The sequence below is a fragment of the Tiliqua scincoides genome, chromosome 4, assembly GCF_035046505.1.
Source record: "Tiliqua scincoides isolate rTilSci1 chromosome 4, rTilSci1.hap2, whole genome shotgun sequence".
NCBI lineage: Eukaryota > Metazoa > Chordata > Lepidosauria > Squamata > Scincidae > Tiliqua > Tiliqua scincoides.
In genome coordinates this window covers 220,784,881-220,856,969 of record NC_089824.1, presented here as the reverse complement: position 1 = coordinate 220,856,969, position 72,089 = coordinate 220,784,881, and the positions used below count along the sequence as shown (strand labels likewise).

General features: G+C 46.8%; 1 protein-coding gene across 1 annotated transcript; it reads left to right on the top strand.

Moving 5' to 3' along the window:
* Nucleotides 1–39,453: 39,453 nt before the first annotated feature.
* On the top strand, nucleotides 39,454–69,652 carry STK35 (serine/threonine kinase 35). Its single transcript, XM_066625882.1, has 4 exons — nucleotides 39,454–39,523; nucleotides 40,058–40,661; nucleotides 53,480–54,229; nucleotides 63,801–69,652. Exons 2-3 carry the CDS (start codon nucleotides 40,229–40,231, stop codon nucleotides 54,190–54,192), a joined length of 1,146 nt encoding a protein of 381 aa, XP_066481979.1. The 5' UTR covers nucleotides 39,454–39,523; nucleotides 40,058–40,228; the 3' UTR covers nucleotides 54,193–54,229; nucleotides 63,801–69,652.
* Nucleotides 69,653–72,089: the final 2,437 nt, after the last annotated feature.

The window sequence follows — 72,089 nt, the reverse complement described above, 5'->3', positions numbered from 1 at the left end:
TTCTTGTTGGACCAAACTCTCTTTGTGAGTCTGGAAAACATGGTAGCTGTTTTACCGATGCGTTTGTTTAGCTCAGTATCGAGAGAAAGAGTGTCGGAGATCATTGAGCCAAGGTACACAAAGTCATGGACAACCTCCAGTTCATGTGCAGAGATTGTAATGCAGGGAGGTGAGTTCACATCCTGAACCATGACCTGTGTTTTCTTCAGGCTGATTGTCAGTCCAAAGTCTTGGCAGGCAAAGTCTAAAACGATCCATGAGCTGCTGAAGATCTTTGGCAGAGTGGGCGGTGACAGCTGCATCTCAGCAAAGAGGAAGTCACGCAGACATTTCAGTTGGACTTTGGACTTTGCTCTCAGTCTGGAGAGGTTCAGCTGAAAACCTGAATTTGCTACCAAGTGCTCAAACTGGGAACTTCTAAAACTTTTCCTATCATCAGCTCCCCTGTACAGATTTTTAAACTGCCTTGAAGCTCATATGAGTCTAAAACAATGCTTGAAGTACTGAGCACATGATCCAGTGATTCAGGAATGGAATACGGTTTGTGGTTGATGTTTAAAGTCCCATAGCACATATGGACCTCCCAATTTACGCATCCCTGTACTTCCTCATCTCTGGATCAAGCTTGTGGTCCCATGTTTCTTCAAACAGGCATTTACACCCATGAGGACTAACAGCTTATTGATGTTCTCAAAAGTTTTGCATTCTGCACTCAAAACCAGTTGCATTTGCTGTGCAAATGTAGCAAGAACAGGCCTGAAGAACAACATGTCAATGGTATTGCTAGATCACTCCAAGGATCCAGCATTCTGTGTGAACAACAGCCAACGAAATGTCTCTGAAAGCTCACAAGGTGGACATGAAAGTGTTGGCCACCCCCTCTGTTCATTCCAATCATCAGTACAACAAGGTGCAATAAATATGGAGATTCCATTTAGGGAGTCATGAGCAGGTGTATCCTCTATGTACTTGTCGAATTCTTCTTGAAGGCCATTTAAGAAGTCCTAGTGACTGCTTGCATCTAGCTAAGATGGAGGTTGCTTGTTGGGAAGGGTCACAGCCACATGCAGAAGGTCAAAGATTCCATTCTCAGCATCACCAGCTACTGGGATCAGGTCACGGGTGACCAAAAGGAGTCCTGATTGAGAATATGCAGAACTACTGTCTCATCTCATAAAACCTTCTCTCCAACACCTGATCCTGTGAGGTCATTTCTCTTGGCACAGTGGTACAGCACTTGCTTGGCATACAGAGGGTTTAATCCCTGGCATCACCAGCTGAAAGAGTCAGATCAATGAAGAATAAAAAGACCCCTGGAACGGTAGCTTCTTATGTCCAATCTACTGGCCATCATCGCAAATAGCGCAGCCCCTTACATGAGTTTTGAGTTCTTCCTTCCTACAACCTGATTGACCCTCTCTGCATGTTCCTCTCAGAAGTGTCTTGCAGTGATTGCTGTTGGAGAGCCTTCCTTGTAAGTGTGCAGAGGGTTGCGGTCTGACAAGCAAAAGCACCTATTCAGCTCCATGGCCTGAAACCACACTCTGCATAGCCCTGACATAGAACTGGAAAAAAAATCCTCGTATCGTCTTTCAGTCTCCCTGTGATTATTTTTCTACAGGTTTCCAATGGATCTGATTGTGACACCTGCTTTCCATTTTGAGTGCCTGACGCTGAAAAGACACAAAGGATGTCATTTGATAACCTGCCTGATAAACCTGTTACATCTTTAGATGAAGACATTCAACTCAGGTAAATTCTCCACCTCAAGTGCTTCGCTCTGAGGCTGTATCTTGAATGAGGCCTAGGCTGGGCCTTTGATTTTGGGGCTTGCAATGGCAGGCAAGATGAAAGTGTCCTGTTATGGAACTCGGGCAACTTGATTGCACTCACATCAAGCAATCAGACGACAAAGACATGACAGGCAATCAGTTCTTCCCACCCACTTTGCAGGAATTCAAAGGAAGAGTTATCAAAGGTTCAGCCCTGTTGATGTGAGTTTGGTTGCAACCAGAGTTACTCCATCTTGTCTGCCTAATCCAGAAATCCTCCATCTTCTCTGTGAGGAACAACCCGGCTGTATGAGCGCAAAGGCTCGTTAACCCAGCATTCAGCTTCCATAGCAGCCAGCCAGGCTGTGCCTCTGGAAAGCACACAAGCCAGGTATAGAGAAGGGAGGCAGTTCTGCTTGTTTGCCCCCAGCATCTCCTCTCAGGTTTCGAATTTACTCAAAGCACAGAAACCAACTTGCAAGTTTAAATCTTAACCTCTGTGGTCCTCAGGGGACCCCCTTTTGCTTGCTCTGTTCCTGTGCCTTTAACACCAGCTACAAATTAAGAGGTATCTTGCTCTGCAACTTTTCTCAGTGCCAGAAAAACTTGCACCTGTTGAATCTGTGTCAACTGCTTTTTGGTAAGCTTTTCCCATCAGGAGTGGACAACCTGGTTTGGTTCCTCTAGTTCTCAGGAGCTGCACCAATTTCGTCCAGCCACATTCTCAGAGGAGAAGCCAGGAGGATGTTGGGATGTCCCTACCAAGTCTATAGAAAAGTAAATTCCATGCAATCGTCTCCTTTTATGTGAGCTGGATTGATTGTGCCAGAGACATGGACAACCACCACCCTCACCACTTGCAATAAGGTAATAATTAAGATACCCCAATGAGTGAAGAACTGGAGAACGTTCAAGAACAAATGCCTAAACCTTTGAAGTCTTCCCAGTTTGTTCTGTAGATACTCTCCGAAAAGCAATTTTGCTGTCTCATTCACTGACAGTTGGTTCTTCCGAGCTTGCTCTAGCTGTATTCTTAGGCTTTTGTAGCTAAAGATCAAACTACTAGACCATATGTGGGAGATGCTTGAATAGTCCCTTTACACCTTTTTAAATTTAAAAGCAGACATCGAAGGTTGCTATTTCCATTGGAGGAGGAGGAGGAGGTGGGAAGTGCAACTTAACCCTCTCCCCTTCCTCCATTTGTCACTCAAAATTGCCCTCTCCAAGGGTTGCTTTTCTCCAGCAAAGGAATGTCTGTGAGAATCCCTTACCCTTTTCTTCCATGCAATGGTGTAGCTAGAGGGGGCGCAAAGCACTAAGTTTTGCAGGTGCCTGAATGCACTGTGCAAGCAGCCCCTCCCCCTCCCCTTCAGAGGCATTCTGGGCAGTGGGAGCAAAACAGAGGCATACCAAGGGGAGGGAGAGGGTCTGCTTGCACGACACATTCAGGCACCTGCAAAATTTAGTGCTTTGCACCCCCTTTGGCTACCCCATTGTTTCCATGTGTGGGAAAGCAGCAGGGAGAAACACCTTGAGCAGTCAAATGTGGGGGGGAGGAAGGTGAAGCAGCCTCTCCCTCATCACGCTTCTCCTTCAGCCAAGCCAGTGCAGTCTGCCGAGAGTTAGCACTCTCCATGTCACTAGAAGCATCATTATGCGGTTACGGACTTAGGTTTTACTGTGCTTAGGAGCCCTGCAAGGCTGTGATTTGACTCAAGTCCAGAGTCAGGAGGTAGAGAGTATATAACTCTTTACCTGCATGCTGTTTTCCTTATGAAATCTCCACTTAAAAATGACAAGCTAACCCTAAAAATACCATTCTAGCAAATGACATTTTTTTGGATTAAACTGCTGCTTCACAGTAGTAAAACTGCAGGATGTGAATACACCTAAAACTAGAACATTACAAATACTGTCACGTGTAGTTTGGCCCTTAGAGGTCTGCAGTCAGAGGACAGGATTAGCCAGTTGAGAAGTTGGGAAGAGTAGCAAGAGTCAGAGGTCCCAGGGCCCAATCCTATCCAACTTTCTAGTACCGGTGCAGCCACAATGCAGCTTCGAGTTAAGGGAACAAATGTTCCCCTACCTTGAGGAAGCCTCTGTGATTGTCTCCCCATCACAGGATGGAGCACATGCCCCATTGGCATGGCTGCACTGGCACTGGAAAATTGTATAGGATTGGGCCCCCAGAGCTTTACCACCAGGAACTGTCTACAAAAATGAGGAGCAGGTCCTTAGAGTTTTTGCATCAGCATCTTTCAGGAAGCCACTGGTAGGTTTTGTAGCCAGTCTGGTCACCATTGCGCACTAGTCAGCCTGTTCTCCTGAGCATTCTTAGGGTAAGAATTCCTCCTTCTGCGCAGGGCTTTGAAATAGGATGTCCACTGCTGTGCCTCCTGGCTTAGATGTCCGTTTGTGCACACAGCTGTCTCTGCCACTGAGATCCGAAGTCAGAGTCAGGAATTGGCCCTAATCACAAGGGGTTGAGAGTCAGGGGGTGAATCAGGGCAAATCAGATCTCTCAGGTGGATTACCTTCCTTGACTGGGATCTCAGGGTTTACCTCCAGGTGCCCTGACTCCCCTGGTTCCAATATGTGCAGGAGTTTCAGTGCGACTTTTCCTCCAAGGTGGAATTCCCAATTGGTTTTGATTCTGAGTGTGGGTTGATCTGGCAAATTGTCCTGTAGTCACTCTTTATCCAGAGCTTAGTGGTAACACCCAACTGAAACCTTCACATCACTCAAGTTGAGGACCTGTGACAGTTGTGAAGCCAGATACACCCAAGCCTTGATCTGGGGCCAAATACAAGTTGCTTGGTTGCTCATCAGCATGCAGTTGAGGTGATACTGAGTGCATTAATGCATATCGTACTATCCTTCAGTTCTTTATGTGCCCCATCCATCTCCTTTACCAGAAGCAGGGGACATCCACTAACACAGAATGCCAGAAGAGTTAGAACAGACAAAAGAAAATATTCCTTTACCCAATGCATAATTAATCTGTAGAACTTCTTGCTACAGGACGTGGTGATGGCATCTGACCTGGATACCTTTAAAAGGGGATTGGACAGATTTATAGATGAAAAGATCATCCCAGATTACAAGCCATGAGGGGTATGTCCAACCTCCTGATTTCAGAAGTAGGCTATCACTGAATCCAGGATTCAGACACAAGGGAGGGCACCAGGATGCAGGCCTCTTGTTGTCTTGTGTGCTCCCTGAGGCACCTGTGGGTCACTGTGAGATCCAGGAAGCTGGACTAGATGGGCCTTTGGCCTGATCCAATGGGACTCTTCTGATGTTCTACCTTTCTTTTGAACTACCAACTTGAGCCGCCTTAAAGTCAAGGAATCAGTTAAGGGATCTTCCAACCAGCAATGGGAAAAGTTGAACAAGAAAATGTGCACACGCAGACACTCAGTGGTAAGTAATTAATATTCATCCTAATGGAAGACAGCCTGTGATTCACTCTGACATTTTGCTGGGACAATGGCAATTAAGCACCAAGGTAAAAGATGAGGAATGTACTGTAATGGCAAAGTTAAGTTTTCCAACTTGATCACAGTTGAAAGCTTGGTGGGGGGAGATGGTGTAAGAATTAGCATATGCTCTGGGCTAGTGAGAAAGTCAGTGGGAGTCAATTTAACATCATGTCACATATTAACTCCTGTCATTTTCATTCCATCTCTATTTTGCCAGTGCCAAATGGCAAACCTTTGAACTGTTGTGGCAGTTCTCAGAGCTCCCAGGAAGTTCTGCACTTTCCCGACTTCTGTACAGCTTGCTGGTTTCGTGGGGGGGGGGGGACTACCAGAAATCTTTGCTGTCTTAAGACATTAATTTTTTTCTTTCAACAACACTGAGGCCTACTCTACACATGAAGCCAACAAAGTAGTAAAACTACTCCAGGACTATACCTCATTAGACTGTCAAGAGAGAGAGAGAGAGGCCAGTAGCATTGCTAGAGGGAGTGCAAAGCACTAAGTTTTTCAGGGAACCTCACCATGCCATGCAGGCATCCCCCTCCCCTTCAGAGCCGGGCCACTAGAGCAAAATGGAGGCATACACCCACAACAGTTCCAAAGGGGAAGGGGAGGGACTGCTTGTATGGCCTGGTGAGGTTCCCTGAAAAACTTAGTGCTTTGCACCCCCTCTAGCTACGCCATTGAGAGACACTCAACCAAGTTCTGCATCCATATTTAAAATAGCAAAGCAACTGCTCCTCGCACCTTCGCCCTAAGTATATATTTGGTGGACTGCCATTGTTTGGGTTGTGATGTGTTTATGTTTGGTTTGTATTTAATTTGAATGTTGTAACTATAAGAGTATTCTCATAAACAGTTTTTTAATCCTTCCCGCATATAGAAATAATAAAAATAATAATAATAATAAAACTTTATTTTTATCCCGCCCTTCTCCCAAAAAGGGACCCAGAAAAGGCCAAGAAAGAAAAGGCCAAGTTTTGCCCCCTCCCTGACGTGCTAGTTTTCTATGTGTACTTTGTTGTTATTTTTAAAGAATGTCAAATAATTTTCGTAACAGTACATGTTTATAACTAGGGGTTGGGGATATTTTTGTTGTTTGTTTTTTAATAACAACCACATTTCCCTGCAAACAATAGGAGGCGAGTTGGGGCCTTTGTGCCTGCCCTGGACTTCTCAGAGGCATCTGGCTACCTGCTGTTGGAAACAGAATGCTGGTCTTTATGGATCTCTGCTCTGATGCAGCTGGGCTCTTCTAAGGCTCAGGTAGTGAGGAGAAATGCCTGTTCTGCTCTGCAATGCAATCAGGCTGTGACAAATTGCAAATGAGATGCAAGTGCTTGTTCACCAAGACCCTTTCAGGACCATGGACAGCGATGCACTCCTGATGAGAGGCAAGAAAGACCATTTCACAAGATGTCTTCCAAGTTACAGGTTCATGACACCCTTGCAATCCTGCTGGATGGAAGGAGCAGTCCTGCATCCTGCAAGGGGTGGGAGAAATGTCATGCTTTCAAAAGGTAAAAGGAGCACCAGAGCCCCTCCTGGCCGTTGCTTCCTCCTAGTAGACATCTCCCCCCCCCCCCCCCACACACACAGTGTTCCCAGATCAATACCACGATTTTAGAAATGGGCTGTGCCGGATGCAAGGGAGGGCACCAGGATGCAGGTCTCTTGTTATCAGGTGTGCTCCCTGGGACATTTGGTGGGCCGCTGTGAGATACAGGAAGCTGGACTAGATGGGCCTATGGCCTGATCCAGCGGGGCTGTTCTTATGATCAGGCATCATTGGAGGCAAGGAAAGAAAACAGATTCCAGGCCACAGCTGCTGAGGAGAGCATTGACACTCCTTTTAAACTTTAAAAAGAGATTAAATAAAAGAAAAAAAATCCCACCACTCTATCACACTGAAAGGATTTCCTACATTCTCCAAGTGTCCCAAAGCCAGCCCCAAACCCTTAGGGCTTGAGGCAGTGCACCAAATGCCACCACCATTGCCTTGTTTGGTGACTGGCCACACCGGCCCCAGCAAATGTCCCTCTCCCCGACTCAGTGCCACACTAGCTGTGGTCTCTGCCACTGCTCATCCCCTTCTTCCCCCTCCCCTTCCTTGGAAAGAGGGAGGAAGGAAAGGAATGGAGCAGACATGGAGAGGAGAATGAAGGATTGAAGCCTTTTCTTCTTCAATTTTGCTCCCCTTTCCTGTTCAAACTCTAAGCTGTAGGAGGTTGCACCAGCAGAGGCAGGTCATGGACACCACTTGTTGATACACTACATGTGGGGGCTGCATAGGGAGGTCTGCCCTATGTCCCCAACATCAGTGGCATAGCTAGAGGGGGTGCAAAGCACTAAGTCGTGCAGGCACCTGAATGCTCCATGCAAGTGGTCCCTCCCCCTCACCTTTGGAGCCATTCTGGGTGGTGGAAGCCAAATGGAGGTGGAACACCTTTGTTTGGCTCCCACTGCCTGAGGTGGCTCTGAAGGGAAGGGGAAGGGTCAGCTTGCATGGCGTATTCAGGTAACTGCAAAACTTAGTGCTTTGCACCCCCTCTAGCTATGCCACTGCCCATCATGAAGACAGGCAGGGGGTTTCCTGCCTAAGGCAGGGGGTTGACTAGATAACCTATTAGGTCCCTTTCAACTCTATGATTCTAAGACAACTTGGGAAACGGGGCGAGATTTGCAATGAACTGAATGCAATGACAACAATGCTGACTCAAACAAGGGTTTTAATGCCAAAATTGAAAGACAGGAAATGAAATTTTTTGCACATTCCTTGTAATTATAAACAGTATTGATTAGTTGCATTTAAATCTTGTCATTATAAGTCACTTTGAGGATTTTCCCAGAGAAAATATATTAATTAACAAATATATTGGTGCAAATATTGGAAGTAACACAGGCCACTTTAGCTTGACTGATTTATTTTTGTCAGTGGCGTGGTGGTGGTTTTATTTATTTGATGTTTGCATCCTATCAAACACAGCAGCACACAATCCTCGTAGGAGACAACGCCAGACCTCAAAAGCAACAATCAGATGAATTTTAAAATGCCAAGCAAGCTAATGTTCCATTTGCTAAACAATTTGTGAGGCCATCTTAAGGAAGAAGAGATGCGAGGATATCGGGTGGGCAATTTCTTAACAGCTACAATAATGGTTGGGGCAAAGAACTAGAAAAAGCAGGACAGCCCCTCAAAGGAGGAGTGGATCAGGATACTTTGGCAGATGAAATTCTAATGAATAAAACTGCAGCCTGTAAAGAAAAGAAGTGTTGGGGGGGGGGTGTTGAGAGAGAGAGATTTAGGACTGCTACTCAATTATAAGAAGTTTGCCACCTTTTATGGACCCAGAATCAGTTTCAAACAGGTACAGTCATGACTTGAGGCAAAAGTGCCGCCCTTGTGTAAAGCTTTGCTTATAACCTGACACTGTTGGGGAGGGGGTGTTTTCAAAGGTTTACAGCTGACATCTGGAATTGTTTTTCCTTTCCTTTTTCTTTTTTTTTCCACCCTGGTTTTTCAATATCTGCTACACATTTCTACAATGTGTGTCCATCTACCACCTTATGTTTGTCTTTATTGTTAGGACAACGTTAGGACAATGACACCTGGCTTCTCTGATGACCTGCAAGAAATAGACGACGCACGCAAAACAGCTGTCATCGACATGGAGCTGAGCAGACTGCAGATGGACATTGTTGCCCTTCAAGAGACTAGGCTGCCAGATTCCGGATCTGTCAAGGAGAGAAATTTCTCATTTTTCTGGCAGGGAAAACCACCAAACGAAACCAGGGAACATGGCATTGGCTTTGCGGTCAGAAATACCCTGCTGAAATCCATCATCCCACCTACTGTGGGAAGTGAAAGAATTTTGTCCCTGCAGCTCCAGTCATCAGCAGGACCTGTCACTCTCATCAGTGCTTATGCACCGACTCTGTCGTCTCCAGCAGAAGCCAAAGACAAATTCTATGATGACCTGGCCACCACTGTCAAGAAAATCCCTGTAAAAGAGCCATTGTTCATCCTCGGTGATTTCAATGCTAGAGTTGGTGCTGATAACAGTTCATGGCCCACTTGCTTAGGTCAGTTTGGCACTGGGAGGATGAACGAAAATGGCCAACGCCTGCTAGAGTTTTGCTGTCATCACGGTCTCTGTGTCAGCAACACGTTCTTCAACACAAAGCCCCAACATAGAGTCTCTTGGAGACATCCAAGATCAAAGCACTGGCACCAGCTCGACCTGATCCTCACCAGACGCTCCAGCCTTCCCAGCATCAAGATCACACGCAGTTATCATGGTGCTGCCTGCGACACTGACCACTCCCTGGTGTGCAGCAGAGTGAAACTGCAAACAAAGCGACTGTATCACACAAAAAAGGAAGGAAGACCTCGCATTGATACCAGCAAGACCCGGGATCAGAGAAAAGTGGAGGAATTTGCACGAGCGCTTGAGGAATCTCTTCCAGGCCCGGCCGACGCAAACGCATCCAACAGATGGGAACATTTCAAGAATACCGTTTACAACACCGCCTTGTCCATATTCGGCAAGAAGACCAACAAGGCGGCAGACTGGTTTGAAGCCCACTCTGAGGAGTTGACACCAGTCATTGAGGAAAAGAGGAGAGCTCAAGCAGCATACAAGGCCTGTCCCAGTGAGCGCAACCTGCAGGTCCTCCGAACTGCTCGCAGCAAAGTCCAACAGACTGCCAGGAGATGTGCTAACGACTACTGGCTCCAGCTCTGTTCCGAGATACAGATAGCAGCTGACACGGGCAACATCAAGGGGATGTATGATGGTATCAAGCAGGCCCTAGGTCCAACACAGAGGAAAATTGCCCCTCTGAAGTCTGCCACAGGCGAGGTCATCCAGGATCGGGCGCAGCAGATGGAACGCTGGGTGCAGCACTACTCTGAGCTATATTCCAGAGAAAATGTAGTCACCGAAGAAGCACTGAACAACATTGAGTGCCTGCCTGTGCTGGAAGAGCTTGACAGTGAACCAACCCTAGAAGAACTTCACGTGGCCCTGGACTCCCTTGCCTTTGGCAAGGCACCTGGAAAAGACAGCATCCCTGCTGAAGTCCTAAAATGCTGCAAAGAGATCATCGTCACTGAGCTGCATGAAATCCTCTGTCTCTGCTGGAGAGAAGGTGGAGTACCTCAAGACATGAGGGATGCAAACATCATCACGCTGTACAAGAACAAAGGTGACAGGGGTGACTGCAACAACTACCGCGGCATCTCTCTCCTTAGCGTTGTAGGAAAGCTGTTTGCCCGAGTTGTACTAAAGAGGCTCCAGGTACTTGCAGAGAGCGTCTATCCAACATAAGAACATAAGAACAGCCCCACTGGATCAGGCCATAGGCCCATCTAGTCCAGCTTCCTGTATCTCACAGCGGCCCACCAAATGCCCCAGGGAGCACACCAGATAACAAGAGACCTCGTCCTGGTGCTCTCCCCTACATCTGGCATTCTGACTTAACCCATTCCTAAAATCAGGAGGTTGCGCATACACATCATGGCTTGTACCCCATAATGGATTTTTCCTCCAGAAACTCGTCCAATCCCCTTTTAAAGGCGTCTAGGCTAGACGCCAGCACCACATCCTGTGGCAAGGAGTTCCACAGACTGACCACACGCTGAGTAAAGAAATATTTTCTTTTGTCTGTCCTAACCCGCCCAACACTCAATTTTAGTGGATGTCCCCTGGTTCTGGTATTATGTGAGAGTGTAAAGAGCATCTCCCTATCTACTCTGTCCATCCCCTGCATAATTTTGTATGTCTCAATCATGTCCCCCCTCAAGCGTCTCTTTTCTAGGCTGAAGAGGCCCAAACGCCGTAGCCTTTCCTCATAAGGAAGGTGCCCCAGCCCCGTAATCAGCTTAGTCGCTCTCTTTTGCACCTTTTCCATTTCCACTATGTCTTTTTTGAGATGCGGCGACCAGAACTGGACACAATACTCCAGGTGTGGCCTTACCATCGATTTGTACAACGGCATTATAATATTAGCCGTTTTGTTCTCAATACCCTTCCTAATGATCCCAAGCATAGAATTGGCCTTCTTCACTGCCGCCGCACATTGGGTCGACACTTTCATCGACCTGTCCACCACCACCCCAAGATGTCTCTCCTGATCTGTCACAGACAGCTCAGAACCCATCAGCCTATATCTAAAGTTTTGATTTTTTGCCCCAATGTGCATGACTTTACACTTACTGACATTGAAGCGCATCTGCCATTTTGCTGCCCATTCTGCCAGTCTGGAGAGATCCTTCTGGAGCTCCTCACAATCACTTCTGGTCTTTACCACTCGGAAAAGTTTGGTGTCGTCTGCAAACTTAGCCAGTGATCGCAGAATCACTGTGTGATTCCAGAATCGCAGTGTGGATTCCGAGCCAACAGGTCCACCACTGATATGGTATTCTCCCTTAGACAACTGCAGGAGAAATGCAGGGAACAACGACAGCCACTCTTTATAGCCTTCATAGATCTCACAAAGGCTTTCGACCTGGTCAGCAGAGACGGCCTCTTCAAGATTCTCCCCAAGATTGGATGTCCACCCAGGCTCCTCAGCATCATCAGATCTTTCCACAAGGACATGAAGGGCACTGTTGTCTTTGATGGCTCCACATCAGACCCTTTTGACATCCGAAGCGGAGTGAAGCAGGGCTGTGTTCTTGCACCAACCTTGTTTGGGATTTTCTTCGCTGTCCTGCTGAAGCAGGCCTTTGGAACTGCAACAGAAGGCATCTATCTCCGGACCAGATCAGACGGAAAGCTCTTCAACCTCTCCAGACTGAGAGCAAAATCCAAAGTCCAGCTGAAATGTCTGCGTGACTTCCTCTTTGCCGACGATGCAGCTGTCACTACCCACTCTGCCAAAGATCTCCAGCAGCTCATGGATCGTTTTAGCAAGGCCTGCCAAGATTTTGGACTGACAATCAGCCTGAAGAAAACACAGGTCATGGTTCAGGATGTGGACTCACCTCCCTGCATTACAATCTCTGAGCATGAACTGGAGGTTGTCCATGACTTTGTGTACCTTGGCTCAACGATCTCTGACACTCTTTCTCTCGATACCGAGCTAAACAAGCGCATCGGTAAAGCAGCTACCACGTTTTCCAGACTCACAAAGAGAGTCTGGTCCAACAAGAAGCTGACGGAACATACCAAGATCCAGGTCTACAGAGCTTGCGTCCTGAGTACACTTCTGTACTGCAGTGAGTCATGGACTCTTCGCTCACAACAGGAGAGGAAACTGAGCGCTTTCCACATGCGCTGCCTCCGACGCATCCTCAGCATCACCTGGCAGGACAAAGTTCCAAACAACACAGTCCTGGAATGTGCTGGAATCCCTAGCATGTATTCACTGCTGAAACAGAGACGCCTGCGTTGGCTTGGTCATGTCGTGAGAATGGATGATGGCCGGATCCCAAAGGATCTCCTCTATGGAGAACTCGTGCAAGGAAAGCGCCCTACAGGTAGACCACAGCTGCGATACAAGGACATCTGCAAGAGGGATCTGAAGGCCTTAGGGATGGACCTCAAAGTGGGAAACCCTGGCCTCTGAGTGGCCCGCTTGGAGGCAGGCTGTGCAGCATGGACATTATATATCTGGACTTTCAGAAGGCGTTTGACACGGTCCCTCACCAAAGGCTACTGAAAAAACTCCACAGTCAGGGAATTAGAGGACAGGTCCTCTCGTGGATTGAGAACTGGTTGGAGGCCAGGAAGCAGAGAGTGGGTGTCAATGGGCAATTTTCACAATGGAGAGAGGTGAAAAGCGGTGTGCCCCAAGGATCTGTCCTGGGACCGGTGCTTTTCAACCTCTTCATAAATGACCTGGAGACAGGGTTGAGCAGTGAAGTGGCTAAGTTTGCAGACGACACCAAACTTTTCCGAGTGGTAAAGACCAGAAGTGATTGTGAGGAGCTCCAGAAGGATCTCTCCAGACTGGCAGAATGGGCAGCAAAATGGCAGATGCGCTTCAATGTCAGTAAGTGTAAAGTCATGCACATTGGGGCAAAAAATCAAAACTTTAGATATAGGCTGATGGGTTCTGAGCTGTCTGTGACAGATCAGGAGAGACATCTTGGGGTGGTGGTGGACAGGTCGATGAAAGTGTCGACCCAATGTGCGGTGGCAGTGAAGAAGGCCAATTCTTTGCTTGGGATCATTAGGAAGGGTATTGAGAACAAAACGGTTAGTATTATAATGCCGTTGTACAAATCGATGGTAAGGCCACACCTGGAGTATTGTGTCCAGTTCTGGTCGCCGCATCTCAAAAAAGACATAGTGGAAATGGAAAAGGTGCAAAAGAGAGCGACTAAGATGATTACGGGGCTGGGGCACCTTCCTTATGAGGAAAGGCTACGGCGTTTGGGCCTCTTCAGCCTAGAAAAGAGACGCTTGAGGGGGGACATGATTGAGACATACAAAATTATGCAGGGGATGGACAGAGTGGATAGGGAGATGCTCTTTACACTCTCACATAATACCAGAACCAGGGGACATCCACTAAAATTGAGTGTTGGGCGGGTTAGGACAGACAAAAGAAAATATTTCTTTACTCAGCGCGTGGTCGGTCTGTGGAACTCCTTGCCACAGGATGTGGTGCTGGCGTCTACCCTAGACGCCTTTAAAAGGGGATTGGACAAGTTTCTGGAGGAAAAATCCATTATGGGGTACAAGCCATGATGTGTATGCGCAACCTCCTGATTTTAGGAATGGGTTAAGTCAGAATGCCAGATGTAGGGGAGAGCACCAGGATGAGGTCTCTTGTTATCTGGTGTGCTCCCTGGGGCATTTGGTGGGCCGCTGTGAGATACAGGAAGCTGGACTAGATGGGCCTATGGCCTGATCCAGTGGGGCTGTTCTTATGTTCTTATGGCCTTTTCAGCCACACTAGACGCTGTGCCAGAACCACCTTTCAGAGCGCGATACCATAGTCTTTTGAGACTGAAGGTTGCCAATACAATTGTTCTTACCTAGGGTCTCATTATAATTGAGATGTACAAAATTATGCAGGGGATGGACAGAGTGGATAGAGAGATGCTCTTTACACTCTCACATAACACCAGAACCAGGGGACATTCACTCAAATTGAGTGTTGGGAGAGTTGGAACAGACAAAAGAAAATATTTCTTTACTCAGCATGTGATTGGTCTGTGGAACTCCTTGCCACAGATGTGGTGATGGCGTCTGGCCTGGATGCCTTTAAAAGGGAATTGGGCACGTTTCTGGAGGAAAAATCCATTACGGGTTACAAGCCATGATGTGTATGTGCAACCTCCTGATTTTAGAAATGGGCTATGTCAGAATGGCAGGTGCAAGGGAGGGCACCAGAATGCAGGTCACTTGTTATCTGGTGGGCTCCCTGGGGCACTTGGTGGGCCGCTGTGAGATACAGGAAGCTGGACTAGATGGGCCTATGGCCTGATCCAGTGGGGCTGTTCTTACGTTCTTATGTTCTCATATTCCACACAAACAGCTTCAGCTGCAGCCTTCAACTTACCTGGAAGGAAGCTCCGTTGAACAAAATGAAACTTGCTTCTGAGAAAACATGTATAAGATTGCACTGTTTGATGGCTTTCAAGGGAATTCGGCAAGCTTATGGAGGAGGAGAAATTTATCACTTTGTCATGATGGCCATGTGGAACCTCCAGAGGCAGTCAACCTCAGGATACCAGTTATTGAGATGGGGGCAGGCTCCTGCCTTCCTATTGTGCCTATGGACTCCCAAGAGGTATCTGGCTGTCAACTGTGGGAAACAGAGTGCTGGGTTTGATATGCCTTCTCTGGTCTGACCCAGCAAGTTTCTTCTTATTTTTGAATTTAGAAATGGGCTATATCAGAATGCCAGGTGCAGGGGAGGGCACCAGGATGAGGTCTCTTGTTATCAGGTGTGCTCCCTGGGGCATTTGGTGGGCCACTGTGAGATACAGGAAGCTGGACTAGATGGGTCTATGGCCTGATCCAGTGGGGCTGTTCTTACGTTCTTATGTTCTTGAAAATTGCACTCTTCCTGATGCAATTCATTTGTTCACCAGAAAACTGAAATTTGAAAAACCTTCCATAAGAAGCCAGATTTGACCTCAGGGAGAAGATAGATCATGCTTGCAGGGTACCCCCTAGCCTGCAGTTCCAACTTTCTTGTGCACTCCATCAGCTGATCCCCAAGGGCCACTCCCATCCACCAAGACCTGTAAAGTCCTGGCCTCCGTTTCCTCCCACAGTCTGAGGACTTTCTGTGGTGGGAGGGCATTCCCCAAGCCCCTGTGCCCAGTCCCCAATTGTGCTGCTTTTGGAGCACACAACTGCTTCTCACCCACATGGACCAACACTAGCTCCACCCTGCAGGTCCCAGAACCTGACTGCTTGGGGCCAAGGCTTGACAGAGAGGGCCTTAATTACATTGTGGATGATAAAACCCACCAGTCAATCAAGTGAATTATTTGATGTTTATCACTACTTTTGATGCAAAATGGGCCACATGGGGAAAGCACAACAACTGCTTCACTGTTGACGTATGTCAGACCCAAAAATTTACCTGCAAAGACTGCAGAGAAATTTCAGCTCTTAACACTCTCAAGTGCCACACTGACAATTAAGGGTGCTGGGTTTTATTCACCAAATCGTTGGGCAGAGAAAGGCTTAGAAACTGCAAGGATGAATTATCCATTGTAGCACAGAGGGTGGAACAGCAGGGGGCGCCCAGTGTCTGCTGCTAATGCCTTCAACAAGAACTCCACCTAAATTGGAGTGAATTAAATAACAGAATTAGAACCGAATTAAAGCAGTTTACTCTTTTAGTGATCCCTGCATCCTCTGCACAGTAATAACACACCGCCTGCCAAGTGTCAGCCGAAATTTGCCATTGCTAGCCTGTTCCTCCTAAATCATACTCACAATGACCCAGTCCAAGGGGTGGGAGAAACTCGACACGAAGGAGCCTGGTAAATTACTGCTTCTTCAGAAATCTGCTTATCCAATAATTGTCGGTGCTTGCAAACAGGTGAACAGCAGATGACCAGAAATCCGTTAGAGTCCCCATTGGCTTGCCCTTAGGGAGTTAATTGAATAAAAGGTGAACTTTCCTCTTACAGCCTTTTAAGGGGATTTTAATGTGCTTCTAAGAAAAAAGAATGTACTCATGCCAATAAAGTAATAGAACACACCACCACTGACTTACTGAAGCGTGCTGCTTCGCACACTATACTGGGCAGGCCAGGTTTACTGCTTAGCAACTCAACAAGGAGCTTGAGCCAATTCTGGCTCCCTGATAAGTGTCCTTGTACAATATAAGTGTTTACAAAGGCGCACTGTGTTTGTTGCATTCACGGTTCTTATTCTTAGGCTGTGCACTTGACTCATAGTCAAAAGTACAGATAGGTTTACTAATGTAAAGTAACCATGTTCAGTGGCATAGCTAGAGGGGGTGCAAAGCACTAGATTTTGCAGGGAGCCTCAGCATGGCATACAAGCGTCCCCTCCCCATCCCCTTTGGAGCCATTCTGGGCAGGGTGAGTAAAATGGAGGCGAACATCTGGCTCCAAAGGGGAGGGGTAGGAACCCCTTGCATGCCATGCTGAGGCTCCCTGCAAAACTTAGGGCTTTGCACCCCCTCTAGCTATGCCACTGACCATGTTTCTCTTCACGTGCTCCCTACCTTAAAGTTCTGTGAAGTGCAGGAGACAGATCTAAGTAATTGCTGGATTTTGATTTTATATTATAAATAAATGGGGGAACAGGCATTCTTGTTTATTTGTCCCAAGAGCTCCCAGTGCAATCTGAAACCTAGTTTGCACCTCACAAAGTCTAATCAAGCAGCCCAGTTCAAATAAAATGCCCCTGCTGATACAGGCGCATGAGGAGGTTCCACCCTGGGGGTGGAGTTGGAGAGGTCTCCTGGGGTAAGTGAACTTTTGCTCACTTGCCCTGGGGAAAACTTCCATAGTCCATATGGGACTCCTCGATCCAGAAAGACACCCAGTGCACATCACACAGTCAGGTGTGCACCTTTCAACCCACATGGCAATTTGCAGCAATCAGTAAAATGATAAAATATAAACTATCAAACACAACAAATAAAATGATGAGGATAAAGGCATCACGTCCACCAGGTTAGACTCATCTGCAATGCCATTTAAAAAGCAGGACAGAGGATAGGAGGCAGTTGAAAGTTGGCCTGAGGCAAACACATCTCGGGGGAGAGAGTCCTTCATCTCTCCAGTAACCTGGCTTCACAAGGTGGGGGGCAATGCATGGGGAAGGGCCTCTGATGGGCAGGTTTGCATAGTTTAAATTGGTCCCACATCAGAAATTACACCAGTGAGTTTATTTCTTCGGTTAGCTCAATCCATTTTTCCCTGACTATCATGTGATTCACTGCAGCCTTGGGAATTGAGTTGGTTTGATGACGCTTTCCTCAAGACTGGCGTGCAATGGAGTTCTGACATCACTGCCTAGATGCTGGAGCGCAAGCACTAGTGTTGCTAGGGAAGAACGACGCCGGCATCTTGCAAGGAAGAAGCAACTCCGTTCCTATGTTACGGCCATTGCAGGATGTACTAATAGGCTAAATTAAAATAAAGGGCCTTGAGCTGCAGTTGTGGAGAGCACCAGGTGTCAATCACTCCATCCTAGTCATTTTTTAATTTGTTTCCTAGCAACTCACTGTCTTTATAATGAGCACAGTGGTGAGAGCTAAGCCTGCTCAGGTGCAGAGAGAAATAAGCACCACTAGACAAGAGAGACTGGGCGTTCAAAGAGTTGGCGAAGGAGGTCACGGGCTGGGTTATTGCAGTTCGTATTCCAAGAAATGTGACAGAGTCAGAGTTCTGTGGGAGTCCTATGATTTCTCCAGGAAGTGGAAAAAAGGGTTGTGATGAGGCACCTATGATCCCAGGGCCAAGCTAGACATGAGAGGGACAGTAAGCTGGCAATGGCCAGTCGGGTTCTACTTTTCACAGCCGAAGGAGTGTGTAAGTGAGGAGGAGATGAACCCTTGCTCTACTTATTGCCCTATATTCCAGTGGTTCCCAAGTTTTTTTGACTGGCAGCTCCCATGACTTACTGGGCCATTGGACACGGCTCCCCATTAGGGCTACAATTCTATACATTGTATAGAGAGGCAGGTTTTTCGTGAGGATTTCATGGCTCCCCTGGTTGATTTCTGTGGCTTTCCAGGGAGCCAGATCTCACAGTTTGCAAACCACTGCTGTATTATGTCACTTCAGGCTCTTTTCTACAAACTCAGCTCCAATACTAAACAGAGCTGGGTTAGGGAAAATAGACCCTGATGCATCTGACCAGACAACAGACAGATATAAGGCCAGCTCCTCACACCTAGGCACTCCTAAAATGTAGTCACACACACCCCCAGTCCTACTTGATAGGTGAGCGGGACAAGCACATTAACCAGTCAAATGGCTGCCTCCACCAGGTCTGATGCATCCCAGAGCAACAGGGAGAAAACAGAAGGAATTATGTGAAAGAAACTATGCAAAACCATAACAGCTACAGAAGGGGCTACACGTAACAAGAGAACATGTAAATGCCTTCGGGTCACTTTTCTTGAAGAGTTGGGCTTAACAGGACACAGAGTCTAATCTTAGGGTTGAGACTCTGCTACTTCAGAGCCAGCCACATGTGTGGTTAGCCTCCTCCATTCCACAGCTCTCACGTCTCCGTCCGACAGCACTGCAACCAAGCCCAAAGTTGTCCATGAATTCAAGAGTCTCCCTCTCCAGCCTTGCACTAGAAATCAAAGTCAAAAGCAATGATTTTGACAGCCACCTACTCGGACTGCTTTGTGACTGCATCCAAGGCTACACTTTAATCAGTGAGTCATTCGTTAGGCCTCAGGGCTGCCAAGTGATCTGTCTCCGAGGAACAACTCCACTTCTTCATGTAAAATTAACTGACCAAAGAGCTGCTGACTGCGCTGAGGACTCTTCCCTACTTGTAATTGCCTCCTCCCGCCTTTCGAAGTAACAAATCACCTTTGTCTCAGCAGGAAAGAGATCAGCAGACATCTCATTCTTGCAAATGGAAATTTCCCATTTTTGTTTGCAAGTGCCCAGGAAAAAGATCCTGGGGTTGTGGTGAGTAACTGGCTGAAAACATCAGCCCAAAGAAGTAGCAGTAGTGGCATAACTAGAGGGGGTTCAAAGCACTAAATTCTGCAAGGAGCCTCACTGCAGCGTGCAAGCAGCACTTTCCACTCCCCTTCACAGCCATTCTGGTGGGGGAGCAAAACGGAGGCACACGCCTCCGTTTTGCTCCCCCCTGCCCGAAATGGCACCAAAGGGAAGGGGGAGGAGCCTCTTGTACACTGCAGTGAGGCTCCTTGCAGAACTTAGTGCTTTGCACCCCCTCTGACTATGCCACTGAGTGGCAGCAAATTCAGTGCTAGGAGTTATTACAAACAGGGTAGGAAATAAAACAGGCAAGCATGATAGTGCCACCAGTGGTGGGATTCAGCAGGTTCTCACCTATTCTATAGAACCCGTACCTAATCCAGCTGTTGGTTCTAAGAACAGTTTGCTGGCCAGGGAGCTCACACCTTGAAATGTCAGGGCTAAGCCTCCTGGGGGCAGCAGCCGTGCAGGGCCAACCGGTCCCAGGGGAAAGTGGGTCACTCCCAGCGGGTGCCTAGGCTGCTGGGGCTGAAGGGGTGAGCAGGACGCGGCCAACTGGAGTCTCCTGCCCACTGTCAATCAGACAGTGGCTGATTGACCACTCATCCTTCAAGGAAGGAAGCATCTCATCCACCTCTCTGAGTTTGCCACACTTTCCTGGGAGTAAGCCCCATTGAATACAGTGGGACTTACCTCTGAGTAGACACTGTCAATCAGAAGGCGAAGAAGGAAGCATCTCATCCTCATCACTGAGGCTGCGATCCTATCCACACTTTCCTGGGAGTAAGCCCTTTTGGCTATAATGACTTACTCCTTCATAGACATGCATAGGATTGTGCTCAAAAGCTGCAGTCCTAGCCACACTTTCCTGCAAGTAAGCCCCTTTGGCTATAATGAGACTCTATAACAGGGGTGCTCACACTTTTTTGGCTTGAGAGCTACTTTGAAACCCAGCAAGGCCTGGAGATCTACCAGAGTTTTTTTTTACAATGTTCGCGCCATCATAACATATAACATTTATGTGTACAATGTATGTTGGTGTACCTTGAGCCCCACTGAGTATAACAGGACTTACTCCTGAGTAGACATGCCTAGGATTAGGCTGTGAGGCTGCAATCCTAGCCACACTTACCTGGGAGTAAGCCCCATTAAGTACAATGGGCCTTACTCCCGGCATTTCCTCCCAGAGGCACCTGAAAGGGGGGGTCAGCACTCCGCGATCTACTGGTAGATCGAGATCCACCTATTGAGCACCCCTGCTCTATAATGAGCAGACATGCATAGGCTTGGGCTCTCATGCTGCAGTAAGCTCTGTTGACTATAATGGGACTTACTTCTGAGTAGACAGGCATAGGGATTGTGCCCTTACTTCCCAAAAGCACAGGACTGCACCATGGGGTCGGTTTTCATCCTTGGGGTTTGGGAATGCAGTTTTGTGCCTGGGATCTTTTAATTGCAATACAATGTGTTGTTACACAACAATTGTATAATACACTATCAGACACATAGAGGTGATGCTCCCACAGCTGAAATTCCTCAGGTTAGAAAAGGCAGGAATGTGGCACAAAACATTACTTCATTAAGGATACAGTCCTAGGCAGGTCTTCTCAGAAGTAAGTCCTGTTATGTTCAATGGGTCTTACTCCCAGGAAAGTGTGGATAGGATTGCAGCCTTTGCGAAGAATCCTATGCATATCTACTCAGAAGTAAATCTCATTATAGCCAATGGGGCTTATTCCCAGGAAAGTGGAAGTAGGATTGCAGTCTTAGGGCATAATCCTATGCATGTCTACTCAGAAGTAAGTCCTATTGTGCTCAGTGAGGCTTTCTTCTAGCACCTGTGCAGTCACAATGCAGCCCTGAGGTAAGGGAACAAATGTTCCCTGCCCCCCACCACAGGATGCAGTGCATTCGCTATTGGTACAGCTGCACTGGCACTGGAAAATTGGATAGGATTGGGTCCTAAGTCCTCTTAACTGTAACTTTCCAGCACCAAGTCCTGGAGGTCTCCTTGTGACAAGGGAATGTTTGTTCCCTTACCTCGGGACTGCAATGTGGCTGCATTGGCTCTGGAAAGTTGGATAGCCCTTAGGCTGCAATCCTACTCACACCTGGGAAGCAAGCCCAATTGACTATATAATGTGGTTTACTCCTGTGTAGGCTTGCATAGGATTGGGCTGCTATTCCCAGGTAAGTGTGCTGAGGATGGTAATAATAATAATAAAACTTTATTTTTATCCCGCCCTTCTCCCTAACGGGACCCAGGGCGGCTAACGGGACCCAGGGCGACCCAGTTAGCATTGCTCCTTCTCAAGCAGAAAAGTTCCTTTAGGTTACTCCCCCCCACCATGGCAGGCTGACTAGAAATTGAAGATTTTTTGAACAAGTTTGCAAATTGGGTTTAGGTCTTATCACCTAATGAAGAAGAACTGGAGAAGCACTGGGAAGAACTTGTGATCAAGGTGAATATCAAAACCTGCAAGGCTTGTTACATGTGCTGTTAATTTTCATTTTTAGGCTGGGTTGTGGGTACTTGGGCACCTACACAGCTGCAACACTTTTGAAGGACTGTGGTGGGGAGGTTCTGCCTCACCTGCCTCCTCACCCACTGCAGGCCCCTGCTTTGCACTCCCTGGTCAGTAGCAGCCCTCCAACTTGTGGGAGAATCGCCACTAGAGTAGATCAAAGTGATGGGTATCTGCTGTTGCCTGTTGGAAAGCAACCTAGAAGAACAGTCCCCTCATAGTACCTTTTTGCTCATTAGTGAAACTGTCCTTCAAGGCTGCCATTCTCTCTCAATCCCTGGAAGTCAACAACTCCCCTTGAACTTGTTGGGCTTCTGAGTAGACGTGCATTGGATTGCAGAGTTGGAAGTTGGAGGGGGAAGCTTTAGTGTTCACTGGAATTCTTTTTGGGGCTGGGTGGTAAAAACAATAGAGCAGCATTTCTCAACCAGTAGTACTCATACCACCAGTGGTACTTGAGGTGGTGCCCAGTGGTACTCATGGCAGGACCCCCCCCCCCACCTCCACTGCCTGGCAGTGAGACCAGCAATATGATGCAACAAACAGTGGTAGGAGGCTCAATTCTGCTTTTCTTGCACTCAAAAAAGGCCTCCTATCTACCCTGGGAGCCCAATCCTATGCATGTCTACTCAGAAGTAAGTTCCATTATAGTCAATGGGACTTACTACCAGGAAAAAGTGGATAGGATTGTAGCCTGAGCCTCTTACCGTGGTTTGTTGCATCATGTCTAGCCTCTTAGTATGGAAATAACTGGTGATAAAGTCAGTTGTACTTCCCAGATGTGGGCCATGCAAAATGGCAAGAGGCAGATGCTGAGGAATGCTGTAATAGAACAAAAAAGAAGGGGAGATGTAAAGATGTTACTGTGCTGTTGTTGCTTTTGGTTGATGATGAGGTGTCAGACTATGTGCTCAGTGCACTTTTGCTGACCAGATATTCACCACTAAAAGTGAACCAGATCCTTGAGAGGATTGACTGCTCTGGTGAAAATCACCAAGTTCCCACTGAGAAGGAAGGTGGCCCAGCTCAAAGCCCAGTGCAGCAAGTTGGTTTGTGCAGATGTGAAGGTGCTATGCTGCTGTGGTGTCTCCAGAGGTTGGTAACCTGGAGCCCTGGCAGTTCCCACCTCCTCTTCTTGGTGCCTTCCTGATTTCATTATACAACTGCCTTGAGAATTCAAGAAAAAATGTCCATTTGAAGTGTGCATTTCAGCCGCATGTTTATCCTCCTTGGAAACTAGTGGCCTGTAAGTATGACTATAGAGGACAGAATTGCAGCCTTGCAATTTGGATTTAGACATTGGGTTAAAGTTACAGTGCAATCCTATGACTGTCTACTCAGAAGTAAGTCCCATTATGTTCAATGGGACTTACTCCCAGGAAAGTGTGTACTGTACAGTATAGGAGTGCAGCCGTAGTCTTTCAACTTCCTTTGCGGCAGACAAGTGAAGCTGAGTTGCTCATTGTTCATTAGGACATAGAACCTGTTGTTAATTTATTTGAATCCCACCACTGAGTGCCACTATAGAAACCTTTGGGGAGACAGAGGCCACATTTACAAAGCATAGAACGGCAAATGCATTTGCGGCTCTTTACTGACATAATCCCTGTCCCTGGTGTAGAAGGAGTCCTGGCACTGCCCTCCATCCCACCCCCTCCACTACACCTCTGGACGTAGCACATTCATAGACTGCACATACTTTGTGTGTCCTTGATAGACTCTATTCAGAAGTGTCCTTGATGGGAGAATTTGTTTATTCCCACAAGAACAACAACAGCAATGCAAAGATGTCAGAAAGAGTCACCATCACATAATTCTTTGCCCCCAAGAGCTTTGGTGAAGAGCGTCTCAATGTCACCCAAGTGGAGACAGAAAAAGGAAAGACCCAACGGGGAAAGAAGGATTTGCAACTTTGTGGGCAGGAGATTTGGGGAATGATGCGCTAAGTAAGCCATCTTCCTGGAAAGCAAGCCACGGTGGTAAATGAGAGGACAACATGTACCTGGTATAACTAGCTGCAACAACCACACTAAAGAACCAGAGGCTAAGTGACTGGGCAGGGGGCATTGTACAAAAGCACTGATTTACCAATTAGAAGCATCAAAAGTGCATTTGTGAAAACATGAGCAGCAATTGCCACTCTTTCAAAAACATCTCCCAGGTTTTTGTTCAGATGCTAATTATCGTCCGATTCTGGGAAGGAAGCCGTGGCAGTTGCCTGGAAATGCCAGGAGAAGCGGGTGTCAATCATGCCTGACTCCCCAGAAAGCCAACATTTTACCTTTAGACACTAAGCTGCCCTGGCGATAGGCTGGTTTTGACACCTTAGGCCGCATTCACACAGCAACTTCAGGTCCTGTGCAGGTGGAAATGTGATCTTACAAGAGGTTAACTACTAGATGTAGAACTACACCTGGTTTGCATTTCATCAGTTCAACTGTTTCCATCTGGATGCAAAATAATTGCTTAACAGTGCAATCCTAACTTGCGCTGGAGCAGGCAGGTCAGCAGGCCTGTGCTGCATCCAGCACAAGTTTGGGGCCAGAAGTGGCACAATCAGAGGCAAAGAGAAAACTTTCCCCTTACCCCGTGTTGCGCTGCACTGGCCCCAATGGGTCTACTCTAATCTGCAACACCTGATGAGGTGGCACAGATCAGAACAGAGCAGCCGGGGGCAGCTCCATGCCACCCAGGGTTAGGATCTGGCATAACCACTGGATCCTGGCCTCGTCCCCCACTCCCTGCCTGCTCACCCCTGGGAACACCCTCTGCCCAAGCTTGGCCGACGCAAACTTTCCCCACCAGGGCTGGATCCAGCGCAGGGAGGCCAATGCAACTCCTCGCGCTGGCCTCCCCGATTCCTGAGTCGACACATTTACAGGCACCCCCAGGTCAGTGCAAATGACTTGTGCCAGCCTAACCCCGGGGTTAGGATTGCACCCTAAGGGCCCAATCCTATCCAACTTCCCAGAGACAATGCAGCCATAATGCAGCCTATCCCTTCCCCAAGGTAAGGGAACAAATATTCCTTTAACTAGAGGAGGCCTCTGGGACCTGCCCCCCCACCACAGGATGCAGTGCATGGCATGGCTGCATCAGCACTTGGATAGGATTGGGCCCTCAGAATATGAACATCTTTTCCCCTGGGTGACTGAAAGGCTCTGTCCTGAACCCTTTTAAAACTGTTTGTTTCTGAGCTATTCAGATCATGGTATTTTTTAGGAGACTGGAAGGTGAGGTTCCAAAGCCCCTGAGTTAAAAAAAATATTGCACAGGTGTCACACTTTTTTCCAGGTGCTACTGAGTTTGTGTTAAAAAAGTATTCTTACCTGTCTGGCATTAAACTTGTGGTAAGTGTGGTGTTTTGCATTAAAAAGTGTGGTGAATGCACTGAAATTCAGCCAGGTATTATGTATGTGAAGGTTTTTTGTTTTTTTTTCTTAACAGCCAAACTGGTGATTACCTGACTTTCAAAAACTGAAATGATCTCTACTGTGCTGGAGAACTGGCTCTCGAAAACCCAGGATTGTTTGACAATCAGAGAACTGATGTAGCATAGCAACCAAAAGTATTGTATTGGCAACCTTCAGTCTCGAAAGACTATGGTATCGCGCTCTGAAAGGTGGTTCTGGCACAGCGTCTAGTGTGGCTGAAAAGGCCAATCCAGGAGTGACAATCCCTTCCACACCGGGAGCAAGTGCAGTCTGTCCCTGGTCTGTCTCCCTGGCTATGGGCCTTCCTTCTTTGCCTCTTAGCCTCAGACTGTTGGCCAAGTGTCTCTTCAAACTGGGAAAGGCCATGCTGCACAGCCTGCCTCCAAGCGGGCCGCTCAGAGGCCAGGGTTTCCCACTTGTTGAGGTCCATCCCTAAGGCCTTCAGATCCCTCTTGCAGATGTCCTTGTATCGCAGCTGTGGTCTACCTGTAGGGCGCTTTCCTTGCACGAGTTCTCCATAGAGGAGATCCTTTGGGATCCGGCCATCATCCATTCTCACGACATGACCAAGCCAACGCAGGCGTCTCTGTTTCAGCAGTGAATACATGCTAGGGATTCCAGCACGTTCCAGGACTGTGTTGTTTGGAACTTTGTCCTGCCAGGTGATGCCGAGGATGCGTCGGAGGCAGCGCATGTGGAACGCGCTCAGTTTCCTCTCCTGTTGTGAGCGAAGAGTCCATGACTCGCTGCAGTACAGAAGTGTACTCAGGACGCAAGCTCTGTAGACCTGGATCTTGGTATGTTCCGTCAGCTTCTTGTTGGACCAGACTCTCTTTGTGAGTCTGGAAAACGTGGTAGCTGCTTTACCGATGCGCTTGTTTAGCTCGGTATCGAGAGAATGAGTGTCCCAAAAGACTGAGCTGTGAAACAGGCAATCCTCAGTTCAAACCTCACCTCTGCCACAAATCTTAAGTGGGCAGCTCTCAGCCTCAGTTTCCCCAGCGATAATAAGGGGATAATAATACCTGCTATCCTTACAGTGTGGTCACAGAACCACTCCAAGAATAATACATGTGAAGTGTATCCAAAAGCACTATTAGATAAACATTCAGCATTATCATGGAGAAATCTTTTCATTGCTGAAGAGTTACAGTAACTCTTGTGTAACATTGTGTTCAGTGGGGTTTATTTCTTGGGAAGTGTGTATAGGATTGTAGACTCTTAAATTACAAATTACACATTAAATGCATGGTTTGGTCTTCCATCTTACAAGAAAAATTAATAATAAAAAGAAAATAGCAGCTGCAGTTGGGTGGGGAGGGGGGGTTCTGGCCAGAATCAGGACTGGCTCATGGAGAAGGGATATTTAACCCTTTCCCCTCATGCCACAATCTCAATGAAAATGCCCTCGTTGGGCCAGGGCCCAGAAAGGACATTTGCATGGAAGCCTGTGGCAGCTTCCCTCTCATAGCAGCCTCAGAGGCACACTTTTCATATCATCAAATAAGGGAAGCAACATAAATGTACAAAATGATAATTTCTTCTTAGTACAACAAAGGCTGGAACCTCAGGAAAACAATACTCTGCATTTATGTGCAGCATGGAGCAGTGCTTTACCCACTGAATACAGGTAAAGAGCAAGAACAGGAAGGGAATGAGGGAGGAGAGCCATGAACAGAGACAGGAGGGAGGGATGAGCAAGTTGGAGAGGGTGCAGATGGTGGCCACTGATTGTGTGTTCACTGAGTCCCAACAATCCTTAGGAGCACACTTTGAGGAACTCTGCACTGGGGCATTCAGAAAGGTTGCCTATGCTATTTTACCAAGTCTTCCAACAGCCTTGAAAGGCAGGTTTGCATCATTACCTGAAAAGAATGTGAGTTGCTTAAAGCCAGCTAGGGGCAGTGCCATAGCTAGAGCGAGTGCAAAGCACACCTGAATGTGCCATGCAAGCAGCCCCCTCCCCTTCAGAGCCATACCAGGTGGTGGGAGCAAACCAGAGCTGAATGCCAGAAAAGACCCAGAGAAGAGGCAAATGCCTTCATTTTGCTTCCCCCCCCCAACCAGGAATAGCTCCGAAGGGGAGAGGGAAGGGCTGCTTGCATGGCACGTTCAGGCGCCTGCAGAACTTAGTGCTCTGCACCCCCTCTAACTACACCACTGGCTAAGGGTGAGGTTCTTATAAGGGAATTCTTGATTGGCAGCTCAGTTTCTTCGCTCCGACCACATGACACCAGCCATGGACTTCCATTCTGCTCTTCCAGAAAAGGTGCTCACGGGATGAATAATGGATGAAACCAAGAAACAACCATGTTGACACGTCTCCGTTCCTGATCAGCAACCAATTGTTATCTAGACACCTGGCAGGGGTAGAACCCCAAGCAAGGTCTCCTGAGAAGAACTGACTGAACTGGGAAGGTCACCTGAAAGGCTGAATGCAGAATGGGTGCAAACATACTGTCCTATGGCAGATGATGGGACTGTGTGTATTGTTTTAATTTATAGATTACATTCGTGTTCAATACATGCAGTTTCTTACAAAGTTGAATGCTCTGAAAAGTGGGACTGTCTTGGACGCCCCCTACTGGTCTGAAAAAATATTGTCCATTCATTTTCAAAGATTTGCAAGGTTTTTATCACTTTTCTCCTGGATCAATAAATTCAAATAAATTCAAAACAAATGGGAAGAACCTCCTGTTTAACAACTAAAGCTCAAAATGCAGCTTATTTCGTTCTTGGGAACAGACCATTCCCAAAAATCTGACCATACCGAGAACACAGTTGGCAACCTTCAGTCTCGAAAGACTATGGTATCGCACTCTGAAAGGTGGTTCTGGAACAGCGTCTAGTGTGGCTGAAAAGGCCGATTCGGGAGTGACAATCCCTTCCACACCGGGAGCAAGTGCAGTCTGTCCCTGGCCTGTCTCCCTGGCTATGGGCCTTCCTTCTTTGCCTCTTAGCCTCAGACTGTTGGCCAAGTGTCTCTTCAAACTGGGAAAGGCCATGTTGCACAGCCTGCCTCCAAGCGGGCCGCTCAGAGGCCAGGGTTTCCCACTTGTTGAGGTCCACTCCTAAGGCCTTCAGATCCCTCTTGCAGATGTCCTTGTATCGCAGCTGTGGTCTACCTGTAGGGCGCTTTCCTTGCACGAGTTCTCCATAGAGGAGATCCTTTGGGATCCGGCCATCATCCATTCTCACGACATGACCGAGCCAACGCAGGCGTCTCTGTTTCAGTAGTGCATACATGCTAGGGATTCCAGCACGTTCCAGGACTGTGTTGTTTGGAACTTTGTCCTGCCAGGTGATGCCGAGAATATGTCGGAGGCAGCGCATGTGGAAAGCGTTCAGTTTCCTCTCCTGTTGTGAGCGAAGAGTCCATGACTCGAGAAACGAATCAGGAAATCTCTGGTTCAAGTCTTGCCCCATCCACAAATTCACCAGGCGTCCTTAGACAAGTCACTCCCTCTCAGCCTCAGCAGCCCCTGCCCCAGTGGCGTCACTAGGGTTCGCGTCACCAGGTGCGGGATGCCAGTGCATCACCCCCCATGCAGTGGGCGGGGCAACACCCCAGGTGGTGGGTGTGGTGATGTATCATCACTCTGCCCCCACTGGTTTTTGGCTGTACCTCTTGATAGAACAAAGATAGAACACATTCGGCATGAAATTACACATTGATTGATATATATCAGGATGGTATTATTCCTCCAAATTATGATTTTAGTGATTTTGGTCACTTGTGGTGTCACACACCCCCCCCTCGGGGTGTCAACTTACTAACACCTTATTGCAGCAGTTCTCAAACTTTTAGCACTGGGTCCCACTTTTTAGAATGACAATCTGTCCAAGACCCACCAGAAGTGATGTCATGGTGGAAGTGACATCATCAGGCAAACTAAAATAAATAAGTATAAATCATTAAAGTAAAACAAGTATTTAAATAAGCAGAAGCCAGCCCTGTTCTACCAAGTGAATTTCCTCTGTAGCCTGCCTGCAATCCCCCCCCCCAAAAAGCCAGTAAGCTTTTCAGCCCTACCCAGTGCCCAGTTCAATTGAAGAACTTCTGTTTAAACCAGATCACTGTCAGGATCCACCTGGCTTTGCAAGTCTCAAAAAAGTTCACCTTATCAGCTGAAGCCTCTGTTTTGATTCTTTTTAATGGGGGGGGGAGGCTACCTTCTGGAGCATTTGTTGAGCTCCAGGTGCATACGATCAGGACCATTCTGGTAGCCTTGCACTCTCCTTCATCTTCCACACCAGTCAAGGCACACTTGCTTACTCATGAGTAAATGCGACCATGAGGTTTAGTTTTGCTTTCCATAGGGCTCAATATATTCATCTGCTTGGAGGGAGGGACTTCCTTCTCAGGTGTTTTTGGGGGCTGCATTCATTGGATCAGGACCATTCTAATGGTCCTGGATTCTTCTCAGCCTGTCCTTTCCAAAGGACTAAGGCAAGTTCACCTACTCACGAGTAAATGCAAGATACGGTTCACTTTCACTTTCCATAGGGATCCATGCATTTTTTGTTCTCGGTGTTTTGGCCATGACTTTTGATGGAAAGGAGCTATTTCCCTCTGGTTTTCTGCACTGCATTCCGCTTGAAATTCCACATCCAATGGTATATAATATGATGGGGTTACTCCTTAACACCACAATTTTAGCATGTCACCCCCCAGTGTGGCCCGCACCCCCCCCAGTGTGGCCCGCACCCCCCGTACCCCTTTAGCAATGCCACTGCCCTGCCCAGCTGCATTATGGGGATAATAATACTGACTACATTGCAGGGTTGTTGTAAGGACTCCAAGAAGGGCTGTAGCTCAGTATGTAGCCAGGCCCACGTTAATGTGGCACCTGAAGGAGCACCCTAAACTTCCACTCCTCTGCTTTTTCCATTGTTCATGTCTCAGGACACACACCCTGCTGCCACCACTGTCACCTCCTCCTCTTCCTTGCCTGTCAGCCATTTCTTTAAAAGAAGGCTGGGCCCTGTGCATACTCATCCCGCCTGTTTATAGAAACTCCTGGGTGGGCAAGGAGAGGGCAGCACAGCAACCCCAGAGCACCCAGGCCCCCCTTACTTTTACTTCTGCTGCCTGCTAGATTCCACTCATAGTATGCTCTGCCCAGCCTCTTTGTCTAAAGCCAGGCAGGAACAAGCAAGCAGTTGAGGCAAGGGGGGGGCACAAATGGGGGCCATTGCTGCATCACCTAGCTGCTTCTGTTGCCAGATTCTCTTGCCAGATTGTTGTCGTAATCCTTTCAACAACTCTGCGTTGCCAGCACCATCACTGCAGTGATGCCAGGGTTGGACAGGGTTGCCACTGTCCTGATCCTCCTCTTGTTTGCTTTCTGCAAAGGAAAGAGTACAAGAGCATATGGCTCTTGTGGCTTGCTGGCAGGCAGGCACAGGGTGTGGGGCACCCCTCATCTGTTTGCTGCCTTCTCCAGTTTGCTCTCTAAAGGAGCCACGCCAGTCTATTTCATGGCATGGCCAGCCCTGTCTTTAGCTGAGCACTTGCTTTGCATGTAGAAGGTCCCATCCAGGACCCTTCTCTGCCTGGAAGCACATTTCAAGATCACATGTTTCCATGCATCTACAGTCCAACAAGGAATGAGGCAAATCCTCAATGGAACCAGACTAGCAAACATCCTCGCTTCTTGGCAGTGACACTTCATAACTTGTGAGGGCATTCTTCGAAGACTCGTAGCCCACTCCTATCTCCCATGAATGCCAGCGTAACTAGCATTGAACCGGCTGCTTTATGGCAGTCGCGGAGCAGCCTCCACTGGGGCAGACTGCAGGGGTTTAGTTAAGATTGGGCTGTTAGGGTGCAATCACATTCTGAGGGAAGGTGCTTGGGAGACGGCCAGATGACTAAAGGGAAAAGTACCTAGTTGTGGAGTTCAAGCACCCCTTCCTGTATTCCACTTTCCCTTTTCACTGTGGGGAAGGAAACTGGTACTTCTATCTGCTGCCACCAGCCCAGGCTAAAGAAACAAGGCAGAAGCGGGCCATCTAGGAAAAAACCCCACTCAAGAAAGCACAAAACCCCATGGGTTCCTATTTAAAATCAAATTACAATAGCACTTACACGTGATCAGATGCGACAGCCCACTGAAGTACTCATGCATATGGACTAGGTAGCCAAGGAGGCAAAATGTAAATAGTTTATTAAAAATGCAAAGAATCTGTGGCGTAGTGAGAGGGGGTGCAAAGCACTAAGTTTTGGAGGGAGCCTCACAGCAGCATGCAAGTGGCCCCTCCCCCCCTCTTCGGAGTGATTCTGGGTATATGCCTCAGTCCCCCTGCCCAGAATGGGCAGTTTCAGTCCCCTGCCCAGAATGGCTTCAAAGGGGAGGGGGAGGAGCTGCTTGCACACTGCGGTGAGGCTCCCTACAAAACTTAGTGCTTTGCACACCCTCCAGCTACACCACTGCTGTGAAGGCTACGCTGCTTGCAGGCTAGCTGGGAGTAAAAAGAGCAAACAAAACAAAATGAATGCCCTAAATGTCTAGTAAAGATACTCCAGTAAAGACACTGCTAGATACACACCCTATTGCTAGTTATTTACATAGCCCCAGAAATCCCAGGCCCTGCACGAACTGGAGAGCATGCCGTCGTCAAACAAGATTTCACAGCAGGCCTGGCAGAAACAGGCAATAGCATTTCTGCCCTTGACCTTGAGCAACGTCATAAGCTTGATAATGTTATTGATAACATCATTACGATAACTCCTGATGGACGGAGTCTATCCCACCCCTTTACCAAACCAACCCTTTACCAACCCAAACCAATGGGTTTGGCTGCCCACTTGGCAAGTACATGCCAAGCTCAACAGGAGGTTCAATAGGAGGCTTAGCAACCTCAGGCACGAAGAAGGACTCAAATGCACATCAGCCAGTGGCATAGCTAGAGAGGATGAAGCACTAAGTTTTGCAGGGAGCCTCAGCGCGGCCCTCCCCCCCCCTTTGGAGTCAAGCTTTCTCACACACACCCCTGTTTGCTCCCCCTGCCTGGAATGGCTCAGAAGGGGAGAGGGAGGGGCATTTTGCACACCGTACTGAGGCTCCCTGCAAAACTAGCTACATCACTGGCATCAGCACATGGCCATTTGGCAATGTCCTTTCAAGACAAGGACAAGGCTGCTTACAGGAGCACATCCCAGAAGCTTTAGGCTACTGTGCCTGTATAGATATTTCTGGAAAGTTAGAGGTGTCCAAAAACTGGAGGAAATAATAAAAAAAACCAAGACAACTTGGAGAGTCATGGGAGGACGCTTGTATAATTGCCTTTTTTTTTTCCTTTTTCAATATATAACCTAACTACTAGTCACCACCTCTTTCCCTTGAAGTTGCTTTCAGGTGCAGTGACTGGGTCTTAATACCTACCAAATACTGCAGAAGAAACATGTCAAGCCAATTAGTTCTTCTGCCTTGCTGCTTAATCTTAATGTACAAAACCCTAGCAGACTGGCACCACCCTCATGCCCTGTGGCACACAACACAATAAAGAAAAATGGCTGTGGATTTTACTGCAGTCTCACTTCCGCAGTGCTGAGCTGATTGGTTTGATTTAATGAAGACGGCCAGCAAATACTTGCACTCTTTATCCTCAGCCTAGAAAGCACAGACACTGGAATGAACTGGCCGTGAAAAGATTTGATAGCATTACAGCTTTGCCTGCCTGATCCCTGATGTTCCCGGGAGATGCTCTGCTGTGCAAGACAATTATACCGGATGCACAAACTTTGACAGCAAATCAGAGTACAAGCAACTAAGCAATACAGCACCCTGCTAATCTCTCCCCAAAGGAGAAGGCAGGATTTGGGAACAGAGGAAAGGCCCATGAGGACTTCAGCTGGATAACTCTCCCTTCTCTGTTGTCCTATAGGGGTAGACAGCGTGAGCAAAGAAGCAGGATGGAGTCAATTTTTTTTTTTTAAATAGCCCTGAGTTATCAAAATTTCCAGAAAGATCATACATTCTCTGTCAGGATTAGCCAGGACTTAAACCTGCAACCTCCTGTTTTGCACACAGAACCCCATATGATGAGCTGATCTGGGTGGCACAGTAGCAAGGAAGGGGGGGCCACACTTTCCCTGTCATGCTCCAACATGGTTCCCTTCCAAACTTCCTGCTGCCTCTCCCTAACCTGGTTCTAAATGCATCCCAGTCAGGCATGGATCTTTTGCAACCATGTAGTTCAAATTGGCCTATAGGCTTGCTACTTTCTAGCCAGCAGCCTGCTCATTTTGTTGCCTGTCTGCTTCCCCTCTACAGCATCTTGCACCAAACCTTTGGTAGTGAGTGACTTGGGTCTTTTTTTTTTTTTTTTTAAATAGCCCCTTCCTGACTTATCCTTGACCCTGATGCTGCAGGTACCCATGCTTGGCTCTGCTAGACTTCTGACAGTCCCAATTCAATGTTCTTTTTGGTCTGCTCTGCATGGAAAGGACTTCAAGGAACTGACAGAAAATCAAGACATTGTTCTTGCAAGCCAGGGTAGATTTCATGGACAATTCCACACTAGACATTCATCATCAACGTCTTTTGTTGATAAGCCTAGTTGCTTATCCAGTAATGCGGGAAGGGACAAATTCATTCCTTCCTGCTAGAAGGAACTGCAGCATTGGAAATGGGTCTATCTATTCTCCAAGCAAGAGAATTCACCATAGCACAATGCTGTCAGCCATATTCAGGCATCTTGTCAAGGAATCCCAAAGAAAAAATAAGGAAGACCTTCCCCCCCCCCCCCGTCTCTCTCTCTCTCTCTCTCTCTCTCTCTCTCTCTCTCTCTCTCTCACACACACACACACACACACACACACACACACACACTCACTCACTCACTCACTCACTCTATCAAGTTTGTAGCTCTCAGGCTCACTACAAAAATGTAGATAGGAAGGAGATGTGAGTTGACAAAGGACACAGTGTAATGTTAACATGTAGTTTGGGTTTCTTGTAGCACAGAGAAAGTTAGTAAGCCACTGTAATCCATACTGGATTAAGAAAATACCAGAGAAAAGTGATATATTTTGTTAGTGCAGAAATATGTCTATCTCTGAAATGCTCATACAAAATGGGAAATCCGACTCAGAACTGAAACTTACTCATAAACTGAACTGAGTCCATGTTCTTCCCCTCTTTCTCCCCTCACTCTATTATCTCCCTCTGTATGAAGTGTTAGATTATAAACTTGGAGGGCAAGGACTTTTCTTTTTGTCACTCTGCAAAGTGTCCTGCACTCTGATGGCACTGTTTGGAGAGGCTTGGATGGCACAAGGCTTGGAGAATTGATATCAAGGCCATAACTTAGCACCATGTTGCATTATCAACCTGCTGGCTCTCGGTTCAAAACCAGCACTGATTATACCACAAATATGTTTTGGGTACCTTCATACTGGTTTGCTTGGTCCGAAAATTTACAAACCTATAAACACATCCATCATGATTTAAGTTAAATGACATTGTAAAATGACAACATCGTCAACATGGTTGTCAAGAAACTTACTTCAAGCATGCCATGAAACATCACATAAGGTTACATTGTGGTGTTAACTCTCCCAATCATGACTTGATCCACAAGATACACTATTTGGCAAGTGCCCTAGATCCATGAGCACATCAGTAATCTTATACATCCCCAGAGACAACATTTACATAAATCCCTATACATTAAGACAACAAGCACACACTCCACCATGGTCTAGTTGTGCCTCACACAAGAGGAGTCTTTTAGATATCTGTTTATCTCTTATATGGTATATGTTTTCCGCTGGTCTATTTCAAATCCTGGATGTTATTAAGGCTATAATCCTGTACATACATTCCAGGGAGTAAACCCAATGACTTCAATGAGACTGGGGGCCCAATTTTCCAGCACCGATGCAGCCATGCCAACAGGGCATGTGCAGCATCCTGCCATTGGGGAGCAGTCACGGAGACCTCCTCAATGTAAGGGAAAGTTATTCCCTTACCTAGGGACTGCATTGCAGCTGCATCAGTGCTGGAAAGTTGGATAGGATTGGGCCCTTACTTCTGAGCAGACATGTAAAGATTCCACCGGTAGAGAAATATGTAGATTCTGGCCATATTCAACTATGCATGAACTTAGGACCATATGACACTTTCATACCTATGATTCCAGGCTCATATATCTCACTAGATGAACAATGTCAAACACCCCCCTCCCCAATACTCATGTCAGCAAAACAGTAAAAGCAGGAATTGCTTCTTGACAGATGTAGCAGGACAACAAAAAAAAAAAATAGGATGTATCAGGACAACAACAAAAAATGCTCAAGCTTTTTAATGCTACATATATCATTTTATTAACTCTATTAGAATAAGGATAAAGGACTCAGGCACAGTTCTCCCCTCACCATTTTATCCAACAACCCTGTGAGGTAGGTTAGGCTGAGTGGTGGTGACATACAAAAGACCATGCACTGCATCTCATTGCTTAGGGTCCACATCCAACATTTTGAAACAGAAAGGGGTTTCTTTCTTGCTCGCTCATCATATTAGAATTCAGGATCATTTGATGAGACTGACTGCCAGTAGATTCAGAACGCACCAGAGAAAATACTTCAAGCAAACTAGAAAGAACACATGGAATCTGCTGCCAAGTGGTGATGGCCATGCATTGGATAGCTTTAAAAGAGGTGACACAAATTCATGGATGAATAAATTGTCCCTCAATGCCTGGCTATGATTGGCTATATAGGACCTCCATTTTCACAAGCAACCTCTGAATAAGTTGCTAAGGCACAACAGCAAGAAAGCCTCCTTGCCTTCCAGCCCTGCTTGGGGGCTTCAAAGAACCATCTGACTGACCATTGGGTGGGAAATAGGATACTGGTCTAGGTAGACCTTGGTCTGATCCAGAGGATGCTTCTCGTGATCTTATGGAGGGCTTTAAAAAGAAGAATTAGCACCCTGACTTTGTCCAAAAGTAAACTAGGACCCACTGTTGTGCCCAGTGATTAGGTGTTTCCACTTCCCAACTTCTACCAAGAGGCAGACAAGACCATTCTGCACTGAGTGATGAAACTTCCAAGTTGCATGTATACACACTGATATGCGAGTACTTCATAAGTATCATAAGACAGAGGAAACAGTCATAGCAGAGACTGCTTTGACTAGAAAATGTGCGTACATGGTATCCAGTGATTTCTAACATGTAAACATTTGTAACATGTTGAAACATGTTTACACCAAGAGAATTTACCAAGAGATTGTTCTCAGTTGTTTCAGAGCTACTATCTATCCCAGGGGTGCCCAAACACCAGCCCTGGGGCCACATGTGGCCCTCAAGGCCCCTCAATGCGGCTCTCAGGGAGCTCTCAGTCTCCAATGATCCTCTGGCCCTTTGGAGATTTGTTTAAGCCTGCACTGGCCCGACACAACTGCTGTCAGCGTGAGGGCAACTGTTTGACCTCTCGTGTGAGCTGTGGGATGAGGGCTTCCTCCACTACTTGCTGTTTCATGTCTGCGATGCAGCAGTGGCAGCAAAGGAAAGGCCAGCCTTGCTTTGTGCAAGACCTTTTATAGGTCTTGAGCTATTGCAAGACCTTCATTCGTTCATATAAATTCATCTTTAACATATTCATTTATGTAAATTTATTCAAATTTATTCAAATTTTAAATGTAAATTAATTATTTTTTCCCCCCGGCCCCCCAACACAGTGTCAGAAAGATTATGGGGCCCTCCTGCCAAAAACTTCGGACACCCCTGATCTATCCTATACACTTATATGAGAGTAAGCCCCACTGAACACAGTGGGTATTCCTATTAGATATGCATGGATTTGGGCCAGGGCCCATGAGAGGACATCAAAGGGGGAAATTTGTTCCTGGGACCAGGGTAAAAGGGGGGCCCATGAGCCAAAGAAGGGGGCCCAGAAATTTCCTGGGATCTTACATTAATCTGATTCCACCCGGATTCAAGGCCCACATGGGATGCTGGGTGCACAGCAGCTGCTGATTCCGAAAGCCATATGTGCTGCACCAGGGAATGCATACAACACTGTGTCAAATCTGAGAGGAAATTGGCCTCCTACAATAGCTCTTTGGCTTGTAGATCCACTTACCATGAAGGGGTGTATATGAGGTCAGGGACACAGCTGCAGGGCTATAGCTGCTGCAGAAGTAAGTTTTGGTGTGCACAGAACACTTTCCATTCTAGTGTGAGCCTCGAAACGATGATGGGCTCCAAAGGCATTTCTGGCTGTTGCCATTCTCCCCTTGTCCTGTTTTGCCTTCTCCCCACCCCTGTTCTGCCCACTTGTCACCACCCTCCCCTATTCTGTTTCACTCCTCCCCTTTGGGAAGGGGCACATAAGAAACTTTGTATCCCTCTGATAAAATTCCTCTTGGAGGCCCTGATTTGGGCTACCATTGATTTATTGCTCCATCAACTTTCATGGACCAGAAGCTGGTGAGCAGGCCCGTCTAATTGAACAATTGGTTCTGTCACACTAAATGTGTTACTCTTTTAAGATGTCACAAGTCTCTTTGCTGCTTTTCCTGCACAGGACTAAGGGTTCAGTCCTATCCATCTTTCCAGTGCTGATGCAGCTGTGGCAATGGGGAATGTGCAGCTTCCTATCATGGGGGGGGCAGTCATGGAGGCCTCCTTAAGGTAAAGGAATGTCTGTTCCCTTATGTCAGGGCTGCATTGCTGCATCAGTGCCAGAAAGATAGATAGGACTGGGCCCTAAAAGTGCTTCCTCTGGGGAAGTGTCTAAACCAGTGTTTCTCAAACTGTGGGTCTCAATTTCAGGTGGGTCCCCATTCATTTCAATATTTTATTTTTAATATATTAGACTTGATGCTACCATGGTATGTGACAGCATTTGGAGAAATGTTATAGACCTGTACTTTCAACAAATTACTATGTATATTCTTTTAACAATGACAGTAAAAGAAACTTACTCCTGGGTAGGATTGCAGCCTAGGATTGTAAAAACTTTTCCTGCTTAATGATGTCACTTCCCATCATAACATCACTTCCGGTGGGTCCCGACAGATTCTCTTTCTGTCCCGGTGCTAAATGTGTGAGAACCACTGGTCTAAGCAGTTACTCCTGAAGCTCTTTAAAACAACCAGCAAACATCATTGTGGACCTTCCATTTCAGCCATGCTGTGCCAGGGTGCCCAGACGTCCTCTTTTTTAGCTTCATGTCCTGGAAAAGAACTTCAGTGTCCTCCTTTGCCCCTGTGAGCAAGCAGCACAGACCCTTCCTGTAGTTAATAAATTATATGTAATATAGTTTTAAAGGTAATAATATAGGGCAGGGGTTCTCACATATTTAGCACCGGGACCCACTTTTTAGAATGAGAATCTGTCAGGACCCACCAGAAGTTATGTCATGACCGGAAGTGATGTCATCAACCAGGAACATTTTTTGCAATCCTAGGCTGCAATCCTACCCACACTTACCCAGGAGTAATTCCCATTTACTATCATTGTTAAAAGAATATACTCAGGGCCCAAACCTATCCAACTTCCCAGTGCTGGTGCAGCTGTGCCAATGGGGCATGCACTGCATCCTGTGGTGGAGAGGCAGTTCTCCTCAACATTTGTTCCCTTACATTGTGGCTGCATTGCAGCCACACCATTGCTGAAGAGTTGGATAGGATTGGGCCCACAGTAGCCTATTCAAAGTACAGGTCTGTCACATTTCCCCAAATGCGGTCGCATACCAGGGTAGCATCAGGTCTAATATATTAAAAATAAAATATTGAAATGAATGGGGACCCACCTGAAATTGGCTCACGATCCACCTAGCGGGTCCCGACCCACCGTTTGAGAAACACTGAATAGGGTTTTAAATTAACCACGTGAAGCTTTTATGTCTACATTGTTCTTAGATGTCCACATTTTGGGGCGCCTGGTCCTCTTTCGTGGTGGTGCCCCCCTCCCTACCCGCAGACGCCTCTTGCTTCCCGGCTGCACGTCCCTCTCCCGGGACGGCAACTTGCGGTTACATAAGGTCTTATGTAATGCTCCGCTCTCAGCTCCCGCTCTTATCCCGGCGCAGCACCAGCCCGGGCTGCAGAAGCTCAGCAGCGCTCCCAGGCTCAGAGCATCTCTGTCTGCCCGCCAGCACCTCCATCGGGGGGGGGGTAGTTGGAAGACCAGCAGGACCCCCCGGCACCAGGTCAGTAGTGCCTTCCCTGCTGCAGGCCTGGGTGGGACAGAATATTGGGGGGGGGGGGAGGATGAGCGGAAGGGGGCAGAAAAAGACGGGGGAGCCTCAGACGCGCCTTCTTGCCTCTGCCGCCCCCCCCCAGTTGCCCAATGGGCTCTCCCGTCTCCCTTCTGCTATGAATGAAATGTTTACAGTCCAGCGGGGCGAACCATTCCGAAAGGGAGGGGGGTTTCCACACGAAGAGGGACCTCCCAGCTCAGCGTGTGCTCTAACTGAGGGCGGGACTCGTTTCCTTTTTCATTTACACCCCAGCAAACGAACTGCTTCGGCAACGGTGCTTCCTTCTGGAACGCGTCCCTCCGTTCTCTGTCCTTTCTACCCCCTTCCACCGAGTGGTACAGCCCACTCCCGCCGCCTGCGGCTTTCGGAGAGGCGATTGGCCGACGCGCTTAAAGGGGAGGAGGGCGCGCGTTTTCTGCCCTCCGACGCGCACCCCTACACGCCCCCTTTGAGCCTGAGCCGCTGCCTGTGTTGCTCCCACAGCTCGCCCGGCGGGAGGACGAGGACGCGGCGGCGCGGGAGGCGCGGCGAGGCGAGACGGGCGGCCGCTGCAAGGACGCTTCCAGCCCCGCCCCGGAGCGGCCGGGCGGGCGGGATGAGGAGGGACGCGGCCCGCGCGCGGGCACCGCGGCCAGGCCTCACCGCGACGCTGCCATGGCAACGGGGGACGACGGCGGCCGGCGAGGGACACAAAGGGGGCCGGAGCGGCGCCTGAGGCGCGTCGCGAGGGGCGCAGCCATGGAGGTCGCGGGCGGCGGGCCGGGGCCGGGCCGGGCCTCCTCGCCGCCGCCGCCGCGCTACCGCCTGGTGGCGGAGGTGGGGCGCGGCGCCTACGGCGTGGTGTACGAGGCGGTGTCAGGGCGCAGCGGCGCGCGCCTGGCCGTGAAGCGCATCCGCTGCGACGCGCCCGAGAACGTGGAGCTGGCGCTGGCCGAGTTCTGGGCCCTGACCAGCCTGCGCCGCCGCCACCCCAACGTGGTGCGCTTCGAGGAGTGCGTGCTGCAGCGCGACGGCCTCGGCCAGCGCATGAGCCACGGCAACAAGCAGAGCGCGCTCTACCTGCGCCTCGTCGAGACCTCGCTCAAAGGTAGGCGGGGGCGCTGCCGGGGGGCGGGGCGCTCTGGCAGAGGGCCTCCTACCTTTGACAGGCGTGTGGGCACAGCCAGGGGGCAAAGCATCAAGTCCTGCGAAGGGCCTCAAAGATAGGGGGCAGGGCACTCAGTTTGGCAGGGGGCCACAAAGGTATGGGGTGGGGGCTCATGTCATAGCCAGGGGGCAAAGCACTTGGCCTTGCAGGAGCCTCAAGGGGGAGGAGATGGGGAGGTAGCCAGAAGGGGGCTAAGCACCCAGTCTGGCAGGAGGCCTCAAAGGTAGCAGGCAGAGGGGGGTAGAGCACCAAGTTTGGCAGCGGACCTCAAAGATAGGGGCAGGGGTGTAGCCTGAAGGGCAGAGCACTGGCAAGGGGCCACAAAGGTAGTGGTGGGGGTGTAAGCAGAGGGGTGACAGACCACCACATCCTGTCTTGCTGGGAGCCTCACCACAGCAGCATGCAAGGGACCTCTTCCCCTCCCCTTTGGAGCCTTTCTAGGCAGGGTGGGTGCAAAACAGAGGCATTCAGACCCCCCCCCAACGGATGGCCCAATATGTCCCCAATATCTTCACCAGGTTATTCAAAGGCACAAGAGGAGGTGTAGATGCCCCTGCTTTTGTAAGGGGTCTCAGCTCCTGCTGCTCCGCACGCTCCTCCCCCACCAGTGGTGTAGCTAGAGGGAGTGCAAAGCGCTAAGTTTTGCAGGGAGCCTCCCCACAGCTAACTTTGTAACTAAATGAGAGCTGGGGTCATGTAATGACTAAGAACCTGAGCTGCAAATTGGGGTTTCCCTGGCTCAAACCCTGTCATGAATGCAAGTTATTACTTCTCAGCTCCCCAGCTGCAACTTAGAGATAATACTTGTGCTATTGGTGTAAAGCTTCCTTCTGCACAATCACAGAAAGCTGTACTAACTGTAAGTATTGCCCCATTTTCTCTTGCCCTGCTTTCTAACCCTATGTTAGTCACTTGTGACACATCAAGAGTTAAAGGAAAACAGTCACTTGAAATTGCTATCTACTTCCATATTGTGGAGACTTTGGTCAAAGATAAAGGGTGTACTTTAAAGAGCTGTTTGTTAGGTATACACACTTTGCATGTGCACTTAGTTGGTCTGTTATGCCAACAAACCTGAGTTACTTCTGTGTTGTACTTTGTGGAGATGTTTCTCAATGATGCCCCTAAATATATTCCTTATACTAGACACTAAAGGTTCCCAAACTCTCTGGGAGTAAGAGCAGGTGGGGATGGGGTAACAATTTCTGACACAATTACTAAAGGATGAGAGCATTCTGTGCATCTAAAGTAACTTAATTCCATATGTAACTATACTAAGTAGTCATCTTCTGCACAGAATTGCCTGTAAGAGATCTTATTAAGCATGGAAATCTCAGTGAAAGTACATTCTGTTGCAGAGGATAATGACTAGTTAGCATAGTTATATATGGAATTAACACATTGCTTTAGATGGGCAGAATGCCCTCATCCTTAGTAATTGTGTCTGAAATTCTTACTTGCCTGTTCTGAGTTGTCAAAATCAAAACTGTGTCTGCATAAAAGCAGCCCTGCTGGATCAGACCAAAGTCTTTCTCCACCAGTGTCTTCTTTCCCAGTTACCTATAAGCTGCCCACAAGTGGGAGGGGTGGGCTTATATCTTTCCCACCATTGCTCCCCTGAAACTGGTGTTTAGAGGCATGCTACCTTTTTGTTAGTAGCCCACAAATGTTAAGTTGTTTGGACCTTGCACCTCTTTAGTCATTTGTGGCCTAAAAAATAAGATCCAGCTTTGTGTCTTTCATTCTTAGAGAGCAATTCTTACTTGCCAGGAGGCTTTGTTCTGTGTCATTGTATTGTCCTGAGGATTATAAATGCTTTAATTTTATATCTGGGCTTGTCTACAGGGACTTTGTGTATTCCACCAGTATATGTAAAGCTTGTGTAGACATGACTACATTTCACCTTCTGAGTAACTTTATCCACACCTCATGTAGCCTTTGCTGAAATACAAGGCTGGAAAACACCTGTGTATCTAAAGCTTGTATCACAATACCTAGAATTTAAAAGACTTCGCTGTGCACTGTACCTGCCCAAACCAACTTAAAGAATTTGTTTTCATCTTTGTTCAAATTTCTTCACATCTCTGATGTACTAAGCTCTTTTACAGCCCAATTCTGAGCTGCTCAGAGCACAGGGCTGCCGCAGCCCCAAAAGCGGCTGCCACAGTGTCCTGCTCACCTGGTACAGCTGCCACCAGCTTCTCAGGAGAAGGAAACTTTTGACCCCTTCCCCTGAGTAAGGGAAGCAGACCCACGATGGGGCTTCACGATCTTGCAGTGACTCTTGATCCAGCATAGAATCAGAGTACCGTGCTGAGATGTGCAGCCCAATTCAGTGCTCAGGATCCAGTGGAGCTGAGCTGAGCCACACCCCCTCCCCGCACCTCCCCCAACCTGGAACACCTCCCCCCCCCCCAGTGCCACCTGGCAGTCTGGATGACTACCAGGTGGCAGAGCGCAGGCTCAGTGCCATAGCTGGCCAGCTATGACTGTTCTTGTGCTGGGCTAGTTCTGGCGCTGGGCCCGGTAAGGACTGGGACTTGTGACAGTGCATGCCAGTGGTAAGCTGGTGCACAGGGCTCAGGATGGGGCCCTTAGTTCCTATCCACGCCCATGGATCTAACTCCAGAAGGGGAACCTTGTTGGCATATAACAGCAAAGCAGTAGTGTGGCACCTTGAAGACTGCTTTGCTGTAGCAAATGGTCAGTAGTTCTTGTAACCTCACACCATGATAAATCAGTCTGATCTTTAAGGTGCTGCAATACTTTGTGTTGGACCTATGTGTCTTGCCTGGTGACACCTTCTCAGCACTCCAAGTTTATTTCCTTTGGGTCTAGCAGGGGCTTCCTAAAAGAGGGACTTTGTTTCTTAGCCATAACCTGTATTTTGTGTCCCTAGTGGGCCACCTCCACGCAGTCAACTTCATGCGCCATCATAAATTGTTGTGGCCATTCCCTTTGGTATAACAAGCACAGCCTAAGGCTCAGGTGGTGGGAACAATAATTCTGGTGGCAGGTTCCAAATAAAAAGAGAATAGCAACTGGACTTTCCAAGGGGCAGTTATTCAGCAGAACAGTGTTGCCAATATTTTTATTTCTCTGCATATGACTTAATAGAAAGTATTTTTAGACCCAAAGATATTGTGAGCATGACATTGTGACCACCACATGCTACAACAACATGCAGAACCAGCATCCTGGCCCCTGCAACATAACCCAGTTTGGGCTTGTGCTTTTACATGTGCTCTTCTGCACGCAGCCATGTCACTTCCCCTGGGGGCTGGGGATAAGAATAGGCCCTCAGTTTGGCTGTACTTGTCATAAGAGGCGACTAAACAGCCACCGGGTAGATGGGACTCGTCAGCCTGGGAAGGCAGCTCATCTGAGAGAAGGAAAACTCTGATCCCAAACCTCCACTGCCTTGTGGCTACATCCAGTTATGGAAAAGGCTTCAGGAGTCAACCTCGAGGCAAAATCCAGAGCGGGAGTCCCTGAGGCAGTTCATGGCTGAACACAGTCATGTTCTGGCAACTCCCGCAACGCTACTGGAACCAACTATATTGGCCTCTGCCTTTCCATTGGACCGTTTCAGCGACATGGAGAGGGGGGATTTGCTGCATAGGAAACAGTCTATCCTCCACTCTACTCCAGGCTTCACGCACTGGAGAGGACACTCTGTTCCCGAACCACCATTCAGAGCGCGATACCATAGTCTTCTGTGACTGAAGGATGCCAACAGCACGTCACTGGACAGAGCTGGCTTATTACAGTTAAGCTACGCCCCTTCACGTGTCTGCCAGCATGCCACAGAGGCTGTTCAACTGCATGCCTGCTGTGCAGGAGATCACAGAGTGCCCAGATGGGCACTGCAGAAATACACAACATTCATTTGCCGTGCATCAGCAGCTTTTGAGCTTCTCACTTTAGCTGCCTTCCCCTCATGGCTTGTCATTTGGTATTAGATTTTCAGCATAATGCAGCAGGCTGCTTGAGTGAGGGATGAGAATATGGCAGCCAGCTGTAATAATATTGATACACCTCCGAGTCTAATTTATCTAATCATATGCACAGAAGCACTGGCCCAGTAGTTGTTAAGCCAGCTTGGTAGTTAATGAATTTGCACCGATTTCAAATATGCAGTGGGCATTTTGGTGGGAAGCCCGCAGCATAAATGAGAGGCTTATCCTGCAGTCCTATGCATGTTTATGTGGCTGTAAATCCCATTGGAGTGATTGTGGCTTACTCCAGTGTTGGTGTGTACAAAACTACTGCCTGTTTGTGTGCTGACTTAGTCCTCCTCAGGAGGAGGAAACCACTTAAGTCTTTGCAGGGGCCAGGAGAAGGCAGCTACGCAATTCCCAGGATAGTGCTGCTGCCAGGTCTGAGTGGGTTTTTTACTTACCCTCCTCAGCGCTGGCCTCCAGGAGGAGCGGGGGAAACCCTGCAGTTTTTTATCACAAAACTAAATGTGGTTTCTAGTCATGGTTTTTACACTTGGGGATCCCTGCAGAGGGCCTGTGATGTGGACAGCAAATAATAAACTCCCTATCAGCCCCAACAGCAGCACAATCCTGGGGATTGTGTTGATGCCACCCCCCTGCCCTCACCTCTTAAGGACCAGAGCAGAGTGCTTCTCTGGCAGGTGGGATGTGACCCACCAAATTGGAAACTATTGCCCTACTCCAGTGGTTTTCAAGCTCTCCAGGATCGCTTCACTTTCACTGGTTTGCACCAGGCTCCCTGCACCCTGGGGAGGCTGCAGGAGGCTTGTGTAAGTACTCCCAAGCCCCTGCAGCCCCCTGAGCGGCACTATCCTGGGGACTGCCCCGCTGCCTCCAGGCTGCCCCCACCCCTTAAGGGGACAGAGGCCAGGGCCCACAGGCTGGGGCATCACAACGCCCCAGTTTGAAAAACCCTGCCCTACTCCATTGCACTCTGTAAACAGAGGTTTATTCAGTATGAGCTGTGCTTCTGCTTACTCCTAATTATCCTTGAACTGGCATTTGAAATTCTTGGCTGCTTCAAGGTATAAAGTTGCAAACAATAGGGCTATTTTTTAAGCTCAGAAGAAATTGATTTTAAAAAAAATCTTAATTGCATAATTTTATAATAAAAATATTGTATTTGTTTGCTTCATGTGTGGTAATATCAATCTTGGCATCATAAAATATTCTAATACAATATTTCATTATCATGGATGCACAGTTGGAAAACTGTTCACAAAGATAGTACTTCAATTTCTATTCATCAACCTGAAAGACAGTTTTGAGTGGAGTACCTCAGGACTCTGTCTTAGGCCTTATTCTCTTCAACATCTTCATCAATGACTTTAGTTGAAGGGGCACTCAGTATGTTAAGCCTAGAGAAGAGAAAGGTTCAGGAGAGAGGAGGTGGAACATGATAGGTCTGTCTTGTAGAAGAAGGGAAAGATTTGTTCTCTGCTGCTTTGGAGAACAGGACTAGATCGCCTGAGCTTACATTGCAGGAAAGGAGATTCAGGGTCCAGTTCTATCCAGCTTTCCAGCACCGGTGCAGCCGCAATGCAAATGTTCCATAGCTTGAGGAGGCCTCTGTGACTGCCTCCCCACCACAGGATGCAGTGCACACTCCATTGGCATGGCTGCACCAGCACTGGAAAATTGGATCGGATATTGGGTAATTCTTAACAGAAAGAGTGGTGCGATGATGGAACAGATTGCCAAGCATTTATATCCTGTCTTGCCCTTTTACAATAATAAACCCAAGATGGCTATCAGTTATAACTATAAAATACAAAGTTGACCAAACAGTCAAACAGAATAATAAAAATCACAAATCAAAAAAGCACTGAAGAAGTATGAAGCAAATGGCTTGCGCCTTGCCAGAGGGCCAATAGGAATGTTTCAGTTCTTAATTCAGCACTATGGTGCCATTACAGTGAAGGCCCTTCCATACCACCCAAGCTTCAGCTAATGGTAGCACATGTAAGAGACCTTCTCCCCCAGATGAGCTTGGGGCTTGAGCCATCTTGTATGAGAGGAGGTGGTTCCTCAAGATACCATGGCCCCAAACTGTGAAGGACTTTAAAGGTTAATTCCAGCACCTGGAAACAAACTGGCACCAGTGTAGGGGAAGTAGCAGCAGCCTGGCAGAGCCAAACCATCTCATGACTATATGGGCTGCCATGTTCTGCATTAATTGCAATTTCTGAATGTTCTTCAAGGGCAGCCCAGTGTAGACTGTTACAGAAATCAAGTCTTGAGATCATCAATATGTAGGCCTCTGTAGTTAGGTCTGATTGATTTAGATATGGTCACAGTTGGCACACCAGCATACTCTGCCTTGGCAGCAGCAAGTTCAGGGTCGACAAAGAAGCACGGACAACCCCTCCCCCGACTGCAAGCCTGTACCTGCATAGGGAGTACAACCCTGTTCAAAGTGGGTTGTTGACCCAATACCTGAATAACAGGTCTCTGAACTAAGCACCTCTGTTTTTTCCCAACTTTATTTCATCTTATTTGCTCTCATCCAATCCCCCACTCAGGCACCAAACAAAGAGTTCTGCAGCTTCTCCAGCATTCAGTGGAACAGAGAGGTAGAGCTGGGAGTCATTTACATATAAATGATGCCCAACTCCAAATCCTTGGATGATCTCTCCCACAGATTTATGTACACGTTAAATAAAATTGGGGACAGAATAGAACCCTGCAGCACGCTCAAGGCCAGTGTGAAGGATTCCCCTATGTTCTGGGATATGTCAGTCTGAATGCAGTAGACTAAAAGAACCAGAAGGGACATACTGGAACTGTTAATGTTCTAGTCATTACAAGCGAAAAGAATTTTCATCTGCGAAGTGGTCCCAATGAGACACCAAATTGTTCTCCTCCCCACCATGGGGAAGGAGGAGACACCAAATTGTTCTCCATCCCCACCAGATGAAGGAAGCCCCGCAAAAGGAAAACAGTCCTGTTGGCATCCTTCAGTCTCAGAAGACTATGGTATCGAGCTCTGAATGGTGGTTCTGGAACAGAGTGTCCTCTCCAGTGCATGAAGCCTGGGTGAAGTAGATATGGAGGATAGACTGTTTCCTATGCAGCAAATCCCCCCTCTCCACGTCGCTGAAACGGTCCAATGGAAAGGCAGAGGCCAATACAGTTGGTTCCAGCGGCGTTGCGGGAGTTGCCAGAACCTGACTGTGTTCAGCCATGAACTGCCTCAGGGACTCCCGCTCTGGATTTTGCCTCGAGGTTGACTCCTGAAGCCTTTTCCATAACTGGATGTAGCCACAAGGCAGTGGAGGTTTGGGATCAGAGTTTTCCTTCTCTCAGATGAGCTGCCTTCCCAGGCTGACGAGTCCCATCTACCCGGTGGCTGTTTAGTCGCCTCTTATGACAAGTACAGCCAAACTGAGGGCCTATTCTTATCCCCAGCCCCCAGGGGAAGTGATATGGCTGCGTGCAGAAGAGCACATGTAAAAGCACAAGCCCAAACTGGGTTATGTTGCAGGGGCCAGGATGCTGGTTCTGCATGTTGTTGTAGCATGTGGTGGTCACAATGTCATGCTCACAATATCTTTGGGTCTAAAAATACTTTCTATTAAGTCATATGCAGAGAAATAAAAATATTGGCAACATTGTTCTGCTGGATAACTGCCCCTTGGAAAGTCCAGTTGCTATTTTCTTTTTATTTGGAACCTGCCACCCGAATTATTGTTCCCACCACCTGAGCCTTAGGCTGTGCTTGTTATACCAAAGGGAATGGCCACAACAATTTATGATGGTGCATGAAGTTGACTGCGTGGAGGTGGCCCACTAGGGACACAAAATACAGGTTATGGCTAAGAAACAAAGTCCCTCTTTTAGGAAGCCCCTGCTAGACCCAAAGGTAATAAACTTGGAGTGCTGAGAAGGTGTCACCAGGCAAGACACATAGGTCCAACACAAAGTATTGCAGCACCTTAAAGATCAGACTGATTTATCATGGTGTAAGGTTACAAGAACTACTGACATTTACTACCCGGTGGCTGTTTAGTCGCCTCTTATGACAAGTACAGCGAAAGTGAGGACCTATTCTTATCCCCAGCCCCCAGGGAAAGAAAACAGTCCTACCAGCCACAAAACAGCATAGGGCAGCAGAACACTAGTATCACCAGAGAAAGGAATAGGAATACCCTGATCTGTGCAGGGTTTGTCTTTCACCTTCACTAACACCCAACAGGCCTCCCCAGTAACCTACCCATCCCCTCCCTGGGAGTGACAGTATGGCAATGGAGATGGAGGCCATTGCATACATGATGACCCAAAGGACCCACACATCAACAGGAACCTGCCCTGTCCTGCTCAAGGACATACCCCCAAGTTGGTCAGTCTAAGGGGGTAAGGCTTTCTCACCTTACCACTGTTTCTTTCACTGTTGCTCTTGCTTCTCTTTCCCAACCCAGCACTGAAGACTGAGAGAAAAAACCCAGTGATGCAGAGAGCCCTGGGGTGACAGGTGCTACCAGAGGGGTCTGCTGCTTTCTGCAGAGGGCTGCTAGTTGGTCTGGAGAAATACCCCTACCTCCAGAAGTTGTTCCAGCCAAGGGGGCGGGACTTCCTCAGGGTGCTGATTGTGTCTACTGCTGCCACTCTTACTTCTCTTACCTGAATTTGAGATCTGCTGCAGAGATTACTGCTGCTATGCATTACTGCTTTTCCTCTTTCAGCACCACTCTCTTTGACTAGCAGAAGTTCCATTGGTACATCTCTTATTCAGTTTTCCACTCCTCTGTAGAATGGCATGCTGTTGGCCGCGGATGGTCTGCAGGTGTACTGCGGGAGTTTGGGGGAGGATCATTTGTTAGTAAGGCCACTGGGGGGATGCATGCCCCTGCTGTCTGCAGTGTACCTTCTCAGTGTGCCATGACAAAACTGAAAATCGCTGAGCTAAGGTCTATATTGACATCAACTTAATAAGACTTGTCAGGAAGTTCCAAGCTATTTGTAAGAGATCTCTCTTTAAGTAATATTTACTTTTTTATTTGTCTCAAAATGTATACTCTGCCTTTCTGCCTCCTAAGACCCCCATAAGATGGCTTACAACAATTAAAATATACATAAATAGAATAATAAAATCCTTAAAGAAGGATTGGGCAGGAGGTCTGGTCTAGAGAGTAGAGACTCCGTTAGCTCGAAGGTCACCAGTTCGATGACACCGGCAGCTCCCTGAACGACTGAGAATGGCGAGACCTTGAAGCAGCTGACAAGCTGAGCTGAGTGATTCCACCTGCTCTTGGTGTGAGCAAGAAGCGTCTTGGCTGCCCTCCATGTGAGAGATGGAGGTGCTTGTCAGACTGCGTAGGAGAACTAGAGGCCAGAAGTGAAACCAGACCAGGAAGATCCATTCTGAAATATTGGTTCTTGAAAGAGAGAACCTCTGTGATTGTAAAAATCCCCTTGAGGGATTTAGAAATGCCTGCCTATGTAAACTGCCTTGAATAAAGTCAGAAGAGTAATCCAATGACCAGAGAGGCAGTATATAATTACGTAGTTGTTGTTGTTGTTATTAAAGAACCAGCATATAATAATTCTAGCCAAATAATTAAATAACTGAACTGAGAAGTCACTATAAATTAGAGCAGGTGTGTCCAAATTTTTTGGCAGGAGGGCCACATCATCTCTCTGACACTGTGTTGGGGGCTGGGAAAAAATTAATTTACATTTGAAATTTGAATAAATTCACATAAATGAATATATTAGTGATGGAACTTATATGAATGAATGAAGGTCTTGCAGTAGCTCAATGCCTATAAAAGACCTTTGTGCAAAGCAAAGCCAGCCTTTCCTTTGCTGCCACTGCTGTTTCACAGATGTGAAACAGTAAGCAGTGAAGGGAGACTTAAGCCCGCAGCTCATGCAAGAGGTCAAACGGTCAGCCCTCGCGCTGAGAGTAGTTGTGTCGGGCCAGCACGGGCTCCAACAAGTCTCTGGAGGGCCACAGGCTCATTGAAAACTGGGGTCTCCCTGCATGCCTGATTGAGGCCTGCAGATGGCCCCCAGGCCAGCATTCAGGCACCCCTGAATTAGAGGGACATAAAGGCAATACAGCACAGGGGCACTAATTAAGCAGATGTCTGTTTAAAATAAAATTGTTTAAACTAAATGGTAAAACCAGACCTGTTAGGGAGCTAGCCAAGCCTCCCAGGGAGGGACTTCTCACCTAACATTTAGGACCTACTTCATGGTAAAGCTAATCTTAAACATTAGGAAAATGCAATTTTTTGCAATATTTTACTTTTAAGCAAGTTGTACTTTTAAGAGTTGCAGAAAAACAAGTGGCCTTGCTCTACATTAACTCTTTCTGAAATATTGCATAAATTCATTAAAACAGAAGCTATTTGTTTTCACAGTAGCAAGGAGATTGTGAAGTCTTAATGTGCGGAGATACTTCGTAGTTCTGAATGTGTGAAGGTGGTATGTATGATAAAGGCAGCTTTGCTCAGAGTGTGTAGGCACATCTGACAGTGGACCAAATCCTATCCAATTTTCCAGTGCCAGTAAATCTGTGCCAATGGGGCATGCACTGCATCCTGTGGTGGGAAGGTGGTCACAGAGGCCTCCTCAAGGTATGGGAACATTTGTTTCCTTACATCAGGGCTGCGTTGTGGCTGCACCGGTGCTGGAAAGTTGGATAGGATTGGACTCTGTATCTCCAGTAGTAGGTTTTGCAGTCTTTTGTAGTTCCTCAGATATCTTCACAATCTGTTTAATTCTCTCATAATTAGAGATAACAGCAGGGCAAAAGAGGTTCCTGTGTTGACTTGAACAATGACTGTCAACACTTTCAGCTCTGTTCAACCTAATGCATTGGACCTGTGTTCCATGTCTGTAACAAAAATTGTCTGGGGGCTGGAAACTCACTGGCCATCTTACGCGATCTTACTTTTTTGGAACTGAGCTCCTCTAAACAGATCTATTAGGAATGTCTCCAGGATACTCCTGCAATAATGGTGAACTTGATTGCTGTAAGCATGCCAAGGACCAGTTCCTTACCAAAACACGTTCATTGATTCTTTGCGATCCCAAGCAAAAGTTTATGGCTAAGGACTGACAAAGCAGTGACCACAATATAGCAACTAGCCTACTTTTGGGAAGTTTTAATAGAACAAAATGGAAACATGAATTACTGATAAAGTCATTAACCTCTTAACTAGATAAGGTCACTTGACTGTTGGTTTTTGTTGGACATATCTTACTTCTCTTTTTGGTTTGATTTTTTGAGTACATCAAGAGTGTTTTCTCTCATCCCTCCTGGGATGAGGAGCTGGAGAGAGTTTGCCTCCTGTTGTGTAGATATTTTGCCCAGAACTTGAAAGAGGTTCCTTAAGAGCGAAGCCCTTATTGGTCCTGGAGGCTAAGAGATCACACCCTTTGTGACCTCATTTTTCTCTTTTAAAAGATTTTCTCAATTCATTGTTGACAGGGCAGGACAGCCAAATTGTGATGTGACTTTCACTTACCATAGCAATAGTCATAGTGACAGACTTGTTTATGCAAATAACCAGCATTCCCCAGTCTAGAAGCCGCTGTTAGTAGCTGTTTGTATCTGGCTTTGATCTATAATAGTTGGCTTCACCTCTTTGGAAGTTCTGTTTGTTGTCTCCCTGTGTTTTCTAGGTCTCCGCTCTAAAATTCTTAGCTTGCTTTATGGTAGAGTGACAATATGTTGGAGTTTTGGAAGAGCTCAAAAGGAGGCAATTCAGATTCACCATTGCTTTTGGGGGGGGGATATCTGTGCTCTCACTATAATAACCCCTGTGTATGTGAATAACTGAAGGCTGCACTCCTAAGCATACCTACCAGGACTAAACTTGATGTAGCTTACTCCTGGTTAAACATGTGAGGGTGTGCCCTAAGAGGCATTCTTAAGTGATAGGTTTGGATTGCTTATCAAGATGCCACAACATTGTCAGTCTCGTGTCCTTTTTTTCTGGACTCATTGGGATGCCTGTGAAGCCAAGCCTTGCTTCCTGAACACAGCAAACAGGCTGATGTATTTGCAGGGGTGAAATGGCAGAGAATAGCAGACTAAGCTTACCTAGAGTCAAGGCAGGCATTTCAGATTGACCAAGGACACTTTAAACCACCACATTGTGGTGTTCTCCATGCCTGCTTCTCCCCCCTCCAAAAAAAAAACTAGCTTACCTCTATCCAAATTTCCTGTAATATTACTGTGTGTCCTGGCTCTGCCTCAGGCAAGGTACTTTCTTATCATCTATTTATCACCTTCTAGTCACTAGAAAACTTGCTGAGCTGATGGTGCTGGCTCTATTACCCCCACCACTGAACACTGACACTGTTGCGTCTCTTGTCATAGAGAATTTGCATTTCCACCAAGTTCACGTCCACAAGCACTGCTCACTTTTCTGTGACATTCTCAAGGGACCTCTGCATACAGTCTTGCTCTAAAGGTGACCACAGTGGGCGTGCTTGCAAAGTTGGAAAAAAAAATTCAGCATTTCTTGATACCATTAAAATGTCTTTTGGCTCTAGTGATTGGGCACCTAAGGTTTCCCTATCCTTTATTATCTACAGGAGCTGGAAAGTAGCCAGATTCACACTGTAGGTTAAGAATTCTGCACAGAACTGTACTGAATTGACAGGGTGCAGTTGGAGAGGAGTCCTAGTGCAATGCTCTGTTGTATGTTCTGCAAGTTGTGATGCATCTTGGGTACCTGTCTGTCTTGCCTATGGAGTAACTTTTCCTTGTCCTTTTTGTTCTTTCTCCCTGCCACTTGCAAGGTGAGCGGATCTTGGGCTATGCTGAAGAACCCTGTTATCTCTGGTTTGTCATGGAATACTGTGAAGGGGGAGATCTGAACCAGTACATTCTCTCGCGCAGACCAGACCCAGCCACCAATAAAAGTTTTATGCTTCAGCTGACAAGTGCCATTGCCTTCCTTCACAAGAACCACATTGTGCACAGGGACCTGAAGCCAGACAACATCCTGATCACGGAGAAATCTGGTGCTCCTATTCTGAAGGTGGCAGATTTTGGCCTCAGCAAGGTATGTGCCGGCTTGACTGCTCGAGGCAAGGACGGGGGGAATGATAACAAAAATGTGAATGTGAACAAATACTGGCTGTCATCTGCCTGCGGCTCAGATTTCTACATGGCTCCCGAGGTCTGGGAGGGACACTACACTGCCAAGGCAGACATCTTTGCCCTGGGCATCATCATCTGGGCAATGATTGAGAGGATAACATTCATTGATGCTGAGACCAAGAAAGAGCTGCTGGGAACCTACATCAAGCAGGGAACTGAGATTGTACCCGTCGGGGAGGCGCTGCTAGAAAATCCAAAGATGGAGTTGCACATCCCACAGAAACGCAGGACTTCCATGTCTGAGGGAATCAAGCAGCTCTTGAAAGACATGTTGGCTGCTAACCCACAGGACCGACCAGATGCCTTTGAGCTTGAATCCAGGATGGACCAGGTTACTTGTGCTGCTTAAACTCAGGTCAAAGCATTTGCGTGCTTTGAAAATTGGGGTAAGCGCTTTGTGGTTTTTCTTCTACTAAAAGCACAACTTAGTGGGGCAGTAGAGGCCTGTATTTTAAGCTTCACAGTGCTATTTACTTTTCCCTTGGTAGAACTTTTATGTCCCTTGCCCAGTAGTTCCCAAACTGGGGGCCATGGCTCCTTGGGGAGCCACGGAATTCTCACTAAAAACCAGCTGCCCTATACAGTATATAGGACTATAGCCCTAACAGGGAGGCTAGTGACCCAGTAGATCACAAGAGCTGCCTGTTGAAAAAGTTTGAGAACTACCGCCCTTGCCTAATTCTTTCCTTAACTTTAAATAACAGTTCGTCAGAAAGCTTAAAACAGTATTCTAATGCTGATCATGTTTTGCTTTATACTTGTTTAGAAAAATGTGGCCAAAGGAGGAGATGATAGAGGCTTATTAAACTATGCATGACATGGGGAAAAAAGGTAGAGAAGTGTGTCTTCTCCCTCTTCTCTCCATACTAGAACTAGGGGTCATCCCCTTACTAGAACTCTGGGTCACCTCATAAGATTGATTGGCAGAAAGCACCGGACATGAAAAATAAAAGTGTTTCACGTGAGGTGTAATTCAACTGAGATGTGGCGATAGTTTGAAAAGTGGTTTAAACAAATTCATGGAGAACTGGTCTCTCCCTTACCTTTTGTACCCTGCTTTTGGGCTTGTCAGAGATCAGTTATCTATAGTGGTCAACCAGAACACTGGACTCTGTTCCAGCTGAGCTCTAGTGCTATGTCAGTTAGTAGAGCTGTTCATACAGTAGCTCCCTTCATTTCTAGCTGAACAAGCCAGATGGTGTACATACTGAATGACATGAAAGGAAAGCATATTGAACTACCAAAAAGCAGGTCCTTGTTCTTGGGATGCCATAAAGGGGTAAGGCATACTTCAGTTTGTCAGCCACATGTGTTGTGGTTGTATCTCTTCCTTACATGTTGTTTTTCATTCTGCAACTGTGGATTTGATGCCAGGCTCCTGTGCCAAGAGGGTTTTTTCTTGGAGCAGGTTGTTGCTCTTGGAAGCTTCATTCTCCTTGTATCCCATTAATGTTGTAGAGCCCCAAAAGAAGTAGTGAGTTCCCAAAAAATATTTTTGTGAGAATGAAGTGCAAGTTGAGGGAGAACCTGTGATGTATAGGGCCTTAAGGACTTGCCTACTGAGCCATTTTTGGTGCTCCATGTGTTTTCTTTTACTCCCACATAGAACAGATGTAGTATAAAGCTATGAACTGAGACTTCCACAGTTTGAATCACATCTCTGCCATGACCTCGCTGGATGGGTTTATGCAAGCAATTCCCTCTCAGCCCACCCCATCTGCAATATGAGGCTAACACATACCTTATAAGTAGAGGTGTGGATTTTTTGGTACAGTGAAATAATAATGCATAACACTGCTTTCTGCACTTCTCATTTTTGTGTCTAAAAACATAAAAAACCAAAATCTGCAAACAAATAAAACTGGTTTCTAACACCTCTACATATTGGTCACTTTGGACTGGACTGAGGACATGGGTAATGACTGAGGTGCATGGGTAATGACTGTGGTTACATCTGCTGACACTATACCCCCTATATGACACACCTAGTACATTTATAAAGTGATGATAATTTATAAATGTGTGCCCTTGGAATAAAACACATAACACCACTTTCTGCACTTCTTATTTTTGTCACAAAAAAAAAAAAATCACACCTCTACTTATAAGATTATTAAAAGAATTGTAGCAAGATAATTCGTGTGAAGGACTTCGAAAGCGCTGTACAAATACTAAGTAGTATTAAGCCAGGATAGCTAAATGGAAGCTCCATGTTCAAATAACAAATGGTGGGGAAAGGGAACTATTGCCTTCCTACCCTGCTGCTTCTAGGCTTCCCAGAGGTACATGGCTTGCTGCTATGGAAAACAGGACACTGGACTAGAGGAACCTTTGGTCTGATCCCATAGGGCTCTTGGATAACTGCTTCCAGACTTTTGGGGCAGAGAGAGAAGTGACTTGTGGCCATTGTTTGCTGTACAATAAGTTCAGCCTTTAGGCTTGCCTGCCTTGCTCTGTTTCACGTTTACCTAGTTCAGAACAGTAAGCAGGTGGATTTTCTCATTACTGAATTGAGCATTTTAAGTTCAAAATTGTGAATAGTAAACCTAAAAACTGGACCTTCTTCAGTCCTTCATCTAATGTTGTAGAACCATTTTTGGGGGGGGGGGGCTTGTACAGTTTATCCATGCAACTGTTCGTGCTGGAGATCTGTTGCCTCCCCAGTGGACTTCTTTGTAGATGTTTCCCTGTTTCTTGGCTTCACCAATATGGAATGTAGTTGGTCTTGTTCTGTTTCCTGTTCCCAGGCCTGAGCAAGGGCCGTCCTGCTCTTGCTGTGAGGTGCATGCACGCACAGGCAAGTTACCCTTCTCGGCTACTGCAGCAAGCAGACAGGAACCCCTTGCAGAGAAGGAACTAGCTTGTAGAATAGCTATCCCTCACTGAGCCATAATGCCTGGCTGAAGGAAGTTTGGTTCTCTCCATCTGCTTCGTACACCAGATCTGAAACAAGGCAATAATGGAAATCTAATTTCTGGAGTTAGAAATTACTCCTATTCAGGGATTGCCTGCAAAACACTTACGCACTTGAACCTGTTGCAAAACCATTACAAACAGAATCTGTTACTAAGGTTTGCACACAGCCAAAGAGCTTGGCTGAAAATGTTGGAAAATGGTGGTAGTTTTCAAGGGACCTTCCAAAATGCTATTATAGTAGCTGAATGCTGTGGCTGACAAAGTGATAGGTGCCTAGTGAGCCCATTAATTTTCCATTCCACAAAAGCAGCATAACTCCAACCAGTATTTATTTGCAGAACGTTAAGGGTAGAATTTAAGAACATAAGGACAGCCTTGCTGGATCAGGCCATAGGCCCATCTAGTCCAGCTTCCTGTATCTCACAGCAGCCCACCAAATGCCCCAGGGAGCACACTAGATAACAAGAGATCTGCGTCCTGGTGCCCTCCTTTGCATCTGGCATTCTGACATAGCCCATTTCTAAAATCAGGAGGTTGCACGTACACATCATGGCTTGTAACCCATAATGGATTTTTCCTCCAGAAATTGGTCCAATCCCCTTTTAAAGGCATCTAGGCCTTTAAAAAAGAAAAACAGGCATGAAAAGCAACTCTTGCTTCTTGCCAAGTAGCAACATGAGTAGTAGCTACTCAAATTCGAGTAGCTGAAGGATAGAGGTAACAAAGAGAGACTAGGAAATGCCTGCAGAACTTGTGGCATGCTGGATTGGGTTGTGTGAACTGCCCTAGAAGTTTGGTAACTTGAAGTTTTGGTAACCTGTATACAAATGTCTGATAGTTTAAAAAAAAAATTTAATGATCTCTGCACATTACCCACATGGGTAATTTGCACATTACCCGCACATCCACCAGCTAATGCAGTCTTATCAATTACATATTGTTAGAGTCCTGTGAAGTTCTTAGAAATCTTTCTATTTCTGCAATCTCAGAAAAAAGAGGGTTATTGAACATCATAAGGCCCTTATGATGTTCAATAACCCTCTTTTTTCTGAGATTGCAGAAATAGAAAGATTTCTAAGGACTTCACAGGACTCTAACAATATGTAATTGATAAGACTGCATTAGCTGGTGGATGTGTGGGCATAAACTGGTGTACGACTGTTGAATTGTTTTTCCAGGAGTGATTCTCTTGTAGCTCCATGTGCTAGAATAACCTTCCTGGATAGAGCCAGATGAGAATCATTATGAAAGGTGCTCTGGCAGCCTTGGGTTCTGATTTCCTGCAGCTGTTGGGACTACCTTACCCTCCAGCATGCATTCCAGGAGTTAAATAAAAGATGATGTGCACCAGTTTGGAATGTTCTTAGATAAGAGTGTTATGAGGGATGTTTCCTAGCAGCGACTGTTGGCTTCTGGAAAATCCAGTTGCAAATGGTTGCTCTTCAAAAATGAACTTATCTGCAACATAATGTATCTGTCTTGTTACTCAGCCTGACCATTGGCCCAGCACTGTCTGTGTTTAGCTGACAGGTTTCCACACAGATTTTCTATACTAACTGGTTTGCCTCTTTAGTATAGAGGGGCCAACAAGTTGATCTGCGACACTAACTACAAAGTATGCGCTACTCCCCCGAGCTGTGGCCCTTTCTGGTATTTAGCCTGAAACCTGGGAGCTGATTCAACAGTACTGTAATTAACCAGGAAGAATCTTGGTTGTGGTGAATAACTCAATGAAAACATTGTGAGACGCTGTGAAGAAAGCAAACTCTATCCTAGGTAGAATTAAGAGTACTGACAGACTTCCTGCATGCACATCTATAGTGCACTGAGACTACAGTACTGTGGGCAGTGCTGCTCTCCACATTTCAGAAAGGATAATATAGTGCTAGACGAGCAACCAAAATTATCTGGAGATGAGAAGGGCTTCCCCTATGATAAAAGGCTGGAGGGGTATGTAAAAGAGACCTGTAAATTATGCCTAGTATAAATAATAGATGGAGAAACCTCTCACTCTCCTTACACTAGAACCCAGGGTTATCAGTTGAAAGTTGATTGGCAGGAGATTTGAGGCAAAGGAAGCATTTTGCATAGCATGTGACATACTTACGGAATTCATTGTCAACCAGATGTGGTGATGGTGATTGATCATTGTTCTTCAACCTTGGAGCCTCGAACCCAATGGGGTCACAAAGCCTCAGTTGTAGGGTTGCTGCAACTTACAGGAATGAAAATGGTTTTAAGTCCTCTGAACTAGAGCACCACCAGGTTAAAGGGGGAGGCATCTGGTGTATCCCTTCACGTACCAGGAGATGTGTCTCAGTCCTGCTCAGGTTCTTGGCAATTGTGCTAAAATAGCTTTCTCTAGTGCCAGGCTTCATGCTGAGTTTTTCTGATTGCAGTGAACAGTGCTGGGAGGGGTGGAGAGTGGGCAGCAATGGGGGTAGCGCTGGGCGGATAGGGTTCTGAGTAGGGGAGCAGGATCGACAGTGAGTCCCCAGTCTCATACTTGATTGCGGTTGTGGCATGAAAAGGGTTGAAGACCACTGACCTAGATGGCTTTAAAAGGGGATTAGGCAAACTCATAGAGTACTAACCTAGCAATGGCTACTAGTAATGAGGGCTAAAGTCCCTCTACAAACTGTTGTCGGGTTTAGAGGCAGTGTGCCCAGGAGCACCAACTGCGGGGACCAATAGTAGGAGGGAGTGGTTTCCCTTTGTGTCCCATTTTTTGCCTCCATAGAAGCATCTGGTTGGCCACTGTGGGAAATGGAATACTGGGCTAGGTGGACCTTAGGCCTGGTCAGGTCCTTCTTATTGACATAGCCTTTACATGTCGGAAGAAAACTTCCCCTCAAATGTCCCTCTAATGGCTTTTGGTGTAGAACATCAAAATAAAACAAAAATTATCCTCTGTCTACAAGACTTAAGAGAAGCTTATGTCTACCCTAAAGAGTTCAGGTAGAAAGACAGAGGTGGTGTATAGCATAGCAAAAAAGTGTGTTGAAAATCCTATGGAAAGCCCTGAATCCTCCGATCCAAAGCTGTTTCTTCATTCTGATGGTGCCCTTCAGTCAACAGATACTTTTTTCCCCCAGGGTAGAAGATACAGCAGCCTCCTTTTGGAGTTTGCCGGAGTGTCCCCATGACAGTGTTTCAGGTGGCCACTGTGGTATTGAAGACTGAAATGTATCCAGTGTCTCTTGGCTGGTACCGCATCTTTCCATGCTTTGAAGCCCAGTGTAAAGAGTGTGTTGGGCATTCAAGATGGCTGCCACAGTGAGGTAGTGCTACACAGCACTACCTGTGCTGTGCCCCACAGTGAGCTTGTGGGGGTTTCACATGGAAACCCCCACAACCATTTGCAAAGGTCCTGATTTCTCCATCCAATATCTTCTTCATCTTTCTCCCCCCTCCCCCGAGCAGTCTGTTTCTTGCCATCTGTGATCACTCATGCTCTACTAACATGATGCTGCTGAGTTGCATAACCAGGCTGTGCCCTCTGGGGAAAATCCGTCCTGCACATCTCTTCAAAATTGTAAATCCAAGTGTAATAAATGCTGTGAGGGGACAGACCTACCCTCTAGCTATTTATTTCAAGCTGCCTCTTCAAGCACTCTTTGGTCTCCCATCTCACCCCCAGCTAGGGACTGAGCCAGTGGTGAACCCCCATCAAAAGAACAGCTGCAGTAGAAGAGGCTGCTGCTTACATAATCGACATGGACGTGCCACATTGACCGTCCCTGTGTTTGCTTCTGAGCAAAGTGCCAGTCTTGCACGCATGGAAGAGGCTCGTGTGTTGTTTGAGTGCTCTGGCTCCCAGATGGGCAATGTTTTCTAACACAGGCAGAATTCTTGGGAGGATGCGTTGCAGTGGCCTTCTGTTTCTTGCAGGTGCAGAGTTTGCTTGCTGTGATTCTGTTGACAGAATCCTGTCTACTTTCATATAGTCTGAACCACAGGCATAAATTTGCCTTATGTTGCATAAGATTGTGTGATTAGTTTAGCCAAATCCATTCCACTCTGACTGGCAGCAGCTCTGCAGGACCATCTCTGTGCAAGGCTTGTACTCCATCACTGAGCTGCATACCCCATCCATGATGTGTGATGATCAAGTAATGAATAGGAAGTTGACTTCCGATGCAAGATGGCAGATTGGTCAGAGCAGACACAAGCACAACCAGCCAATCTGTAGTCCATATGCAATTAATCTATATTACAATTAGTCTATATGCAAAATGAAATATGCGTGTTTTGTATAATCCTTATTTCCTGGACAAGGACTGAGGTGATAACAGATGCGAATAGACTTGGGAAGAGAGAAAAATAAAAGTCCTGCAAGCCCCTTCCCCAAATTCTTTTTTAAGCTTTCAAGATATGGCTTTCTGTGGTGGGGGGATCATAGCAGTGCCAAACAGACACAGACCAGTGCATTTAAATACAAATAGAAGCTACTGAAGCAATGTCATCAATGTGAGAGCCTCTGTATTTCTTCAGACAGTGTCTTAGTCAGAAATTTACCTGCTGTTTCTGCCCCTGTCTCAGTGGATTCCATAAAATCGATTGTCTACTCTGTTGAACAATGTTCTAATTACAGCAGACCCAGCTGAACCCTTCTCTTCAGGGGCCAATTTTATCTTTATCTAGCTCCAGTTTCAGAAGCACCCTTGCCAAATCCAACAAGAAAATTAGAGCCTGAGAAAATCCATTGCTAATTGTCACATGTTCTAATGATTGTTTTCCAGTTAAGGTGTCCTTCAACTAATTGGGAGTTCCACTGGAGGTTTTGTCCCATGAAGCTCAGCTACTGAACCTGAATGCTAAAGCAAGAGCTAACCCAAACCTACCTCCCCTTGAGACCTCAGTGTATTGTGTCAGGGAAGAGAGGCAAGGGGCAGGAGGTATGAACCCAGTAATTGACTTTAATGCCTGTTTGTGTTTCTAGCCAGGCTGCAAGGGTCTGAAGGCCTCCATGGTGATGGCAAAGCTTGTCTTTTTCTGTGATTTAAAAAGGAAAGGGACTCTTTCCATTTAGCAACCTGGAATTGTGCACTTTTACAACTACTGAAATCTAGGATTGTGAAATGAAAAATGCGACTACATTTGGTGGCCATAGTCCACTGAAGGCCAGTCTGCATGTTTCAGAACAATGAGAATTCATGTAGTAAACACAAGTGGTCAAAAATCATATACCATAAAACGAAACAAAAAAAGCAGTGAAACCAATGACTACAGATCTAGGGATGGGTGGATGGAAGACATAGGATAAAATAGATATCTTGGCAGCAAAGTGCTCTTAAAATAAAGTGCAGCTATAAAAGGATATTTACCCCAGCATGGAGTCTTTCCAGTGGCTATTGCTGGTATCTTTTTTTACATTCTTTTTCAGAATATGAACTCTCTGGGGACTGGGAATCCTTTTATTTAGCTATGTAAACCACTTTGTGAACTGCTTTCTGTTGAAAAGTGGTATATAAATATTAATAGTAACAAACTAATATTTGTATATTGATTTTCACTTGCATTCACAAAGCAGTAATTGTAGTGAAATGAATGAAGAGATGAGGTTTGCTGTCTGAGAAGTGCTAAAAAGCTAAAAGCAAAAACAATTGTGTGTAATGCCTGATGATCAACAACTATCCTGCTGGCTTTCTTGCTGAGCATCAGTCTGTTCTCTCCCCCATATCCTACTCACTATAAACTGCTTCTCAAACACTCTCCACTAAGGGCCTGGTAATTTTTTATTCATTCCACTGGAAATATACTAAAAATGCCTCTGCAGCTTGCCCTTTCTCCACTCAGAAGTGGGTTCTGATATTTCCCAATTCTCATCTAATAGCTCTTCAGGTAAAATAGTGCCCCCCCCCCCACAGCTCCAGTGTCATAGGCAGGTTTTTCATTTTTTCTCATTCACCCAGATGCAGGAGCTGCATGTATGTCCCAGCACAATTAAACAAGAATTTATTTTCGCCACCCACTGAAAACAAACAACGGAGTGCAACCTTTCCCTCCCACAAAAGCTACCTGCTCCAAGTTTTTGTGGCAACCCAGCCCTTCAAAGGAGTTCAATTCCTTGGAGAGTTCTCTTCTCTTGCCCCCCCCTTTTCTTTGGAGAAAACAACACTGAGGGAATGGATGCAAAATCTGACTTTTCCCCCTCCCTTTCTGGAGTGGGAAACTTTTGCACAGATCCCTGTTCCCACCCAGCAGTGCAGAAGTGCCCATCCACAAGCCTTGCTGCTGAGTTGCATGTCGCTTTTAACGGAAGTGTGTGACACACACCCCTTGCTTCAGTGTTGTGTGTTTTCTTTGGTGTGCACATTTGGAATGGGAGTGGAGTAGGGGAGATTCGGATTGCCCAACAACACTGAGGTGGAAAGGAGAGGAGGAGACCCAAACCTTCCACCTACTTGTACATCCGGGAGGGAGCAGGCAGGTGAAGGAATGAAGGGAGCAAGTAGAACTGGAACTGTGCAGGGCAAGTTGTGTGGCACTGATGCGTCATTTTGGATAAGGCTTTGTACAACTTGTGCTCTAGTTGTACACATGGAAGCTAGTGTTTGAGTAACCCCACCAGGTAAAAGACTGACACTGAAACATTGGAAGGGTAAGTACCTTCCTGGTACAACCCAGTGGGTTGAAAATCTTTTAATATTGTGAGCATTTGAGTGTATCAATGACACCTACAAATGGACAAATTTGTGGATATTTGGAAACCATTTTTAGGGTGTATGCAGAGTGCTGTAATGTCTGGATTCAGATATTGTAATGTAAATTTATAAACATAAGTTGCTATACCATAAGTTAGTGTAACTTTTCTTATTGATCTTTGTAATATTATTGTAATGTGTGCATGTATACAACTTTTTTCTTTTCTTTTTTTTAATTGTTTTCTTTCACTAATAAATGGTGAAAGAATAACCCTACTTGGTTTTGGCATCCAAGAAGTGCTTTTATCAGGTCTAGTTGCTTGAACCATAGAAATTCAAAGGATTTGGAGACACGCAGAAATCAGTATTTTATAATTGCTTTTCTTTCTTTCAGGATTTCTTACTGGGGACCTACAGTCTGCTTATGTGCACAGAGGAGAGCTGAGAATGGTCCAGTCTGAACATCAAGATCTCTGGCAACGTGAAGTTCTGAGATTTTTTTTTTTAATTACATGAGACATAAGGGCAGGGACTGACATAACTCATTTTATTATGAGGCTGTTAGCATAATAAAATTTGCATTTTCCCCTTATCTACCTTATGCCATTCAGCTTCGCTGATCAGCAAAATCTGTGCAGGTACTTCTGGAGAATTTCCTCTAACATAAACAACATATTGAAAAAAATCTACAGAGCATTTTTTTCTGCTGCTAGCTATGGGAGTTCTGAACTAAGATGTGCATTAGACATTCTTAGTGCTGTTTAGCAGGGAGAGGTTCAGTGAGGACTTTCGGGCCTATGGCTAAATACAGTTTGTCTCATCTGGTGACTGATGCTCAGCCTCTAGAGTAGGAAACAAAAAGCAAGAACCACCAGTCCAAATTGTGGTCAGAAGTGGGGTAGACACTGTTCTCCCTGTCCCCTTTAAGAGTGTTCTTCACCAGTGGAACTTGGCAGCAAGAAGCATGATGCTTATTAAAGCAGGAAACTACCCTCAGGGTGGCCAGATAATTGATAGCTGTGTGATAATTATAAGAGGGACGAAATTGTGGTGATGTACCAAATTTCACAAGTCAAGAACACAGTGGCATGTGGATGAAAGGTGGCGGCAGCAGCAGTTTTCTGCATGCAGGTTACCTGTTTGCGCCTCAGAGCTTGCACCTGCCAAGGGCAGGTGGCCAATTTGGTGTTATAACTCAAGAGACCAAGAGTTTGAAACAAGCTGATCCCTTGATATGGGGCTCCCTTAATTTGGCTGTGTTTTCAGCTTTGAAGTTGCTTTGGGATTCTTTTGGTAGATCTTACCTAGAGCTGTAAATGGGAATATAAAGCACACTTCCTTCCTTGTTCCTAGGGTTTGTTGTACATTCTGGGAAAAATCTGTCCTCGCATATTAGGCCCTCTCGCTACAGTCACCGGATTTAAAACACTCTTGCTGAGCTAAATATCCACTTTCTAGTTGGCTGCCTGGCATTGCACTGTTCCCATAATAGATCTAGCTGACCTCTTCCAAATGTGAGTAGATTTTGACACTAAGCTTGCCATTTCCCCTTTGGGAAGATTCTGCTCTTATACTTTTCAGTTGATTTTGGTTCTTACAACTACAGAGATGCGGCGGCAGCTTCCTTGCACCACCCAGACTTGTGGTGAAAGAAGCTGCAGGATCGAGGTCACACAGTGGAGTCAGCAGTTTAGCGGTGATCCTCTTGCAGGGTTACCCGCAAACCTTCTCACAACCACTGAAACTGGGAGCTATACCCAGTGTTTGTGAGTTCTGGAAGAGATACTGTGTTGTGCATTGTCGTTCTTTGAAGCCTCCCCCCCCCCCATCCTATGTGAGCCAGGAAAGAAGGCTGTGCCTTATTCCTAGAGTGCTGCTCTTTACCTCTGTCCCCACCTGTTGTGACATGCTTCTGTGGGATATGGGCAGCTACAACCAAATGTACATAAACGTGCTTCTTCCCTGGATGGTGACTTGTGACTAAGAAGCCTTGTTTGTGGCTTTCCAAGTCTACCATCCTCTTGGGTCTTGTTCTGGGAATGTTGTCTGGATTTTCTCACATCAATAATTTTGTGTGGAACTTTACCTCCTTCTTCTCCTCCCTCCCCCCCAAAAAATAGTGGTGATGGATCCAAGTTCTAGAGGAAAATTGGAAGGATTTGTTACAAAGAGGCCTCAGTTCTTTGCCTGCAATAAACTTAGGCATAGGCTGTAACTTCCTTGCTCTCCCAGCCATCGCTTCTTCAATGGCCCCTCAGCAGTGCCCTTGAACTGTCAGGTATTCACTTCTAGTGACTAGAAGCTTCCAAGGGACTCAGGTTCCCTTTGTTCCTCCTGCCCAGGAATAAATTTTAACCAGATTTGGCAATTGGATCCAGAGGGCTCCAGGTAGGTGAACATACCTTGAAGTGGTCAAATTCTCATAACCACCATGTCTGGCTGAGCAATTTGTCTGAATGGCTGCTGTTCCACAGAGCCATGTTAATAACCACAACAGGAATCTTTCAAACAACAAAGAGGATGTGCAGATAGAGAGGAAAAAATCTTCCAAACTGATTCATAGAAGAGTTGCTTTGAACTTGCAGCTCAATTGACTGGCAATTTGAAACCGTTTCTCTAGAGAAGACTTCATCCTAGTGATGGCAGATGGTGTGGGCATAACATAGAAGGCTGCAGAAGGGAGAGTATTGAGGGTTTCTGCCTCCCTCTGATCAGAGGGATTGGGACACTGGAGTCAGCCAAGAATTGACACCACCCCTGAAGTCAGGGTGACCTTTGCATTAGGCTGCAGCACAGAACCTGCATTTCTGTGACATGCTGTGGCACAGCCAATGTAGAGCCATTCCATGTGTGTTTGGTGTGTGTTCCTTCCTCCTCACTGGAGCACAAAGTAAGAACCCTTTTGCCAACATTTCCAGGGTGTTTCTCAGAAGCCCTAACAGAGTAACCTTTTTCACTTCTGCACTTCATGGGGAGCTCTGAAGCTGAGTGACCCAGTCCCTGTAAAGAGCACTGCAGGCCAGCACATTCTCAGCTGAGCTCATCCTGGTCATTGCCAACATCACCACTTTTCCTCCCCCACCCTTGCCCCATATGTTCATATTGCTGTTAGACATGTACTTCTGTGGTGGTAACTAGACCATAGTGCCTTACTGGAAGCATGAAGGATTTTTGCTGGGGCAACGTTTAGCTAAGGAAGGAGAGTTGCTTTTCTTTTTCTTTTTTAATTCCAGTGTTGTTCTAAATGTTGCCTTCTCCTCGGTCCTTTCTCTTGCTTGGGATAGCTTTCTTTCTGGTGGCCCTCAGGATATTGCTAAGCTCTTTGGAAGTAACCTAGATCGTCTTCTCTGCTTGCTATATCTAGTCCACCACACGTTTTAAGCACGACAGCATCTAAACAGGGAACTGACACAGTCTCTTTTAAGGAGCATACACACTGGTCTCTCTGAAGGCAACTTCTGCCTGACCTGCTTCCTCATTGCCTGGCTGCCAGCTCATTTTGGGTTGTGTGACTATATTGTGGTCTTTCAGGCAATAGGAAATGGTTCTGGCTGAGATTTGTGGGGTCCCAGGGATCCCAACTATCCTACCCAGTGTTTACATGAGTGTTTCCCAATTCTACTTGATTTGGGGGAACAAGACCCCTTTTAGCCTGGAAGCATTTGGAGTAGAAATGGTTTACACGTTGCTGAGCAATATCTCTGACATTCTGTGGCACGAAGTTCTGGGGGGTTTTTGGCTGACTGACATGGAGGTTGTGTTGAATTGTTTACATCTCTCTTTGCTGTTTACAATTGGTCACATTGGCTGGAACTCACCAAACTTCTTCTCTGGAGCAGGGACTGGAAGACAATTGGATGAATTTCATTTATGGCTTCAGCCCATTTCAAAGCCTTCCCCCACTTCTTTCTTTGTTTGAATTCTTGTGAGAGAGTCCAGCATCAAAACTGGTGTATCATACCAGCTGGACCCATCTCTGAACAACGTTCTCCAGCAGTCCTGCTTTGAAGGATAACGGCCTGTCCCTTTTTGCTGTGTATCTGTCCCGCAACAGAGGGCACAGTCTAGTTTTCCTCTCTCAACCTAGTTTCTGGTGCTCTGCCCATACTTGACTTGTGGTAACTAGTGACAGCCCTGCACATTCTCTTCAGCATTGGGGAAGGCTCTGAGGCTGGAAAGGGGTGGGTGGCCCATGCACAGCCTCCATGGTGCGGCCCTGAGATGGAGGACTCCCCTTCAAAGAGAGAATTGGAACTATGCAGCTGTATTCTCACCACTTGGTTCCCTGCTAGCAGTTTTTACTCTCTGCAAGCAGCTACGTGTAGCATTTGTAAGATCTGGGACTGCCATCTCCTGAGGTTTCTTGGACATGGTGCTAATGTTGGAAAACTGGGACGTGGAACTCTAGGTTCTAAAGCCACTGTCACTAGAAACTACTCCAGCACTTATCAAACTCATGCTGAGAAGAGATGGGTCTGTATTTTCTTAGAAGAGCTTTTACTGGCAGCAGAGCTTTCCATTGAGCCCTGAGGTGCCTGACTGGCTAGTGGCAGGTGGCAGTGATGGCCACAGTTAGTTTCTATGATGTGGGTGTACTTCTATTATGAGGACTCTTAGACATGTGCCTGTGTAAGGGAGGTCAACTGCACTGGGTCAGGATTGAGTGCTGCTGATGCAGCATAGCCTGATGTGGCTGGCAACTCAGGAGTTGCTTGCTGATTTCAGGTGCCATTATGTGCCCTAGTTGAGCCCCTTCAGGCCTGACAGCGCTGATGGCGCAACAGCAGAGCAAATGGCAAGGAAGGTCAAAGTCACACTTCCATTTTGAGAAGCAAATCTTGCAGGTCAGCCCACTCCTAGTCAGGTGTGTCTGCTATCCCAGAAAGTTCTACCCCTTGGCTATACCTTCAATATCTTCCTAAACCTGGTGCATCCCCTCAATGACAGTGGTTCTTTTCCTTAAGGCTTAGTCACCTCAGGATCGCAGTCTGCATATCGGACACCTCCAAACACTGCCAGAGTTTTTGACGAGCAATAACCTTTCTTTTCTAGTGAGAGAGAATACATCTCTGTGAATTTCTTGTAATGTTTTTTTTTTCCCCTTAACATACATATGCAGTTGTCTAATCTGGGTTTAAACCCCATTGTGACATCCTTCACTACATGTTGCAGTTAGACTCCCCACCACCATGATTCCTGTGAAGATAAATGAGAAATAGAGGCTAACAGTTGAGAAGGCACAGTGCCTGGAACTGGCTTCCTCGCCTTTTTTGTTGATGCCCGAACAGTTGCTCTGTGAAACTCAGACCATGTCTTCTGCCTGCCCTGTTTATCTAGCTTTCCTGATGCAAGCAGCAGTTTTCCACTGACTGGAATTATGTGGCTGTGGCAATGCGCTGTCTTGAACTACGGGGTTGCTTTTGTACCAGACATTAATTCACAGAATGGCTGTGCTTGGTGAGTGAGATGAAAAAGCCACCTTGCTTCCCTTTGCCACTTCACATGGAAGTTTCTGTGCTGATTGTCTTTGCAGTTGCGAGACAAGCCAAACAGAAAAGGAAGCTAGTTCTCCTTGAGACGGTCAGTCAGTGGAGACACTTATGACAGAATGCTCTTCCCACACAAAAAGGAATTCCCTCAACACAGAAAATTGGTATGGTGGGAAGAAAACAAGGTTAAAAGCTCTGTTCCTTGATTATCTGATTTTTTTTTAAAGCAGGGAGTGTGGGGGTTATGTTTTGTACGTGTGTAGGAGAGCATTCTATCATGTGAGCACTTGCCTGCAGTCTGAAGTGGAACAGCCCACACACAGGCTCACCATTTCTGGATGTGGCAGGGCACAGCCTCCACCCAAACCTTCCTCTCTGGTTTCATTTGGTCCAATTTCTCTTTAGGTTCACTTCACTGGGGGTCTGTTTGGCCATGGGATTCTTGCACTCAGTTGGAGGTTAATGGGGAAAGGCTTAAACCCAAACTCCAGCACACAGTTTCCATTGTTGGTCTTTTAAAAAAATATGCGTATATATCTTTGCACAGAAGCTGGTAATCTTGGACCTGTGTGTGAACAACTTCATGTTGTTGTGTTTAACTACTTGGTTTACTTGGATTGGTGTGCGACATTGTATTTAAATTCTTGAACACTGTGGAAACCCTGATTGTGTATGAATGACAGCAGCTTTGTAAATTAAAGAAACGTTTGTGTGAATAAACTAGCGGATGGGGTAAAAGCCATACCCAGTTTTAAAATGAAGCATCTTTTGCCTTTTGTCTTCAGGGGTTCTGTCTTGGACAATGCTCTGGGGTGGGGGTTACTTGATCAGCACAGTGCTTGGAATGTCCTCTCATTCTTGACCACTGGGGCTGGGTTTTGTTTTCCACAGAGGACACAATTTAGAGGTCTTGTATTAATAATGCAGCAGCCTCCAGAGATATGAAGTAAAAATGGGGGGGGGGAGGGTGATAAGTGCATGCAGCAGCCCATACACTTTGCCGGGCCGCGTCCTGGGGGCTGGCTTTTGGTGCTTGGATTCCTTGTCCAGTTTCAGCTGTCCTCCATAGGATCCAGGGAGCACCCATCAGAGGAGGAACCTTCTCCAAACAAGGCCACTAGTAGATAAGGCGGATGCAGGACAGCGGGTGTTTCCCAGAGCTAATTCAAGGAAGGGAGGAGGCTGTTCTGCAGAAACATGCAGCAATCAAAGACTCGCTGCTTCAAGAACAAAACCCAGCTGTGACTTTTTCTCTGCCACTCAGATCGATATGGCATTATTTGCGGATAAGAAAAGGCATTGCTGAGCTTCTCTGTACTCCACAGCAAGACCAGCCAGTACAGAAGTTGGTACTGGGCACAGAAACCAGCATTGGGAGAATCTGATTTTTTTTTTTAATATGTAAAACAAATTCCTGGACCTTGCAATTGAAAACTCAGGCGATAGATACCTTGTGGCATTGCAAAAATGAGAGACAAGGTGGCGCAGAAGTTCTGAACGCCTCTCAGAGCCTTTACTCCCTGTTGGAAAGGCAAAAGTACGTCATTACCCAAGTCCCAGAATTTCCTGATCCTTGATAAAGGCTTGTATGCCTGGGCAGAGAAGTGCACAGGGCTGGTTTGGCTTCCTTTCTCTTAGGAGGTTGGCAGGCCCCATCCAGCCCAATGAACCTTTCAGATCAACCTCTAAGGTGTCTCCCTTTGCCATTCCTCTATTCTCTGCCTACCTCCAGGTGATCTGGGCCCTGTTTCCAAATGGCACAGCTTGAAACAGCAGCACCAGTGGCAACGAGGAGCAGTGACTGCCCACAAAAAGTAGCTATCCCTCAGCAGGCAGGGAAGGGTGAGCCTGGCCTGCATGACCATTTACCTGAACAACAGGGGCAAGGTCTAGTTATTCTTGGTACATTTTGTCTTGGGCCTTTCTGTCAAAGAACACAAGGAGTTGGCAACCCAAAATCATGACCCACTGTCTAATGAACACGGTATGAAAGGGAAAAGAGGAGGAAGAGGGAAATGCAGAAGTGTAAGTTACATCATTTTACATAATATGGGGCAGAGAGAACCCTGAGGCATTAAGGTTGAATCTCACAATCATTTTATTCATGGTTATCAACTCAAGTTAACTAAACAAATTTGGGAGTGTTGAGTGGGCCTTTGGGAAAACTCCAGCATGTATCCAGATTTTGACACACAACACCTTGTAAAATTCACAACAGAAGCATGTACTTCACAAGGCTCATTCTGATGGCCCAAGTTCCCAAGTCAAGCAAATTGCCTTAAGTACGACATGGTCAGAGCAGCTTTTAAACTGATCCCTGGGGGAAGGCCGACAGGAGCCGAGGGGCATCCGGTTCGGGACTCCTCATCCCTATGGGATGAGGATGGGGAGGTTAGAGAACAACAAGACAAAGGCAGGGTAGGAGAAGAAATTGGGAAAGGTAGGGAGATGGGATGTGATAGACAGTTTGGCACAATGAGAGGATGCGGGGACAAAGGAGCGAATAAGCAGCCCATCCTGGGGCATTCCGTGTATAAATGCTTTTATGCGAATGCCCGAAGTCTACGAGCAAAGGTGGGAGAACTGGAATGTCTGGTGACAAGGGAAAATATTGACATAGTGGGCATAACGGAAACCTGGTGGAATGCGGAGAATCAGTGGGATACCGCAATCCCGGGCTATAAACTCTACAGGAGGGACAGGCAGGGGCGTGTTGGAGGTGGGGTGGCCCTTTATGTTAAGGAAGGGATAGAATCCAGCAAAGTAGAGATTGAAGGTGGGTCCGACTCCACCGTAGAATCTCTGTGGGTTAAATTACCAGGCTTGAGCAGCGATGTAATACTGGGGGTGTGCTATCGTCCTCCAGACCAGAAATCTGATGGGGACCTTGAAATGAGGAAACAGATCAGGGAGGTGACAAGGAAGGACAGGGTTGTAATCATGGGGGACTTCAATTATCCTCATATTGACTGGGTCAATTTGTGTTCTGGTCACGATAAGGAAACCGGATTTCTTGACGTGCTAAATGACTGTGGCTTAGATCAGCTAGTCACGGAGCCCACCAGAGGACAGGTGACTCTGGATTTAATTTTGTGCGGTACGCAGGACCTGGTTAGAGATGTAAACGTTACTGAGCCATTGGGGAACAGTGATCATGCTGCGATCCGTTTTGACGTGCACGTTGGGGGAAGAAT

Bases quoted from the DNA above. Each gene is read 5' to 3' on its own strand.
- STK35 (XM_066625882.1), top strand. From the start codon at position 40,229: ATGGCAACGGGGGACGACGGCGGCCGGCGAGGGACACAAAGGGGGCCG. The intron at 40,662-53,479 runs GTAGGCGGGGGC...GCCACTTGCAAG, and splicing joins CGTCGAGACCTCGCTCAAAG to GTGAGCGGATCTTGGGCTAT.